General features: G+C 34.4%; 2 protein-coding genes across 5 annotated transcripts in view; both read left to right on the forward strand.

Annotated features, from left to right (window-relative positions):
- The first annotated feature begins 4,915 nt into the window (after positions 1-4,915).
- LOC114263855 (protein CHROMATIN REMODELING 5) lies at positions 4,916-44,354 on the forward strand. 4 transcript variants are annotated; one of them, XM_082910710.1, is made up of 32 exons: positions 5,135-5,505; positions 6,134-6,225; positions 6,323-6,992; positions 7,169-7,236; positions 12,118-12,558; positions 12,988-13,212; positions 13,380-13,463; positions 17,493-17,552; positions 17,646-17,749; positions 18,093-18,144; positions 20,574-20,637; positions 21,185-21,278; positions 21,386-21,473; positions 21,555-21,689; positions 24,285-24,476; positions 24,585-24,652; positions 27,964-28,057; positions 28,160-28,284; positions 28,369-28,432; positions 29,752-29,964; positions 31,159-31,401; positions 31,508-31,618; positions 31,778-31,864; positions 32,115-32,297; positions 32,490-32,570; positions 32,701-32,937; positions 37,248-37,403; positions 37,536-37,713; positions 37,820-38,001; positions 42,744-43,097; positions 43,183-43,276; positions 43,398-44,354. In XM_082910710.1, the coding sequence occupies exons 3-32, from the start codon at positions 6,356-6,358 to the stop codon at positions 43,817-43,819; spliced, it is 5,136 nt and encodes a 1,711-aa protein (XP_082766836.1). In that variant the 5' UTR covers positions 5,135-5,505; positions 6,134-6,225; positions 6,323-6,355; the 3' UTR covers positions 43,820-44,354. The 4 variants fall into 4 exon arrangements, with proteins under 4 accessions (XP_082766833.1, XP_082766835.1, XP_082766834.1 ...); XM_082910707.1 differs by having other exon boundaries at positions 4,916-5,505; positions 6,134-6,992; XM_082910709.1 differs by lacking the exon at positions 6,134-6,225 and having other exon boundaries at positions 5,069-5,505.
- Positions 44,355-71,633: 27,279 nt separating this feature from the next.
- Positions 71,634-72,089, forward strand: part of LOC145814181 (serine--glyoxylate aminotransferase) — a 7,552-nt gene continuing 7,096 nt past the window's right edge. The window contains exon 1 of the mRNA XM_082910711.1: positions 71,634-71,844. The gene's annotated coding sequence lies outside the window, so the exon portion shown is untranslated. The remainder of the gene's footprint in view (positions 71,845-72,089) is intronic.

A 72,089-nucleotide genomic window follows, 5' to 3' on the forward strand; every position in this document is an offset into this window, starting at 1 on the left:
ATGCTTTAGGGGATTGAATTAATGCTTTAGTTGCTAAAAGGGGTTAACCAGGCCTTGTGATTGCTTTGTTTATGTTATGTTGAGTTGGGTCATAGTTGTATATCATAAAGAGGGTTTTATTAAAGGAGAAAGGGATTTTCGATTAGGGGTTAAAAGTGTTGAATAATTTGGAACAACATATTTGGTTTAGAAGAACGAAATGATATTCATAACTCTTTTGTGAAATGATTTCATTGAAAATTATAATGCTTTAGAATTATGGAACCAGTTGTGGTTTAATTCTTGGAAGTTATGTATTTAAATATTACAGGTTTTGTCCTTAGTCATTGGTGGAGGATGGTATTGTTGTTGTTGAATATATTATGTATATGTATTACACTTATGATATTGTTTGGAGGTCCGTATCTCTCAGATAAAGCGTAGCACCGTGACAGAGGTTCCTCTCCTTTTTGGTTTATGCTCGGTAAAGTGTGAAATTGAGGTCTGTTTCTATTTGGGAGGCTGATAAAGCATGATGCCTTGAGATAAGTTCCTCTATCTTCTACTTTGCGCCAGGTAAAATGTGACCTTGGGGTCATTCCCCTCCGAGTGAGGTCGATAAAGCGTTTTTTGTTATGTGGTTGTTGCATTTTCCATCCGTTTTGTAGGCTTGTGAAAATGGAAGTATGTATTACTTTTGGTCATAAATGTTTATAAAATATATTTCTTGGTATAAAGTTATGGATGTTCTTTGCCCTTGGGCCTAAGGCCATGGAAAGTAGCAGATGTATTGATTTGTAAATATGTACAGTGTGTCGAAATGTTAGATTAAGGTATAACTAGTTATAAAAACGTGTTTTCAAAACAACTATTGAGATGAAATTCTTTTAACTCATAGTAGAAGGGTAAAAGTTGAGGGAAATGTTCTGAGGAAATGCTGTGATGAAATGCTATGATGAAATGTTGTGCTTCTAAACTAAAATGAAAATATAGAAAGAGAATAAGAGGTTTTTATACGTTGCGTGTTAAAGATAATGATTTTGGAAAAATGTACAGATACAAGTGTATTTTGGATATTTGACTGTCACATTACTTATATGGTATTGTCGTGGTGTATTCATGATTATAATTATTTGTATGTTGTTATTGTTTAGGATCATGTTGGGATTCCTACTGGACTTTATGTTCATCTCACGGTGCTAATCATTTTTCAGGTACAAGTTGAGAGATGATTTAAGATTGGTGATCTTATTTGGCCATGAGGCTCTATATTTGTTGGCGGAATGCTATTGTTGTAAAAAAAGGTTAAACCCTTAATTTTTAGGGCGAATTACACTAACGGTTTCTATAGTTTGGGATTTGTGTCACTTTGGTCTTTAACTTTTTAATTGTGACATATTTGACCATTAATTTTGAATCTTATTCCAAATAAGGATAATTGAAGATACCATTGCTTAATTTCAATGGCAAAATCATCAATTTGATAAAATATAAACTAATTTGACAAAAATAAATGTCAAAAAAATATTTTTAAATTTTTAAAAATAATTTCTACCTACTAAAGATAAAATTATGTAAAATTGATAAATCTTTTAGACATTTATTTATTTATTTTTTTATCAAATTAATTTTATTATGTGTTTGGATGATGATCATGCAATGTGTAGTTGTTTTTATTTTCATTAAATTAGTTTTTATTTTTCCAAAAGTTAAATATGACATCTTTGATATCATTATTAAACCAATCCATTAAATCAAAAAATTCAATACTAAAAACATTTCATATATTAAATATATCGATTACACATTAAAATTCTAACAACTACCTATTACATGATTATCATTCAAACACATAATAAAAATTAATTTGGTAAAAAAAGTCTAAAAGATTTATCAATTTTACATAATTTTATCTTTGGTTGGTAGAAATAATTTTTAAAAATTAAAAAATATTTTTATGACATTTATTTTTGTCAAATTAGTTTTTTTTTAATATTTTATTTTCATTTTATCAAATTGGCGATTTTGTCTTTGAAATTAAGCAATGGTATCTTCAATTGTCCTTATTTGGAACAAGATTCAAAATTCAGGATTAAATATGTCATAATTGAAAATTCAACACTAAGGTAACACGAGTCTAAAATTATAGGAACTGTTAGTGTAATTTGTCCGAATTTTTATATAAAGACGTAAACCTACAGACATTTTGTTTAAATGTAATTTATATTGCATTTAATATATGTACGATGAGTGGACTTTAATTTATTTGTGAATGTAATGTATGTATAGTTCCGCATATTACTATTGGAAACAGATTAATTTAATGGATATGATAATATTATTTGCGTAATAAAAAGTAAGGCGTGACAGTTTGGTTTCAATTTTTTGAAAATTATTTTTTTTTTGTTTTTCGTGTTTTTATTGTTTTTAGTGAATATTTTTAAAATTTTAAACATTTTTTTAAAACTTTTTTAGATACACATTACTTAAATGTACCTAGAAAGTAAAATATTTATAAAAAAAATATTTTAAAAAATTAATAAATACACAAGAATACAAAAATATACTGAATTCTCGTATTTTTTTATTTATATTTTTGAGATTTAATGATTTTTTTTAAATTCACAAATATTATACTTTTTAGTGTATTTATATTAGGTGCATCTACAAATTTAAAAAAAATTGGTTAAGATATTAAAAACGTTCAGTGAAAACAAAAAAAAAATACAAAAAATAAAAAGTTTTAATTTTTTAAAAGATAAATTCTAAAACCAAACAAGCTAATTGATATTTAAATATATAATTGAAAACCAAAGTATTAATTGATCTAACGATTGATTAACAAAGGGAATATTTTATTATGCCTCTTTAAACCTCATAGAGAGTGATGTAAAATTTTTAAATGTGAGAGAAAAATATGTAAGGTTTATTGGTGATAAATCATTTTTATAGGGATATGGAATTAAGTCAAATGATGGGTTTATTGCACTTTATATTCTTAAATTATCGTCAAATTATCTACTTAATTTTTATATTATCGATTGAGTTTATTAAAAGTCTCTAAAGTATATAAGTTAAAGTTTAGTCCCTAAACTATCGATTCAATCTATTAAGTCCCCAAATATTTAAATCAAACCTATTTAGTCTCTGAAAGAATTACAAAAATCAAATATAAACCCATCAATGTTATAAATTAGTACAAAACCCCTTTCTAGTTAAAATTCTCATCAAAAGAATCTAAAAATTTTATTTTGTCTTTGAAAAGTGGACGTGAGTGCTTATGGTGAATTTTCTTCATAATGGCAAGAATAATTATTTATAGTATTTTTTACTTATATTCTATAATGATTACATATTTGCCTTTATCTAGTATTATATGTCGGATTTTGTTCATAATTTATAATTGATTATTTTTAAGTTTTTCGCTATTTTTTTTATAACTTAATTAATATATTATTTTGTTCTATTATTATTTGTAACGAAGTGTTATTACTTAAATTATCTAATTCGACTTTTTCAGCATATCTAATACTCATATAATTTTATTGATAAACGAAATAAAACATTTTTTAAAGACAAAGTAAATTTTTTTTTGGTAATAAAATCTTAATTGCTAATTTATAGGATAAGGGGTCACTGCTGTACGTGAGGCACAGCAGTGACTGTGGTGCATCTATTTAAGGTGTATTATGGCTTTATTTTTATGATCCAAACCGTCCATTTTGTAGGGTTTGTTGAGTACTTCATGCCTACCAAAAATCATATTAATCGGATATCAACAACTATATGATCAAATTGCATATTACATATTATTTATGTTATTTCTCAAAATAAAACTTATTATTTATTTTTTTGGTTATCGATCATATAGTTGTTGATATCCGATTGATATGATTTTTGGTAGACATGAAGTACTCAACAAACCCTACAAAATGGACGGTTTGAATCATAAAAATAAGACCATAATAGACCTCAACTGGATGCACCACAGTCACAGCAGTGACCCCTTACCCTAATTTATATTACTTATAGACATATATTTTAATTTTGGAATCCTTTTAAGTACTAAATGAATTTGAATTAAGTATTTTAGGAACTTAATAGATTTAATAAATAATTTAGGGCTAAATAAATTTCATTTATGTACTTTTTTTTTGGTAAAAGAAAGTTCAGGTGAGTGGAGGCTACCTCAGTTCAGGGTCAGGACATGTCTCAGGTCTCAGCGAGAACTTACATTGGCCAAGTTTGGGAAGACTAAATAAGTGCACTTTTTGTCTTTTTGGACTAAAAAATTGAGATTGAAAATATGGATGTTTGGGTTAACTTTTTGACTTTTTATGGAAAAATGTGTAATAAAAAATTGTAAAAATTGGTTTGTAGAGGAAAATTTGAATTGGGAGTTGTGCAGCCGTAATTGTTGACTTTTGGTGAATAGTGTTAACTTTTTAACTTTTTGAGTAACTTTTTGGCTTTTTGGCTTATTTGGGACTTCCCAAACTTAGCCTGAATTTATAAATCGCTCACTAAACCGCTAAGACACTCTGTAAAAGTAATTGAAAAAATAATTAAAAAAGTCATTTGTAGCAGGTGGTGAAGATTAGTCGTAGTATTAACTTGGATAATTAGGCAGATTAAGTGAATAAATAGATGATACGTAAATGAACAAGTGGATAAATAAATAACACATAAATAAATAAGTAGATACATTTGATAAATAGGTGGATAGATAGACAAATAAGTGGACCACGATAGACATACAGATAAATAAGGATAATATTATTTTTTAAATTGTTTTGTTATTTTAACCTAAAATATAAAACTTGAAATTATTGTATAAAAATGCTTAAAAATAAACCTATAAGTCGTGTCAATGTTGATTTATCCATCTTTACAAATTTGTCCTATTAAAACAACCCAAAATGGGCCTCAAAGCCGCGTGACTAATCCAAAAACTCAGGGCAATCCATACCGTCCGATTCATCAGCACCCATATAATGGCCACAACGGTCGCACCCTATTGGTTCCCAATCACCCGTACGGCGTCGTTTGAAAGGAGCCTAGCATTCTTAGACGCACACAAGAGAGAGAATGTATCTACAAACACGTCTCTCCAAACAAAAATAACCTCGCAAAGCCTATTTTTCCCTGATAACCCCCCCCCCCTCTCTCTCTAGAAGGAAACCCACCCTCTCTCTCTCTCTCTCTCTCTCTCTCTCTTCTGGACATCATCGACCGGTAAATCGTAAATCACCATTGAGCTCGTCGTTTTCCTTACTCATCGGCTGTTAATCTCACCCCCGGCGCAGATTAGCCACCGCCGCCGCCGATTGAAATCTAGCATAAATATAAATCCCTCGAAACCCAAAAAAAAAAACTTATTTTTTCTCATCGATTTTTTTACCGTCGCCGGCGTGTTAGTTTCCGGCGTTGCCTCGCCGCCTGATTGTGCGTGCGATTACTAACCTGCGCGCCTCTTTCTCTTTTTCAATCTTGACCTAATTCGCGTCACTTTCTCTCTCTAGAAAGGTGAGTCTGTGTTCGGATGAATCATCAGCTTCTCTGTTTCAATCGATTGTCTCGTTTTACTGCCAATTTTGGGGCTGTGATGTTAGATTTAGCGTTTTTTCGTTGTTAGGGCTTGTCTAATGGAGTTGTTTGTTTTTTGTTGAAGTTGTATCGTTTTCAATAGATTCTGCTAGTCTAGTGAGCGATCCATTGTTTTCACAGTAGAATTGGTTTTATTTTTGGCATTTTTAAGTTTTTCGATTATGTGGATCGGATTTCGTTGAATCTTTTGATTGTTTGGTCTTGGAATTCGACTTTCGGGAGCAGAGTGTTTGAACCTTGTTCTGTTTTTTGCTAGAAATGTCCTGTTTAGGTCTTTGCCTCATTTGAACTGTTTTCGATACTCCTTTCGGGTTAGATTTGATTTGAATTTATCAGTATTGTGAAGATTTTTATGTGTTTGAGTTGAATTTCAAGTCTCACTTGTTGTCATACAGTGTTTGGTTCATTAAATGCTTACAATTTAATATCAATTTGCTTATTTGATTGCCTAAGCCTGTTTAGATGTAGTTTCTGCTTATTTAGAATTGTAACAGTGGTTAATGAGGTTTCATTGACTGACCCAATTTAAATTTTGTTTGTTGCTCAGACATTGGAGGGAATTTTAGGTGATAGTAAAGGAATTAACAGTCTCTTGCATTGAGTGATCGTTTACTGCTTTCCATTTGAAGCACTTTCCTTGTAAATAGAAGTGATAGTAAAGTCTAATTGAAGTGTGTTCCATGTGAAAGGAAACATGGCTTTTTTTAGGAACTACTCTAATGAAACGGTTTCACAGAGTGCCTTGGATGACAAAGGCCAGGGAGAGACCATGGAGAGAATGCATGGAATGGTAGGAAATGAAGATATAGAGGGGACTTCAAGTGATAAAGATTCTGAAATCAAGATGGATGGCCACTATAGAAGTGATGGTGAACCAGATGATGCAAGTAGGCACCAAGATGATGCAGCTGCAGACAATAGTGGAACATCGAATTTGCAGCCTTCTGGAAAGAGAACTGCTATGGCTGCCAAATGGGGTTCAAACTTTTGGAAGGACTGTCAACCTATGCGGCCTCGTGCTGGATCGGAATCTGGGCAGGAGTCGAAAAGCGGATCCGAGTATAAAAATGAGGATGGATCTGAAGAAGATTCATTAGATGGAAGAGAAGATAGATCGGGGTCAGAAGGTGATGATGGGCAGAAGGAAGCAGATAAGGTTCGAAGGGGTCAAATTGATGTCCCTGCTGATGAGATGTTGTCTGATGATTACTATGAGCAGGATGGAGATGATCAGAGTGACTCATTGCATTACAGAACATTAAGCCATTCAAGTGGTTTTAATTCGAAGCTGCAGTCAAGGTCTGTTGCTGCAAACAACAATGTGGCTAGGAATTCGAAAACTGCAAATGGCGAAGAATATAATGATGAGGATGATGATTATGAAGATGATGATGATGAGGAAGATGGTAATTCTGTTTTGACATTATCATTTTTTCCCAAACTAGATAGTTGAAAGTATGTGGAATGGTGTATGGGTATTGGTGTGTGAAATTATGAGTATATATATATATATATTTTAATTTATAATATGGTGCCTCTTCATAATTGTTGGTATTGATGGTCTGTTTTCCTGTTGTGGCAGAGGATGATCCTGATGATGCTGACTTTAATCCTGATTATGGTGACACAAAAAGTCACAAGGGAAACAAGGTTATCACAATTTCTTTTTTTTTGACCAGCAACAAAAAATGTATTATTGTAACTGATACCTTTAGTTTACTGATATTGTGCTCTTCACTTTTTCTTGATGTTTGCATTGTATACATGGCATTTTTGGGTGAATTTATCTAGCATTTACATTATTGTAATCAATACATTTCATCTTCATACATGCATTGTCTATTCTGTGGTTTAATGTTTCAGTTCTTACATTTTTTTTTCCTATCTGATGTCTGTGGGTTAGCATTGGTTTATAATACTGATAAAACCTATTTTACTGCAAAGCAGCTTCCCTGTCTCTTATTTTCCATTTTTAGTGTCTCTGAATCTTTATACTCTGTGTTATATATATATATATATATAAAATCAAAACTGTTATATAAAGGATATTCTTAAGAATTGTGTTGAAATCTTCAGAGATGTTGACAAGAAGATGTAAATTATGTATTTTACAGTCAAAACACTGTACTAGTTAAAATTTTGGAATAAATAATTTTGAACTATACGTCTATTGGGTGGACTCAGTTTGTTTAGTATATGATACAAGCACCGCCCTCTTTACTTGTAGTTTTAGAAGGCAGATTATGTTCATGAAGCTTTTTCCATTGTGAGTGGTGTTTTAAAGTTTCGGCATGTGATGATGGTGGTGGACATACAGTTGCTAAACTGCGTTTTGGTTTTAGTAGAGGAAGGTAATGTAGTGGTGAGGTGAGTGGCTGCACTGTATTAATGCCTGTGAACGCAGGCACATTGATGGTATTTATGGTTGTATGACCAGTTTTAGTGAGAAGCGAACTGATGTGACAAGGCAAACACTAAGGATATATATTCGGAAAAAAAAAAACAAAAAAAAAAATACAAAGCTCAAGAATTTCATAAAACATTCCAAATACTTAATATCCATAACAAACATATAACATCCAACAAAATTCAACATTTCAAACACCAATATTCAACAAAAACATAAGATGTCCAACACGCATTAACATTTTACATTTGGAAACATAGGAAGACAAAATAATTGATTAACTACTTAGCAAATAATTCAGAACCCACCAGTGGCTGAAAGTATCAGCTGCATAGTCAAAGTGAAAAAAAAAGTTCTAAACTTTACCAAAAAATTAATTAAAGATGCAACCCCTAGTCATAACCTATGATTTGACATGCATGTAAAACCAGATGTTATTACAACTAAAAAGTGCATGGCTGAGATCAAATCATAATCCCCAAAAAACAAACCCACTACCTCGAGTGCCTCACACTTATGCCTATGGTGAGGTCTTCTCATTCAAGTCGCATCCCCTCATGCCTTTTGAGATGCTAAGGCTTCACCTTGGCTTGCTTGTTGCATTAGCTTTTGCTTGGGCTCCCTTTTCAAAACACTGTATTCACAATGTCTTTTTTTGATGTGGTGGTGGTTGTTACTTATTTATTTATTTATTTTGGTGTTGAATTTGTACTCTCACAAGTTTGCTGGTGAATGTCTAGTGTGGTTTAGACAAGCGAGGGGCAGTATGGATCTTAGACTTGGATCATGTAGTTCTTTAGCATCTGTTTCTTTTCTTCCAATGCTGGTTAATCAGGTTGGAGAAGTAAATGTGCTTAAAACTCTGGGGTTGGTTTGGTTTGCAAGTTAGTGCTCGTGCTCTTTTACTGCTTACCCTTGCCACACTGTTGTGAAAATGTGGACTCTGATTGGAAGGATCAATTTCAGTTCTGGTGGCCTTTACATGGACAATCCAAGTTGAATGGGATCTACTGGCATCTTTAAAAGTCATATGTCTTGTAGCCTTTATAAATGACGTCTGCCTTGTGGCTGGACAGACGTAGTTAATGTGAATTTTGAATTTTTTCCATGTGTTTGAGGGGCTAGTCATCTTGAATTTAGTTGTTTCCGAAACTGGAGTTATTTCATGTTGGCAACCATCTATATCTCTAGATGCCTCTACTCAAGAGTTTTGGATTATATTTTTCAAGTGATTTTTGGCCTTTTTGCTTGCTGTGAGTATTTCATTGGCCAACATGAAGTAGCTATAGCTTAGAGAGGAGCATACTGAGGAGGATGCTAACAGGCACCACTCCTCGTCTACATACCACCTTAGTGATTTCGTAGTAATCAATTCTACTTAGAAAAACTCCTTTTACTTTATGGCCTAGATTCCTTTGGCTTATAGAAATTCTTTTAGTAGAATTTTTTATCTTATGGAATAAGTGAGGTTACCTATTTTGGACTGTTGACAACTGGATTTGCATGTTGTGAAGTAACCACACTTAAGTTTGTCTTGAACATTTTCATGTGTAAGCTGCGTAATACCCAAGGCTAACTAACACCATAGTTCAGGGGGGAAGAATGATGTTCACCTGTTTTTTATAGCAAGATGGATACTTGGGCAATGTAATGCAATTTGGCAGTTAATACGTCGCACTAAATTCTTGACCAATGTGCATCCTGTTTCAGAAGTGATCCCTTGCAAAAATGGGTGCTATTTTTTTATGGATTTGTCGTATGTGTTTGAATCTTTTTTATCGGTAAAAAAATCCTCCAGGATTTTTCTTTTGTTTTTTCCCCATTTGTTTTCTCTGCTTAGGGTTTTTTGGGGCAAGATTGGATTTTGTATTTTTATTGCATTTTTTTTTTGTGGGTTTGCTCATTAGTATTTGCTCTTTATGTTGGGGTGGGTGGGTGGATGCCACAACTGAATTTGATGGATGCTTGGGCGATGCGCAATCAGGACTTGGAGAAGAGATCAAAATGACCTACTCAAACAGTGTGCCTGTTAGTTGTGACGAAAGGATGTTGACTCACTGTCAACAAGTCACGAAGTACCACTTGTGCTCCATGCACATGCCTTCTGCTCATTTACAGAGGGAGAGTTCTTTTAACACAAATGACTTTTCATCACTGAATTGATTTTCAAGATTCATGTATTACAAATTCGACGCTGATATGCCTAGCTGAGGCATAATAAATCTAGGAGAAATATTGGCTGCTCAGAACTTCAGTATCTTGTAATGCCGAGTTCAGGATGCTATATTAGTCATATGAGCTTGACGGGTTAAATAATGTTAGCGGATAGCTGTTCACATAGTGGAATAATAGGCCTTTTAAATTGTTATTCTTCTTATATGTGTGTGTATATGTATAAAGATGGTTGGTGGTGTAATTATTGTTTTGAATGTTTCAAGAGAGGCCTCCGAGTAGCACATTAGGCAGTGAATGGTTTGCTAACAAGTCAACTTTATGAGATTAATAGATTCCAATTTGTAAGATTGTTTAGATGCTCATATTTTGCGTTGTCATTGAGAACTTTTGGGCAGTATGTGACAAGAAAGAGCTAGGGTTATATGTAGTCTTCATGTAAGGGCTTTGGAGCATTTTGCCTTGATATTGCTATAAACAGCAGAAGTGGAGGAGGCTAAGAAGCACGGATACGGACACGACACTAACAAGCCGACACATAAATTTTCAAAAATTGTACGACTTAATAGATTCCAATTTGTAAGATTGTTTAGATGCTCATATTTTGCGTAGTCATTGAGAACTTTTGGGCAGTATGTGACAAGAAAGAGCTAGGGTTATATGTAGTCTTCATGAAGGGGCTTTGGAGCATTTTGCCTTGATATTGCTAAAAACAGCAGAAGTGGAGGAGGCTAAGAAGCACAGATATGGACACGACACCAACAAGCCGACACATAAATTTTCAAAAATTGTAGGACGCGATACATGGGGGTGACTTGCAAAGTATATCATTTTATATTTTTATTATATGGCATATATAAGGATAAATAATTATAATATGTCTTATTTATGAATATTTATGTCAAAGATAATAACTTTTATAGTCTGAAGAGGAGAATATGTATAAATTTACATTATTTTTGTTTTATAATTGGATTTCAAGTTATTTTATTCAAACTTGTAATGAGTTTTATGTGTGTCCAAGTGTTGGGAAGTGTCAGATGAGTGTTGTGTCGTGTCCGACACGACATGTTACCTCTGTAGAAGTTGTCTGTGCTGCTTAGGGCAGAGGCATTAATTTTTGTGTGGATGAGGAAGTAGCTCAATAGAACAGAAACTAAGAATGCTTTCTGACAAGTTTGAGATTTAGGCCTCATTTGGGAATATGCTTTTTAGTGGCTTTTTGACTTTTGGCTAAAATATAAGATGAAAGAAACTAATATGTTTGGGAATGACTTTTGACTTTTTACGAAAAGATGTGTAAAAACTAGGGTGAAGGGAAATGAATCTTGACTTTTTGTATGATTTGAAAGCTTGTTGTTTTTTGGCTTTTTAGTGATCTTTTGGCTTTTAGGCTAAAAAAGAGGGTTCCCAAATGTTTCAATAATCATTCTGAAGTAACTTGCTGTATACTATAGACTAAAGTCACTAATTGCTGTTTTGCTAGTATTATGGCTTTTGGTTTTTGTACCATTATTCTATCTGTTATTTTTTATTAAAAAATTATATTGTCATCCTCGTCTTCTCCCCCTTCCCAGTGTTCTTATTTATTGGTTACTCTCAAGCTGCATATTCTTTATTTCCACTGAAAAGATTTTTGGTTTCTTACATCATTACTTCTTGCACGTGAGGTGAATCTCTGAATGTTCAGTAACTGTTGCATTTATTTTTCTTTTGTTGTTGTCTTTGCCATTTTCCTTTTTGATGGTCCAATTATTCAGTATAAATTCTGTTGAATAGAATTCTATATTTTTCTCTCAGTTTTTACTTGTATAAAAATATTTTGTCTATCAGTTCCTGGCTTTGAGTTCTGACAGAACACAATACTCTATGACTACCATGGGTTTTGCGTTTGATTATAAGGTGCAACTTGAACTTTAGCAAACTAACTTATAGTGTTTTTCTGGTATCAGGATGATGACTGGGATGGAGAAGATTTTGATGGAGGCGATAACAGTGGAGATGATGATGATGATGATCTAGATATATCAGATGAAGATGATGCCAATTATAAAAAACCCAAGGGCAGGCAGCGAGGTAGGGGTGGACATAGTATAAAGTCTACCAGAGAACATAAATCATTTACTTCATCTAATCGACGAAAAAGAGGTAGAATGTTATTTGAAGAGGAAGATTCATCAGCAAAGGACTCGGAGGATGATAGTGATGACGATTTTAGCAGTATGACTAGGAGAGGTGCACATCCCCGCAAAAGCATTGGTGTGCGTTCCACTTCTGCAAGTGGCAAAAACAATGAAGTACGAACTTCAACTCGGTCAGTACGGAAAGTATCGTATGCTGAAAGTGAAGAAAGTGAAGAACTTGATGAAGGCAAGAAAAAGAAGAGCCAAAAGGTATGGTGTTACTATTTAATATATTGTTGGATGTATCATGTATGTATGTGAATTACATTCTATTTTCTATTCCTCGTGTTAGATTAAGTTTTATAGTGAAATTTCTATGGGACAATTACAAAAAAAAAAAAAAAAAAAACCCTAGAGTTTGAGCCTTCTAACCAAATAAACCTTGAGTCTTCAATTTTGTCAATTTAAACCCTAATAGCAATCTAATGGAACAGATTTGTCATTGTTTGTGTATTGTGTTGGTTGGCCACTTTCCAAGAAGTACTTTAATTCTGTGTGCATTTTTTACAATTGACATCTATTATACTTGATTTTAATGTGAATATTTTTCTTGTGGAATTTCTATGAGTCTATCTTATAGTAATTTCTCAGTTCTTCCAAAACAATGTTATTGATATAATTATTTATTTCTTTCAAAAGGAGGAGATTGAAGAGGAAGATGCTGACTCGATTGAAAAGGTGTTGTGGCATCAGCCAAAGGGCACAGCCGAAGATGCTATGAGGGATCACAAGTCAACGGAACCTTCGTTGTTAACCCACTTGTTTGACTCTGAACCAGATTGGAATGAGATGGAGTTTTTAATAAAATGGAAAGGCCAGTCACATCTGCACTGTCAATGGAAATCGTTTTCTGAGCTTCAAAATGTAAGCCTTAAATCTTTTTCTTGCTAACATACCATTTTATGTAATTACTGGTTATTGGTGGTAATGTTCGTATTGCATTATTCTGGACTGAAACTAGTTGCCTCTTTTCTTTTATTTGTTAGCTATATATGCCACTCACATTTTTTTTTTCTTCTGTGAATTTGCAGCTTAGTGGTTTTAAGAAGGTTATAAATTATACTAAAAAAGTGATGGAAGATGTGACATATCGGAAGACAGTCTCACGGGAAGAGGTAATGTCAGCTATTAACTATGTCTATGTCAAATCCTTGGGGTTCTTGATATCAAATAAAAAATAAGGGACTGCAAAAAAAAATTGCCATGTTGATATAAAAGGGTATCGGTTTTACTTATATGTGCACAAGTATTGTTTTTCATTCTGCAAAATTTTCCCATGGTTATACAATAGTTTTTGCTTTCACTTAATGTGTACATGCTATGAAGCATGGACACAGACACGGACACAGCAACTTCTAAAAAATAGGGACACGGGCACGGCGGGGGACACGACAATTTTTTTATATATATTTGCTACATAAATTAATAATATGTTACCAAACATTCAAAATTAATAAAAACTAACATTTATATTTATAAAGTTAAAAAAATGAATAAAGAAATTAACAAATATATTAGAATAAGTACAAATATAGAAAAAGATATAAACTTATAAAGAAAAAAATTAAATAGAAAAATATATAAATATAAAAAATAGGGTTTAAATCAAAGATGTATATATATAAAACATAAAATATATAAATATAAAAAAGAGAGAGAAAAAGATCAGAAATGATAAAAAAAAAAAATGGGAAGAGAGGAGAAAGTAGAAACGAAAGGTCAGATAGAGAGAGACAAGAGTCGATCAAAGAAAAAAAAGAGAGACGAGAGAGTGAGGTGAGAGGCAAGAGAGAGAGACGATTGATCGAGAGGTGATGATTGATCGAGAGGCGAGATAGAGAGACGATTGAGAGGTGAGAAAGAGATGATGGATTGAGAGGCAAGAGAGAGACATACCTTTTGGCGTGTCCGACGAACTAGGTAACTAGCTTCTTCTTCTTCTTCTTCTTCTGTTCTGACTCTTTCTGCATGTCCTCGGCATGTCCCTTGGAAAAAAAATAAAAATAAAAAAAATAAAAAAATTAAAGACTTCAAACGAACCGAGCCAAGCCGAGCTTTAGTATGTTTGGGCTAATTTATTTAGATTTTAACGAGTTCAGGCTCGAGCTCAATAAAAATATAACGAACCGAGCTCGAGTCGAGATGGCTTAGGTTTGACTCGAGTTCGAGGTTGTTCACGAGCCTTAACAAGCCAAAGAAGTTATAAATTCATACTTGCGCATGAGACTAAAGTTATAATTAAAACTTTGATTATACAATTATATACACAATATATATAAACATACTAATTGAAAAGTCAACATCTTACCAAAATAATAATATTTACCACAATAATAATATTTACCACTACTATTATATAAATGTATTATCTATAGTTAGCTATTATTTACATATAAATAAATTTAGCTATTATTTACATTTACATTATTTAAATTTATAAATAACATATTTATTTTATTGTTTATACATATTTTTACGTTATTTAATATAAATAATATATTTATTCTATTATTTAAATAAATATTAAAGCAGTCGAGGTAACAAGCCGAGTTTTAGTATGTTTATGCTTGTTTATTAAGATTTTAACGAGCTTGAGTTCGAACGCAATAAAAATTTAACGAACCGAGTTCGAATGAGTCTGAACCGAGTTCGAATGAGTCCTTACCGAGTCAAGCTCGAATTTGTTCACAAATCACTCTGTTCATTTGCAGCCCTACCCGTGTCCCCGGCATGTCCCCGTGTCCAATACCGCTACAGCACCTATTCCGGCGTGTCCATGCTTCATAGTGTACATGTATGTGTTGATATGTTTCTTTTTGGAATTTATTTTCTTCTTAATCACTAATACACACGTGCCTGAAAGTGATGTGATCATGTGAGACATCTAGTCTTTTGATATGGCATGCCACATTTTGCATTTCCAGCACTGTGCCTAGATTAAATGTTCAACTTTCAATGAATGACACTTTAGCACTGGGAACCCAGATCGTTACCCCTATAAGGAAGTTAAGTTGGTTCATTGAAAAAACAAGATTGAAAAGAGGACACACAGCTCCTTAAGAAATATTAACTGAAATATTTGAATACCAAGTGATGTTTTAAACTAAAGCCAATTTGAAGTGTTGGACTTTTTTTGTTTGTGAAATTTGAAGCCACATGGCATACCATTGTGCCACTGATTGGCTTAAGGGATTTGTTATGGTCTCTTCAATTTTATTTGATGCAAGTTGATCCCAGTAGACATGCTTTGCCCTAGTTTGGCTTATATGGTTTATTATAGACTTCCAGTCTTTTGGATTACATTGTTGGTATTACTGATTGCTTGGCAAGTTATATTGTTAATTGTGGATGATTGTAAAGTGAGTCGCATCACTGAAACTCTGGAAAGAATGAAAGTTTAATCTCATAGAAACCCAACATATGGACATCATATTTTGATGGTTTCTTAAGTGTGAAGTACATGAGGTTAAGGAGGTTAAATATACTTGCAAAAATAATATAAACCAAACCGAACCAAACCAAGCCTTAAGTCCCATCAAATGGGGTCGGCACTTGCAAAAATAATATAGATATGTTAAATTATAGCCCAGTTGATATTAGTCAAATCCAACCTCCCTTGAAATTTGAATATCCTGATATTCATTGCATTTCTGTAATGTAACATTTTCCACACCTGCGGGTTGTTGTTAGTGTTGAGAAAATCTTTCTCTGCAATAAACGTCATCCCATGGTGCAGTATAATTGGGCTTAAATAAATGAAGAAATGGTCTGGAGGTTCCATCTCTGCTTTCAAAGTATGCAGGTTATAATCTATATTCAAGTCATGTGCACTGAAACACCTGACCAAAAAAATAGAGTGAAAATTTACATGAAATCAACAATTTTCCTGATATACGTTTTTGTGAATGGAACTTGTTGCTGAACCAATTAGAAATTATGGTTTCAAGCTCATTTGGCACATCTTATGGGTTCCATTTTACAACTGACCATATTAATGGGGTTGTCAGAAAAGTTTATTCACTTAATTGTAAAGTTCCTCCTGTAGGAGGCAGACCTTTGATCCCTGATCTTGTGAAGAAATTGCAGGTGTAGTCATTATTAAGTCGAGTAACCCTAGAAATAGATGGATAGTTATTCCAAAGTGGGGATTGTCCATTGTACATGTAATCCAATGTTTGAGCTTTTCTAGCCCCATTATCCATGGTGATTTGATGTGAAAGTGGTGCATTACATGCATTTAAATATTGCATGCTTTGTACATGCTTGTGGTGATAAGTTTGTGTGTACATATACCACCAAATTCCATAACCATGAGTGTAATTAGCTTAAGCTAGGGTGCGTGGGAAGTGAAATTGATATATATTTCATATTATATACATATATTTTTTGGGGGTGGTTGGTTGGTTTAGTGTGCCTGTGAGAAAATAAGAAAGGGATGAATTTGAGAGAAAATCTTAACTTAAAAATATGAGGCAAGCAATGCTTTCTTTTTTAAAAGATTAGAAATTAGATTGAATTGCATCTCAGAACAAGTTGAAGATAAAGAAGATAATAAGAATAATGAATAATACCTATGAAAGAAAGAAAAAAGTCATTCCCAGAAGAGTGTTTCAATTTGCAAACACACTCTCATCTCTGTTTGTTGTGTATTATATGCATATATATATAGATATATGTATTTCTCTTTGGCTTAAAGCTGCTGAAAGCTGGACCTCGATGTAATCATAGGATGTTCTGATATAAATTGATCTCCATGTGGAAGAAGATACCTATGCAGAAATATTTGGTGGCCTTACTGATTTGGCTTGGAGGAGCCCCAAGCTTCTATCTCAACTGTTTACGTTCATATGAATGTTTTTAAAGTGAGACTACATGCATCTGCATACCTTCTGGAATTCAATTCCATATTCTAGATATTTCTTTGGAAAACCCAGCAAAATGCTTCTTTTTAAGAGGCTGGCTTCTATATAGCCCTGTACTTAATCTTGAACTATAAGTGGTTCATGGTCTAAGCTCAAGAATCTTGAAGTAGTTTAATGTCTTTTGTTCATATTACAACATTTTTATCTAATATTTACACTGTTTTCATGAAATAAATCTGTTATCTGACTGTGTGTTCTTCTATTGATGTATCAAATAACTAGATTGAGGTCAATGATGTGAGCAAGGAAATGGACTTGGACATCATCAAGCTAAATAGTCAGGTTTTGTTGTTGATTCTATTTGATGGTCATCTTTTGCCTTCTATCTCTCTTGGTTTGAGGTTTCTGTAATCTGTTCTACTAATGCATGCTCAGGTGGAGAGAATAATTGCAGACAGAGTGACGAAGGATAGTTCAGGTGATATGGTTCCGGAGTATTTAGTCAAGTGGCGAGGACTGTCTTATGCTGAGGCAACTTGGTATATTAAATATATGTTATTTTCATCACTATTGTGACTTGTACTATGTAACCTTTTTTTCTTTTCTGATATTATTTAGCCTTCTTCTTCTCTAATGATGAATAAGTTTTATGAATATCTTTATCTCATGTAGTGAAGTAGTAGTATCTTCATAATGAATAAACTCAATCCCATTATTATTATTATTATTTTTTTTTGGGGGGTATGTAACAGATGGTCACAATTTTTCTGGTTCTCCTTTATGTTATTTATTTATTTATTTATTTCCTCCTTCCAAGTACTGTTTATTATAATTTGCAATGGAAACTTGAATGCTCATGATGGTGATGATGTGTTGTTCTAGGGAGAAAGAAGTTGATATTGCGTTTGCTCAAGATGCTATCAATGAGTACAAGGTAGCATACTGATTAATATGTGTGCTGTTTTGGTCCTTAATTGTGTGTGCCAATGTTTTTTTTCTTGATATCGGTGTTGAAATGTCTGTCAATCTCGCTGGTATTTGCATTAATTTGTTAATGCTGCCTATCTCATGCTTTGTATACCTGTGTTAAGTCATTATCTCTTTTTCATGCATGGAATTTTGCATGGTGTGGAATGTGGTGCATAATTTATACCTCATTGACTTACATTTGTAATTCCGAAGCTTAGGGGTCCCCTGGAAGGGTTTTGCTTCTTGTCATATTGGTCATATTCTTATTGACCTTTCATTTTTTTACTGAACAACATTGTTTTGTTTAATGAATACATATGGCTCCTCCAAAATACAGAATGAAAATAAAAAAGAAACAAGCTGCTGGAGTTTTTTATTTTTATTTTTTTATTTTAAATATAAATATATATATATATATATATTTTTGTAGCTGCAAGCATGCTATGCAGGAAGAATATGTGTGCATGTCAAAATTTCAACCATTATTCCAAATAGTAAAGATCTTTCTAACAAAAACAAAGAATATAGGACATTTTTAACTGGATGCTATAATTCTATGGCTTGTTTAAGTTTGTGGAAGGTGAATTGGTTGTTGTTTGGTTGATGGGGAGTGTTCTTCCATCATTCAATGTGTCAATTTCATTGGGTAGACTTTTTATGGTGGAAAATTCAACAGTCTGTGTAAAGTGAGTTGTTCATAGGAGTAACACAGATCAAATTCAGATAGTTTTGGCTCAAATGAGAAATCCTAAAATGCAATTTTAAGTGGTCTGTCCCCTAGAAATGGCACGGAGCCTATGTGTCTCACACTTGGAAATGGATAAACAGTCCAAAAACTTTACCCAGCATTGTTGTCATGCAATAGTGGAGGAAAATAGTTGTCTAGATATCAAATTTGTGGTGGCCTTATAGATCATAGTGAATAATTGAATCTAGATCTTAGGAATTCTGAGGAAGTGTCTCATATTAGTTATGAAAAGGAACCTTGAGGATGAGGTGATGGAAAGCTTTCACATTGTAATCACCTAAATTTGTAGGATACATTCTCATTGAGAATCTCTGTACAATTTCAACTCCTGCCCCCTTTCTTTCCTCTCACATCCTTGCAACTAGGTTGGCAACTTGGCATATTGAAGTACTATGTCTCAATTTAATTAAATTTTTTTTTTTTTACTTGTAGACTTTATTGAGGGAGGATTTGGGTGAATCTTGGGACCTACTCAAGAATTGAAAAGAAAATTTGGTTTGTTACATGAAAAGAGAGGAGTGTAGAAATTAATATGGGATAAGAAGAGAAGAAGAAAAGAAGATATGAAGAGGTTCTAGAAAGAGAAAATGGGAAATATTTATAGGAAAATGGAAATGGATGTCCTAGTGATTGCCTGTTTTTTGTGAACCAATCATTTTTATATCATTTTTATTTTTGTGCTAAAACAATTTTCAAAATTTCATGACAACCTAAAAGTATTTCATAAAAAATGGGTGTTTAAATTTTTTTTCTTTTCCATAATCAGTATTCTGAAACAGTCTGCAAACAAATTTTCTGTGATAGTTTCTTTTTTCTCTTTTTGAGAACCGATAAAAATACCCAACAAGCAAATTTTCGTCCACTTACCATCTCTTCTATCAAATGGGCAACAATGGCACAGTATAAGTATATTATTCTTTTAGCTGTACAATGCTTTTTCCAAAGGCAACATTCACAAAAATCTCTCACTTCTAGTTTTCCTTATGTTATGTGCTTATCCTCCATAAGGTGTAAGCCTTCCTTGAAGCTTTGAATGGATTTTTGTGGCCAAGTCTCTCCCATGCTTCTCAAGTATTGAAATTTGAAATCCTATACCGGTTTTTTTAATGTTCTCAATTTGGTGATTTGAATATATGTTCGACTCAATTTCAAGAGTAATTCTTTCATGATTTTCAGTTGAGGGTGGATTGATGTTCGGTGGTTAGTTTTATTTCTTGGTGTCTTTGTAGAGTGGTTGTTTTTGTTGGAGTGCCTCGTGTATGACTTGCCTATAGTTTTCATCTATTATGGAGTTGTATTTTCTTTGTAGTTTGGGATTCATTGAATAAGTGTATATTCTCTTATGGGCACCATGAAATTTTTGTTCGTTGCACTCACAAACAAAAGATTATTGGCCATTGGAGAGAAGCATTACACTTCTGTTATAAGCTCATTAATATTATGAGTTTAACATATGTCATGTATATTGTATACTTCGTATAATAGGTTCTGATGTTTTTGTCATGGGTCATTCTCAATCAATGTTGTACTTGCTGTTTTATTCAATCAGTTTGTTTGTATATGCCATAATTATAAAATTTGAGCAGGGATATTGATGTAGCACGATTATGGTAATCAAGGTTTCTATTTTTTTATTGTGGAAGCAGGCTCGCGAAGCTGCAATGAGTATACAAGGAAAATTGGTGGATTTCCAGCGTAAGAAGAGTAAAGGTCTGTTATTCTTGGAATGTTGGCTCTGCTTGTTTACTTCAGCTTTTGGGGTTCATCTTGTCCTTATATTGTGGAATGTTCAACTGTAATCCTTGATACGTTTTTGACACATCTCCTTCGTTGATATTATGTGCTTTTCTGTTGTCAAGATTAACATTCTAGGATTTCACTTGCAAACTTTGGTTGTTCTCTGATACCATCACATGCTACAAGCTAAATACCAATCCTCAATAACTTTGGTTCTGACTTGCTTTATATATATATATATATATATATTTGGGTTGTTGTTGTTGAAGGAAGAAAGAAGTGTAAGCAATGAATTGGTTGTCGGGAAATGCTATGTTTTCATTTTGTGTTTGCCAACATCAGTATTATACGTACATAATTGATGCATACACAAGAAAGTATATGCTAGCTTCAGCCACCTTCATTACCTCCCCTTCTGTTGTTTCTTCTTCAATTTCAGTGTTATCTGCATCATTGCATTCTTTATTTTTCAAATGCTGAAAAGATATTAGTTAATTTGAAAACACTCTCTGTCCTTTAGCAAGTTTGAGGAAGCTTGATGAACAGCCTGAATGGTTGAAGGGTGGAAAACTTCGAGATTATCAGCTTGAAGGCTTGAATTTTCTTGTTAACAGGTATCACAGAGCCTATTCTGTTTGAAAATAGGTATTTGATACTGGAATTTTGTATTTCAATTTAGGTTTGGAAATCTGTGCTAATTCGTACCTCTGTTGTAGCACAGTTGGAGGAATGATACTAATGTCATATTAGCTGATGAAATGGGTCTTGGTAAAACCGTTCAGTCTGTTTCTATGCTTGGTTTTTTACAGGTATAAATTTACTCATGTCAGTGGTCTGCTGCTAACTTCTGTTGCCTCTTTTGAGTTTTTAATCATTTTTTCTTCCCACAGAATGCTCAACAAATTCACGGGCCATTTCTTGTTGTTGTACCATTATCAACTTTGTCAAATTGGGCAAAAGAATTCAAAAAGTGGCTTCCTAGCATGAATGTTATTGTGTATGTTGGAACTCGAGCAAGCCGAGAGGTGTGTCATACTTTTTTGGTGATTTGGTTGTGATTCTAGCACTGATTAGGATATAATGTCAATGATCCTTGGATTATGTTGAAATTAGAGGCCTTTTTGTTTACTTTTTATTTGATAAGTATGTGCGTGATCTTTACATTTTTTCGTGGATGGGTTTGGTAATTTAACTTTATTGCATTTTTTTTTTTTTCTTTCTATTGTGGCACTGTCGTGCTTAGGTCTCTATCTTAGTCTTTGCTTGGTGCAAGTCCTTAATGTTATTGGGAAATCATCAGATATTTAATGGTGCTGACCCTGCTAGTATGTAGAACTATTTTGATCTTATGTACCAGAACTGTTGTGAATGTTTTGAATCATCTCATACAGAAGCTTTCCTGTTTTCTCTGCAGATGTTCAATTGAGCCAAACCTGCCTTTACATGGTCCATGTTTATATATATATATACATATTTTGCTGAAAGTTATTTTTCTAAATGTTTTGAATCGTCCCATCTGGAAGAGTTCCTTATTTCTTCTTCTTCCTAGGGCTTATTTTCCTTTGCTGCCATTAGAATCTTGATAGTTCAGAATCATCCTTCTAATCTATTATCACCAATCATCAATTTAGGTTTGGTTGTATCCATTTCCCATTGTAATGATTGTTGTACTCTTGTGCATGAGATTATGGTTGAGGCTTAAACATTCGGGTTTGAGGTTTCTCTGGTTTAGATTTAGCATCTATGAGAGGAGTAAATGCTGTCAAATGTGGTTAAAATGGGCACCAATGTTAGGTCCATATGGATTTTGTAATTTGGAGGTAGGCGCTGGCTGGTGTGAGGTGACCAGGGGCCAAAGTGGCTGCCAGCTACCACTTCTTTTGGATTGGATGTAGGCAGTCACTATGATCTCCCTGTCAATGAACTTGGAGTGGGTCAATGATGGTTAATAATCTCGTACGTTAGTTGTCGCATGTAGGTGAACTGCCTTTTCTCTTTCATAGTTCATTTCTTGTTCACGCATATTCTAAGTGTTAAATCTCTATCAGATTGGGCTGATGTAGTTGGCATGTCTTATATCGGTTCTTAGGGTGGGACATTCTAACAGCAATTTTGCCACTCCCATCATTAAAATCTTGGAATCATAAAATTGTCACATACTTTAGGTGTGTGTAGAAGAGTGTGTGGATGCATCAATTGCAGATAATTGAATTTTAAAACAAGCTTCCACTCTTGGAATCATAGGAGACCTGTTTACATGCACAGATGAATTTAATATTTAATTTAATGGATTAGTTGGAGTCTGATGTAGCTATCCTAATTGATGAGACAAGGGGCTGGCCCAATGTTCAAAAAATTTGCTGTTTCATCACAAACCGGCTATGTTACATGGACTCTTTGGAATTTCAAAGGTACCCGTGTCGACACGACACGACACGGGTGCGAGATACGGCTCCTTAGAAACGGATACGGCAGAAGAATAGAAAGAGGAGAGAGCAAGAAGAGAACCTGGCCTTTGACTTTAATCTGACTTGGTTGCAGAGCATCGATCGATCTGTGAAGTTGATTGATTTGCGAAGCTTGATCTGCGAAGTTGATTTGCGAAGTCGATCTATTGTGCTCCTTCGTCTTCCCCTTCGATCTTGATCTCCATCTCTGTTCTTCTCGTCTCTTAGTCACTCTCTCTCTCTCTCTCTCTCTCTGTCTCTTTTTTCTTTTTTAATCAGTCTCTCTCCGTCTCTTCTTTTTAATATAATTTGAATTATATGTAATATAAACTATATTATTATAATATTATTCATATTATATAATATTATTTATTCAAAAAAATATTATATAATATAATATATCATAAATAACATAACTTTTATGTCTAAAATTAAAATAATTTATTTTATCATATATAATATAATTTATTTTATGTCTAAAATAATGTTTATAATTTTTATTTATTTGTTATTTTTTTTAATAAAATTTGTTATTCCTTAAACTTTTTAAACTCATCTTCATATAATAAATATATTTAAAAATAACTATTTAACATATCCCTGTACCCGTCCTAATTCGAATCCATATTCATGTATCCTTAATTTTGAATTTTGAAGTGCCTGACCCTTAGATACACACCCGCACCCGATACCCGCACCCGAGTCCGTGTAACGTAGCAAACCGGTCAGTTTGTATTGAAATTTTGGCTTTCCGGTTGATTAAAAATCACACTCAACCAGAATAAAAGATCTTGCCACTCTCCAAGTGATTATAGTTGGTGAATTAGGGAATGGTGATCTTTCGATACTCTGTTGAGGGCATTCAGCTCAGAGTAGAAGTTACTGGCGTGCCTTGTCTGAAGACCAAGGGCAGGACTTTGCGCTGATGGAAGGACTACCAGTTTTTGCTATAGTGGACTTCCTATCTATAGCGTATTCCTTGGGATTTTTTGAAGTTACATAGAGCTTTTTTATGTTGCATAAAGGATATTTATATTTTTTCCCACTGTGACATGTGATTTTGATTAATTAGTATAACTGCAATTTTGCAGAGTCTTAGTTTATTTGTTTTTCCCAATATTTTTGTGAATTTTAATTTAGTAATGTATTGCTAATTATTTTCTTCGATTGCAGGTTTGTCAGCAATATGAATTTTACACTAATAAGAAAGGTGGCAGAGGTATAAAGTTTGATGCTCTGTTGACTACATATGAAGTATTATTGAAGGATAAGATGGTGCTATCCAAAATCAAGTGGAGCTATCTTATGGTAGACGAAGCTCATAGGTTAAAGAATAGTGAGGCTTCATTGTATATGACACTTTCGGTACAGCAATGCTTCCAATAAAACTTTTTTGGTATACTTTTTATTTACAATATGCATATATTTTTCTTTGGGTAGTTATTGTTGTATGCTATGCTTGTGTTTGCACAGGAGTTTAGCACCAAGAACAAGTTGCTTATCACTGGTACTCCCTTACAGAACAGCGTTGAAGAGCTATGGTAATTGTTACTTCTGATTGTTAAAATTTTATGTTTGACACAATCCATTTGAATAATCTTGTTCATTTGTTGTTTTACAGTAAACTGGGGACCCCCACTCAGACCCCATCTAACGAGGGCTACACTGGGTGTACCTTTTTTTTAACAAATTTAATTAATTTTTTTTAAAAAAATAAATGTTTAATTTAATTTAAAATTTTTATATAATATTTGTATCGTAACAAAAGCTTTGGAAGGTTAAGAAGTTGAAGTTCTGAATAAGGAAATCACATACTTCTTCTGTTTTGGTAGATGCTTTATCAAATGGCTCAAGCATTGGTTGACTGACAATGCATTGAAGCCAGTAATGCTGAAGTTTGATGAGTTATTGCATCACTATCAGGAGGATTGTTTTATTGCATTTATTTTATGTTCATAGGCATATAGCTATATATTATATTTGGAGATACATTCTCATTTTGATAAGGGGGTGACCATTAGTTCAATGGTAAAACTTTGGTTTAATAACCTTGATGTTATGGGTTCAAGTCACGGGGAAACCACTTTGTGTACTATGCCAAAGGTTAGGTGCGTACCCAATCTTTCCCCTCCCAAACACACATTACTGTGTACTAATTGGGCGTTGTTTTTTTATTCTCATTTTGATATTGGTGCTTGCTTTTATTAATCAAAAAAAATAAAAAATATTGGTGCTTGCTTGCCACTGCCTGAAAGTTAACGGTGCATGTTTTTGTATCTTTTCTCTAGAAAATAAAATCATTTGTTCATAATTTGTTTATCTGTCTGCACATTAATAATATGTGGATAGATGTGAAAGTTTTAGAAACTGCTACGAATTTGAACATTGTGGAGAAATTACGTTTTTACCTTTTCATGAAAAAGAGAAAATTAGCAGAAAGCCCCTTTTTAGGAACTTGTTTAGTCATAGATCCTATGGAAATTCTTGTGATTTGATAAGTCCTATATGTTTGGAATTGTATTCTAGGAAGGAATTTTTTTAACCTTAAATACTTTTTTCATGATGACTTTGTACTTGTTTTCGTCAACATGCTTGTTGTATGGTAGGTTTTTTATTTTTATGTTCCAAAATTTTAAAATTCCATAACTTTCAAAATACACATCCTTTTTTATTTTTATTTTATAAAATTTAGATTTTTGAAAACTACTCGACGAGATCTATCAAACAAGATCTCAATTGAATATAAGATTATGTAAAATGAAAAAAAGTAAAAGTTCTGCAATGTTTTTGGATTTGAAAGTACGAAATTTTTCCACTTCTAAAATTTCACACTTTTGAGAAATATTTTGTCACGAGACTCCTTTCCGCATTATTATATATGTGTATATATATATATATATAATAGTGTGAATTTTTTAGTGAGTGTGAAAATATTTATTCTTGGGTTTTTGGTTAATTGGTTGATGATTTCTCTGGCTCTAAGAATATAAAAAAGATTTAGTGGTCTATAAGTTCTATATAGAGGACTTGTAAATAGAACCCCCCTTTTTTTATTTGATGATTTTTGTAATTTCAGTGTATAAATGTGTATGATATAAAGATGTCTCGGTTTTAGTAGGCTTTTGATTGTTGTGTTAAATATTTAAGTGTGAATATTCACACATAATGTTTACACTTGATAGAAATTTACATTTTTATTTATTTGAAAACGTGTGAATATTCACACTTCCAATTTTTACCCTTGTTAGAAATTCATATTTTTATTTATTGAATATGGTATTTACAGTTTAAGTGTAAATATTCACACTTGCAATTTTTAGACTTATTAGAAATTCACATTTTTAATTATTGAAAGTGTGAGTTCACACTATTATTCACATTTACTTAATTCACACTATTGTACATATATATGATGAGAAGGAGTCCAAAATGGAATAAGTATTCCAACTGTCTTAATTTTTTACTCCCTTACTCTGGGCTTCTATTAGGAATGTTTTTCAAACAGATACTATTTTCCTATTTTAGTGCATGCTTTGCGGAGAATCTTTGGATTTTATTGAAAATACAATTTTCAAATTTTCGTAATAGAACTGAGTCACAAATTCTGGATTTACTTATTACCATGTATATAAGTGGTGGCAATAGTGTCATTTTCAATCACACAAGACTTGATGGGTCATAAGATTTTCAACAGCCGTAAATGCGATATGAGTCTCATATATGGGATTTACTAATAAATGCGCTTTAAAAAATATGGAAAAACTCATTTAAATGATAAAAAATAACTTTTTTGGGACAATTTTGATTTAGTAAAAAAAAAAAAAAAAATTATCCAGCTTCATTCGCACCAATTGAGGTGTTCCCAAGGTTCTGAAAAGTGGTTGCGGTCGCCGTAACAGTGGCGGTGGTGCGGGTGCGGTTGCGGTTGCGGGGTGTAAAGGTCGTAGCGTAACGGTTGCGGTAATCGGAACCGTGAATTTTTTTATTTTTTGCACAATTTGAAAAAACTTACCGATACGCATATTTTTTTTCCATGATCATATTTATTGGGTTTAAAATAAATATTGATCAATTTCTGTAAATTTTTAAGTATGATTCAATATATTTTATATTTTTAAATAACTATAAACTGAGTTTTTTACATTTTATTTTAATAATTAATGACTTTATATTATTCAAAAAATCAATCACTAATTATTATATATAAGATAAATAATGACAAAAGTAAGAGAATAAATAAGAGCCTAAATATATATATATATATATATATACGGATTTTAACTAAGCCAAATAAATAATGACCATACTTATTATTATTATTATTATTATTTCAAACAATATATAGATAGACACACACAAACAAAATGGTTGAGTGATAGCAACTGAATAGAATAGTATAGGTCTTACAGCTTCAACAAATCAATAACATGTTATTCATCTTCTCTCTTCTCTCTCGCTATCTCTTACTCCTCCATCTTCTCTATTTATCTTCCCTCTTCTCTCTATTTGTCTTCCCCATTTTCAGCTTTTTTTTGTGTTTTTTTCGAAAGAAACAGTTTGAAACCGTTACGTAACGGTGCGTAACATGCCGTTATAGCTGTTACGGCACCGTTACGTAACGGTGCGTAACACGCCGTAACGGGGGCCGTAACCACCACAACCATTACGTAATGGTTGTAGCCGCTTTTTAAAACCTTGCGTGTTCCCTTCATAATATAGTATACATAGTATTGATAATGTAGTATAGATATAAATTTGAATGTTACCAATTTTGACAGAGAAACATGTAAAGACCATAATCTCTCTCTCTCTCTCTCTGTGCCTCTCTCTCTATATATATATTAAATGACAGGGCTCTGCTTCACTTTCTTGATCCTGATAAGTTTAAGAGTAAGGATGACTTTGTTCAAAATTACAAGAACCTTAGTTCATTCGATGAAATTGAGGTACATTTCATCATCTCCTACCTTCTATTTCTGTTCTTTCCATATCCCTTAGTATAAATCTTGGATAAATTTTATAAATTATTGCTTTTCTCCTGCTGATAGCTGGCTAATCTTCACATGGAATTGAGGCCTCATATCCTTCGTAGAGTTATCAAGGATGTGGAGAAGTCCTTGCCTCCAAAGATTGAACGTATTCTTAGGGTTGAGATGTCCCCTCTTCAGAAGCAGTAAGTGATTTCTATTGCCAGCATTTTTTGGGGCTACTGCTCAATTCATTTTATTCACATGTATTGCTGGTTAATTTAATACAGGTATTATAAATGGATCTTGGAACGCAACTTTCATGACTTAAACAAAGGAGTTCGGGGAAATCAGGTTAATTATTGTTCTTGATGTTTCTTAAGTGAGAACATCTTTGCCTTCAGCCTTAGTTGTAAACAATGATGCCTTTGCTTGGTTATTGTAATTTTTAGGGATAATTACATTTTACCCCCTTTTGGTTTAGCTTGAAAACATATTATCTCCCTGTGATTTAGAAATATACACATAAGTCCCTTATAGTATGGAGTAAACTACAAAGTTCAATTCTGTTAATATTTTCTACAAAAAGCCTATAATATCCTTATCTGTTTGTTTAATTTTCTTCTTAATGCCATTATCAACCAAACTTCATTTTCTTTCACTTTTCTCTCTTTTTCCCCTTTTCTTCTTCTCTCCTTCCTTTTTTATTATCCAATGGAAGACCACCCACCCTCCAACACCATTACAAGCAGCCTTCTGTCATTTTTTTCCTTTCAAAAAAGCAACCTTCACTGCCCCGTTAGGACCAAACTCACAGACGCATATATGCATATATATTTGTTTGCTCCCAAAAAATCTGTTTCTTAAAGCCCAAAACAACACAGTAGAGAGATTGTAGACTGGAGAGAAAAATAAGTTTCAATTTCTTGAGAAATGGTAGCAAAAGCTACCCAATCCATTCACAACCTATTACGAAGACATTCAATTGTCGATTCAATTGGAGCTTAAATCATCCGAAACTAGCTCCACTGAAAACAATTGTCCAAGGTATATGCTGCATTGGGAGGTATTTGGGGATAGTTCAAGTATCAGCCCATTCTCAGTGGGCATTTGTATCATTATTCATGTGTGCTGTAATGTGAGGTGGTCCCGTGGTGACCTTGGGTTATTGGATGAAGTGAGGAGAAACGAAAGTGAGATGAGGGAAGGAGATTACATGCGTGGTGAAACGAAAAGGGAAGAAGAGAAGGTTTGGTCACTGCTGTTAATGGTGAAAAGGTTGAGGAAGAACAGAATTGAAAAAAAAAACAATTAAAAGGTCAAAAATATGTTTTTTTCTTTTTCTTTTTTTTTTTTTAACTGGAGGCAAAAATATGTTTGATACTTGTCCCACACACTCAATTTGGTGTGTGCCTTGCACTCGCCGTTAAATGTAACAGAATTGGTTACTTTTACACTATACTCCAGACTACGAGGGGGTTATGTGCATATTTCTAAACCACAATGAGGTAATGTGTTTTTGAGCTAAATCATAAGGGGTTAAAATGTAATTAACCCTAATTTTTATTGTTGTTGTTGCTGTTTCCTATTTTGTCACTATTTATTATTGCTAATGTACATTGTAGATTTCTATGCAAAGAACAATTGTTTTGACATCTCTCCAATATTTGCAGGTTTCACTTTTAAATATTGTGGTAGAATTGAAGAAATGTTGCAATCACCCATTTCTATTTGAAAGTGCAGACCATGGTTATGGTGGGGACACAAGCATTACTGGTAGCAGTAAACTGGAACGGATAATTCTTAGCAGTGGGAAGCTAGTTATACTTGATAAGCTGCTTGTCAGATTGCATGAAACTAATCATCGTGTATTAATATTTTCTCAGGTTTGTTTCAGAAACCATATTGCTGGATATCAAACCATGGCAACTGGATTATTCATTCCTTGGTCTGGAAATAGGTTCTACCATAGCCAACATTAACTATTGCCATTTCTCTTCTTATTGTCAAAGATATTCATCAGTCCATCTTGCTGATGGATCATGAAGTAACAGTGTCAATGCTCTGTGTTGCTGACCCTTGGGTTTTTTCTATTGACTCGCATAGAAATTGGTGTAAGCTCAAGCAGTCCTCGTCAAGGTCGGCACAGACAAGATTGGGCTTGGCCTTGTCTGTTTCTGTATAATGAAAGTCGAGGCATAAGGAACAAATAGTTTATTTAATTTATTGTGTAGTGAAAAAAGATATGAATTTATTTAACGTAACTAAGCATATAGCCTTGATAGAACTGAATGGATAAAAAGGGTTCATTTAGCCGACCTGACTTAATTAGGACACAAGGCTAGTTTGGTTTCATACAATCAATAAAACTGGCTATTTATAAACTACGTTTTTTTTAATTCAAATTTATTTATTTATTTATTATTATTATTATGAAAGAGTTAAAACCAGGAACATTGATAAACTTATTGAAGCAGTAATTAGTAAATGGAGGGGTCATTGTGTCATGATATGCTAAAAGCTGAGGCTCCCTAGTGTAAAGAACACCGGTTTGAGTCTAAAAGTGGCCACTTTGTGCGACTAATGTCAAAGGCCCAAAGGTACAAACCATCCAGTCCATTGCTCTCAGCATGCTCATTTAATTAGCACCAACACTTCTTTTGGGTTTTGCTATATTTTCTTTTCAGCAGTAAGTAAATTAACCTTTGCAGGGGTTTGTTGATGTCTTGCAGTAAAATTCTCTACCGAATAAATAATCCAATAAAATTTTCCGTTGGCCTTGCAAGTGTTCATTTAAAATTGCACCTTGGTAGATGATCAATTGATCAAACGTGTGTCTTTGTCGATCCAACCCGTTTATAATGACATTTGTTATTTGACTAATATTTATCATCTGTGTCTTTTCTAAAATGAAAACCTGTCATGTTTGGTTATAAGTTAATGTTTTCGCTGTCTAATATGGTTACATATATATCATATGGATTGAAGTGTATTGCCATTGACTTTTGTAGCAAAGATGATTTCTTAGTGATCAGTCTGATGGGTTGAAGCACATTAACGTGACTGTTTCACTGTTGCAGATGGTTAGGATGTTGGATATACTGGCAGAATATTTGTCACTTAGAGGGTTCCAATTTCAAAGGCTAGATGGTAGTACCAAGGCTGAGTTGCGTCAGCAGGCTATGGACCATTTTAATGCACCTGGAAGTGATGATTTCTGTTTCCTACTTTCAACTCGTGCTGGTGGCTTAGGCATCAATCTTGCAACAGCAGACACAGTTATAATATTTGATTCAGACTGGAATCCTCAAAATGACTTACAGGTTGGTACAACATGATTTGTTCTTTTGCATTATCAGTTTCTTTTGTGCTCAATTTCACATTGAAATGCTAATTCTACGTGTATTTCTAAAAATTATTTTTTTATAGGCAATGAGTAGAGCTCATAGGATTGGGCAGCAAGAAGTTGTTAACATCTATCGATTTGTTACAAGCAAGAGTGTGGAGGAAGATATCTTGGAGCGTGCTAAGAAGAAGATGGTATACTAATTAGCAGTCATCTTCTCTTTCTACGAGGCTTTTGCATATCATTCATTTTTAGATGCATTGTTGTGCTTGCTTGCTTTGCTTATATTGATGTATGCATGCTTTCTGGCTCTATATGTGTGGATCTCTTACCTTCTGATGTATCCTTGATAGGTTCTTGATCATTTGGTGATTCAAAAGTTGAATGCGGAGGGTAGACTGGAGAAAAAAGAAGCGAAAAAAGGGAGTTCCTTTGACAAAGTAAGTACATAAGCAGGAAAATATATTTAATTGTGTTTTGTGAAAAAAATATATGGTTCATAGGAGATTTTTGAAATTTGAAAGCAATTGGTTTAGGTCAACGGAATTACTTGTTATTGTAGTTGTCGTTGTGAAATTCATGTTCTGTATCCGCTGCAGAACTAATAATTTCTTTTTAGATCACATCCTTTGCTGTATTGTTTTGACCTTAGTAGGTTTTCCATCTAACATTTGCCTCACATGATTACAGAATGAGCTGTCAGCAATCTTGAGATTTGGTGCAGAGGAACTATTTAAGGAAGACAAAAATGATGAAGAAAGCAAAAAGAGGCTTTTAAGTATGGATATTGATGAAATTCTTGAAAGAGCAGAAAAGGTAGAAGAGAAGCAAACAACAGAAGAGCATGGGAATGAATTGTTGAGTGCTTTTAAGGCAAGCACCTAAAACCCAATGTTATTATTATAATGATTATTTTTATGTTTCAGAAGGGGTTTTCGTTTTCCTCTTTTATGTTTTTCTCTTCTCTTCAATATTTAGATACCATACCATGATGTTTCCACTTTTGCATAGATATCTCTAGATTTCTTATGTAAGCTCTATTCTTATATTTGTTACTATTTTTAGGTTGCCAACTTCTGTAGTGCTGAAGATGACGGGAGCTTTTGGAGCCGCTGGATAAAACCAGAAGCTGTATCTCAAGCTGATGTATGAACCAAATATTTAAATCAGTTTTAATCATGAAATGCATGTGAATGTCTTATATTGCTTTTCAAACTGATTAGTAGTTCACTTATTAAGTTATTTTAGTATATTTATTGCGTCCTTCTTTCTTTAGGAAGCTTTAGCTCCTCGAGCTGCAAGAAACAATAGGAGTTATGTGGAGGCTATCCCACCTGAGAGAAGTAATAAAAGGAAAAAGAAGGGAGTTGAACCTCAGGAGAAAGGCCCAAAGCGCCGCAAAGCAGATAATTTTGGCTATTCAGCGCCAGCAATTGAGGGAGCTGCTGCTCAAGTAAGAGGATGGTCTTATGGGAATTTGTCGAAGAGAGATGCTTCACGCTTCTTCCGGGCGGTAAGATCCCAGTATCTCATGTGTATTTTATAACCTTTTGTCCTGGTATACCCATTACTGTGTTGGTATAGATGCAGATATGCAGTTCATCAGTCTCATTTCACATAAATAATTAGAAGATATGGAAGTCTAGGAGCTATGTGGTTTTCTTTATTGACATGAGGTTCCTTGGAAGCTTTATTTGTCGTCGTCTTCTTTTCCTTTATTTATCTATGTCTTTTTTCTTCTTTGAGTTGTAAGTTTGAACTTTTGTTTTGTGGTCATCTTATCATAGTGAAAAACATATAAAATATAAGTCCCGGTGAGTAGATTTGCTACAGAAGTCTTCCTTAATTGAGCAGTATTTGGGCAATAAAAACCCAGTTAAGGTGATCCTATCCTCAATCTTGGTTGCATCTAATTCCTCATCCTTAATTATTCCAATGTTTCTCACTTTGCCATGGTTATGAAACCCACTCCGTCAAGGATGGAGTTATTGGGTAACTGTCAACTGCTACATCAAGCTGATGGCCTATTGATGCAGAACACATTGTTTGGAGTTTTGCTAATATTTATAATACAATGTAAGCATGATTTAGTTATTAAAAGTCGTGACAAGATGTCTTACATAAAGATGTAGTGTTTACACTCAGTTCAATAAGGATATTATGGTCTCCGAATTACAAGATGCACCTTTTATGGATTATTCTCAAGTAAGCAATATTTGCCCTCATCCATTGTCTCTGTAGCTAGTTCTTTTGTCTGGTTTTACTCTGGGTTCTATCTGAGTCCATCCATTTTATGGCCCCGTTTGGTGTAGCTGTTAAAACAACTTATAGATTATAACTTAACAGATTATAGATTATGATTTTAATTAGAAGTTGTTAATCTGTTTGGTGTAGCTGTTGGATTATAGATTTAAGTTGCTGAGTAGTATTTGTTAAATAAGCTGTGAAATAGCTTTTTCAATTAATTTTTATTTTTTGTTTGTCTACATTTCTCATAAAAAATAATAATAATAATCTATAGTCCATTTGAGTCTTTTTCTATTTTTAAAAAAATAAAAAATAAAAAATTTAAGAGTATAACCATAAATTAACATGTCCACAGCAGAAGCTGATACTCAGAAGCAAGGGGTGAGCAGCTTTTCAGAATCAACTTTTTTGACTTAAAATAATCTGTTAGAATCAGAAGCTGTTTGAAATAAGTTTAACCAAACAGTTCAAAATAACTTTTTCAAAACTAAAAGTCATAAGTTGACTCTGAAAAGCTGAAACAAACACCCCCTATCACTTAAATTGACCAAATAAGAGTCATGTCTGCCAAGTAGCTGGATCACTGTTGATTGTTTGGTTGACCAGGTCAGGCTGGTTGGTTTTGATCGCTAGATTTTGACAGTTCATCTGAAGTAGTCTGAATTATTGGCTCTCCATTATATGCAGCCCTCTGCTGGTTATCCTCCATGGCTTTTGCCCTTGAATTTTGAAATAGGCAAAGGCTATAACTGCATCGTGCTGAATTTTTGAATTGTGCACACTGTGACTATCTGATTATTGGATAAGAAATGAGTTTTGGATTTTGATTGTATACAGCTGGAAGGGTCAATAACCAGTGAATGAATCAATGGACCTTGTTCAATGAAGCTTAGGTTTATTTTTAACATTATCTGACATTTCTATAGGATAGGATGGTGTTGATTTAGTTTTGTTTATACACTTTATATTTGAAGGACTAAGGATCAAGGGTGTAGTTCATAATTCTGGCGTTAATTGGAGCATGATTGGATCTTGTTCAATGTAACTTAAGTTTTATTTTGAGCTGTTTCTGACATTTTTATGGGATAGTATGGTGTTGATTTAGTTTCATTCGTACTTTCTATATTTTATGAACTACGGATCAAGGGTGTTTTTCATAATTCTGGTTTGGGCTGTAAAGTGTGTTGTAGTGGGATGATGGAGTCTATTATATACAGCGATTGATTTGGCAATATTTTGGAAGAAGGAATGATGGGATTCTTGGAGCTCTACTAGATCAGGCGTGATCCATCTTGTTTTAGGGAGTACCGAAGGAGACCTTCTTGGCTTTTATTGTTGCTTTGCTTGTTCTTTTAGCTATATTTCTTGTACTTCAAGCGCTCTTTGTCTGTTCTCTCCGTCTCAGATAACTTCCTGAAGTTATCTTGTTCACTACCTTCCCTTGCCAGACAGCTCAGCTTCTTGGGTTTTCTTAGGCTGTCTTGCATCTAAAGGTTGCAAATTATTAGTAGGCTTTTTTGTTTTTTAAACTAAATTACATGAAGTGTTCCACTCTAGACACAACTAGAGGTTTTGTAATCTTTGTTTTCTTAATATGAAAATGCTTTTTCTCAGTTATCATTCAAGACAACAAGAATGACTTCATTGCAAAGAGTTGACCTTGTTAAGCCCATTACTTTCAGTTATTGTCATCTCTCCCAATCTTATGCTACATAGACTTGGTGATGTGTTTGTGCATGGAGATGTGTTTTCATGTTTGATGTCCCTGCAATCCCAAATCTTAGAATAATTTGGATTTGGCTTGAGTCAAAAAGTTGTGCACAGGTGCTGGGAGAATTATTACATATTAAAATACATTTATGTTATAAAACATCACAATGCAGTGTTCTAATCTATGAATCACTAGCACTTCAAACCAAGTGCCATGTCTGTGTTGGACACATGGACACTTCGGGGACACGTATGGGCCATGCCACATGGCGTGTCCTCTTATTTAATTAATTTATTTCTAGGGGACATGTTAGGGACACACTGAGGACATGCCGAGTTCATTTTTCCCCTATTTTCTTTAATGCTTTTGATGAATGTTGAATGGTGAATGTTTATTATCTTTTTCTTAGATTTAAATACTTAATCATCCATAAAAAAATGAAAACTTCAAGTGTTAATTTAAAAGTGTTTTTTTAAAACTTTTTTTTTTTTTATAGAACTAGAGTTATTTTTGTTAATATTGATTGTTTGTGGATGTAATATTAATTTAGATAGCGAATAAAAATATATCAAAATATATTTTAGTGTCGTGTTCCCACCTTGTCCAAGTTCCCATTTTTTTAAAATCACCGTGTCTCGTGTCCGTGTCTGCGCCCATGTCCGCGTCCATATCCGTGTTCTTAGGTTCTAATTTTTATGTGAAGTATATATTTAAATTGAGTTCACTGTTTGAGGGTGCTTCCTATCTGTTTTCTCAGGTGAGAGTTCAGAAAATTGTCACTTGCTACTTAGTTTAAGCCTTTTGTTCTTCACCAGCGTGTACAAAGGGACCAGAGTGTCTGATTTGGATACATTTCTAATGTATGCATTTGACACAATTCTTCTGTCCTTGTCCCTCTCATGTCATGTTGGCATGTGTACTTCAGACAAACAGAATGGTCTTTGTAACAAAGAGCTGAAGTTGTCTCTAAAATATGATTGCATTTCTAATGGGTTAGATTATTGCCTGAAGTGTCCTATTCTTTTGGCACCTGGCATGGGAATTGCACTACATGACATGACATGACTTGGATGAGGGCATGTTTCTAACACAAGATTGTGAGGATGATGTAATGAGTTGCATTCCACCATTTCTTGCTTGTTAAATGTTCATCAATAATATCTGGCACTTTTTTTGTTCAACTTCTGTATTCAGTTTTATTCCCATACTCTGGGACCTTAAGGATACTATATGCAACTCACTGTCAATATTGTTTTCTTCCATACCATGTTCTAATTGATCAACTGGTGCTTCTGTTCCTCATTTCTCCCAATTTTTCCTTGATTCTCCATTTTCTGCGCAACTGAACGCAGAGTGGGGAAGAGGGATAAACAGTAAGTATAATATCTGAACTCATTGAATTTGGCTAGTTTTGGATTTCATTTGTTGACAAATGTCATATCTAGTTACTACCTTATTGTATTCCTTTTTATTTTCAACTGATGTTGTCTGAATTGTATAAAGAGAAAATAAAATGTGCTGAACTGTTTCCTTTTAGTGCATTTAAAGGAGTGAAATTGGTTTTCTTCTGTTTAATTTAACATCTTCACTTTTCTGTATTTTCCATGTTATGTGTATGTAAGGAGATGCTCTATTACCCTGCTATGCAAGCATTTTTATGACTATTGTAATGGATTTGGCGCGCTCTTTATGCCTGTTTTTTCTGTTATACTATCTTTCATTGGTGTTTGTGCACTATTGGCAAAGGGGTTGTGGAACCTTCTGTGTGATAACTGAAGTGGAGACATTAGCATGTTTCTCCTTTGTTGCAGCACATCTTTGAATGTAATTTTTCTTTTAATATTTTAACATTCTGCTGAAATTAGGTTAAAAAGTTTGGGAATCACAGCCAAATCAGCTTAGTAGCGGCTGAGGTTGGTGGGGCAGTTGAAGCTGCTCCCACTGAAGCACAGATTGAGCTTTTCGTTGCGTTGATCGATGGTTGCAGAGAAGCAGTTGAGGGAGGGAATTTTGATCCAAAGGTAAGATTTCTGTGAATTCTACTGAGGGTCTGAGTCACATTATTAATTGAGTGCAAGTTATGCGATATGTGCTTGTTGTGAGCACTATGTGGCGATTGTGAACTAACAATTAAATGTGGTATGTACCTTTAGGGGCCTATATTGGATTTTTTTGGTGTTCCTGTAAAGGCTAACGATTTACTAAGTCGTGTTGAAGAACTTCAACTCCTAGCAAAGCGTATTAGTTGCTATGAGAATCCCACCTCTCAATTCCAAGCTTTGATGTACCTCAAACCTGCAACTTGGTCTAAAGGTTGTGGTTGGAATCAGAGTATGTCTTTACTCTCTTTTAAATAATGTAACTTTCAATTCTTTGGAAAGGTTTTCTGGTATATGTGGTGGATGCATTATTTTTCCTTGTTTCTGTTTGTCACTAGAGGATGATGCTAAATTACTACTTGGAATTCACTATCACGGATTTGGCAATTGGGAAAAGATAAGGTTAGATGAAAAACTCGGTCTTACCAAGAAAATTGCTCCAGTGGAACTTCAACATCATGAAACTTTCCTACCTAGAGCTCCCAACTTGAATGAACGGGCTTCCCAGCTTTTGGAAATGGTAGGCAATGACCTATATTCCAACTTTCTAATCCACAAAACTTGCATATTGGCAGTCTTGGCTTGTTCATCATATTTTGTGTTACCATTATGCTCAACTTTGTTTTTATACTTCTGGATAACTTCTGTTTCCTAGTTAGCAGTAGAAAAATAGAGTGATTTTCAGGCCCCGTTTTGGTTAGGTGGAGAATCATGGGAAGTGAAGTAAAGATGAATAAATTTTACTTTTTTGGGTTATATGCTTTGCCAGAAAGGGAAAAGTATGCAAAAAAGTAGGAACCATGTAATGGCTTAATTTTCTTAAAAACAGGCCTTCTCATTTCTTGCAAAATGCGCAAGAAAGTCCTTACATACCAGTGTCTATTATTAGGATTCCCACTTTTTTCTTTCTGTTTAAATGCAGCTCTCTATATGGATGAACTAAATTTATGCGAAATAATAGTATTTTTTTTTTAGACTTCATGCAATTCAAATATTTTCTTTTAACTTTCATGCAAGTCAAATAACAATATTTTGTTTTCCTGTAACTTTTTGGAAAATAATTCTACTTAACCAAATTCTTGTTGAAAATTACTTTTTCCCTTTTTCTTTACAACCATTTTATCTTGTTATATTTTTACTTACTAATATTGTTTTCATTCTAACTAAACAGAGCCTTTTCGTTTGTTTGTTTTCCTTACCTGTGAGAAAATTTGTGGTTAGAACTTAAATTGCTTTAGTGAATTAGTGCAACATAACCTTTCCTTGATATTGAGATGGGCCAAAGTGAGCATCAATAATAATATGCCTTGCGCATTTAGTGCTTAACTTAGGACAGGAACAAATCTAACATGGCCTGTGACAAGAGTGGCCAATTTGGACCAGTTCCGTATGGCAACATGGAGCCTGTCAATTGATTTGTCTTTGTGAATTAAAGGCAAGGCAAGAGAAAAATTCATGTGATAGTTTGAAGTGGAATGTTTCAATGATTTTTATGTTTTTAGCTTATGAAAAAGAATCAAAGTTCATAATTGAACTCATATTCACACTGACAGTTAAATTCAAGATAAAACATAATGTTCTTTGTAAAGTGTGGCCCTCCATGACCCTATCATTACTGTTAGGCCATGTTTGTTTGGGTGGATATGAGCTTGGGATTGGATTAATAGTCCAATAAAATTATTAATCCGATGTTTGGTTAAACAATTGAAGTACGGACTAATTATTTTAAACTTGACTATTAGTTAAGATAGGATACATAATCCAACGGATTCGTAGTCCTAGGACTATTAGTCATGAAAATGCTAATCCAGTCCGCCCAAACAAACATGGCCTTAGAAGCTAACTGCAGACAGGACTCGAATATTAGAATTATTCTTGATGGCTTGCTCTTTGGGTTAGGATAATGTAATTAGGTTATTTAATGAAAAGATGGGGACTATTGGAATGACACAGCGTGATATGTTTTAGATTGTTATGTTTAAGAGTGCAAACAAAATATATATTTTAAATGGATTTATTTACTGGCCAAACATCGAAGAAAATTCATTACGTTGTAATTTGGATAGGTTTCCATTTTCTGCCAGACTCCTTGGACGTGTTTTGCAGTTCTGTTCTAGATTCAATGTTGTTAAATTATTGACTATCAACTCATCTGAAGGCTTAAGAGCGTTGAAGGAAACAAATATTTTCTTTTTAACTCTGCTTTCTACATGTTATACTATTTTGTCTTGAATAGGCTGAACAAGAAATCTCCCTTTTTCTTCCATGACATCCTTGACCACTGTTTTGAACTTTTGTCTCCAACCAGTTTCCTCATCACTCCCTACTTCCCAAGCACAACACCAAAACTCAAGCTTTAGCCCAATTAAAATATCATGCTTCCTACAGTTCTCTTCTTTCCTGGGTGTCTTCTTGTTCCAATTAATGATTTTGGCCAACGTCCTCTACCAGATTTTGGTTGCCTGAGAGCTAAGAAGCATGGACACGTGACACGACACAGACACGCCGTCACGCTAATTTTCAAAAAATGCTAAACACGACACGTGGGCGATACGCATGAAATATATAATTTTATATATTTATTATATGTTATATATGTGAATCTATCATTCAAAGATAATAAAAAATATAATATGACACTAATCCTTATAAATTTTTATGATTTTTGTTTTATTATTGCATCTTAAGTTGTTTTGTTTAAATTTATAATTAGTTTCACACGTGTCTAACGATAGACACGTGTTTTAAGAGATGCACACGTGTCCTCCAAGTGCCCAAAGAGTGTTCGGGTCTTTAAAAAATATTAAAAAATAGGATATGTTTTGAAGAGTGTCGGGCATGTGTCGGAAAAGTGTCCAAAGAGTGTCCGTGTCTGACACTTAGTTGCAGGAATCGTGCTACTAGGTGACGAATCTTCGTAAGAAACGCGATTCCGCGTTTCTTAGAAAGAAACGTGTAGGAATCACGTTTCTATAGAGAGAGAAATGCGATCCTGTTCAAGATGAGATCGTTGGTGAAGAAGAAGAACAACCCTAGCTTGTTGGTTAACAAAGAGAGGAGAAAGAAGGTGAAGAAGAACCTGAAGGTTGTATCTAGATATATCCTTTGCTTCGTTTTTCTTCTTTCATCACTTCGAAGGTCGTCTCTCTCTCTCTGTGTTTTTCGTCTCTATCGCAGTTCTCTCTCTCTGTGTGTTTTTCGTCTCTGTCGCAGTTCGTCTCTCTCTGGCAGATCGTCTTTCTCTCTCTCTCTCTCTCGCAGATCGTCTCCTCACTGATCGTCATCGTCTCCTCTGCCTTCGTCTTTGCCTTCTCTCACTCGCGCGCGCTCTCTCTCTCTCTGGCCTTCTGTCACAATATATACCTAATATATAAGTAATATATATATATATATATAAGATAAAACATATAAAATCTTTAAATAAATATATATTTAAAAAATAAAAAACATTAACACATTTTTATTTAATATATATCATATACATACATATAAATATATAATAAAAAAAATAAAAATATTAATATATATAATCTTTATAATATATTTACATAAAAAAAATATTAACACATACAAATATAATATAATATATATATATATATATATATGAGTATATATTATACGTATTAATAAAAAAAACACACACACACATATATGTAAAATAAAATAAAAATAAATTAACAATAACACATTATTTAAAAAATATAATAAATAAATAAAATAATTAATGTGTATTAAAATGAAAATATTTATAAAAAAACTTCTGTTGTGTATTAAAATATATATATATATATATTATCGCTTCTCAAGGCGCTCCCAACCTAAGAAACTTGGTTATTTTTATTTAATATATATTATATACATACATATAAATATATAATAAAAAAATAAAAATATTAATATATATAATCTTTATAATATATTTACATAAAAAAATATTAACACATACAAATATAATATTATATATATATATATGAGTATATATTATACATATTAATAAAAAAAAACACACATATATGTAAAATAAAATAAAAATAAATTAACAATAACACATTATTTAAAAAATATAATAAATAAATCAAATAATTAATGTGTATTAAAATGAAAATATTTATAAAAAAACTTCTGTTGTGTATTAAAATATATATATATATATATTATCGCTTCTCAAGGCGCTCCCAACCTAAGAAACTTGGTTACCGTCACCCGTTACGGCCGCTTTTGCAATGTGATTGAGATTCACTGGTATGTCGGCCGTAGCGGTCGTAACGGTGTCGTAATAGTCGTAACGGCCTGTTACGCACCGTTACGTAACAATCCGAATTGCTTCTTTCAAAAAAACACACAAAAAAAGAATTGAAAATAGGGGAAGAGGCATAGAGAGAAGAGGGAAGATAAAGAGAGAAGATGGAGGAGTAAGAGATAGAGAGATAGAAGAGGGAAGATGAAGAACATGTTATTGATTTGTTGAAACTGTAAGACCTATGCTATTTTATTCAACTACTATCACTCAACCATATTATTTGTGTGTATCTATCTTTATATTGTTTGATAATAATAATAATAATAATAATAATAATAATAATAATAAGTGTGGTCATTATTTATTTGGCTTGGTTAAAATATGTATATATTTAGGCTCTTATTTATTCTCTTACTTTTGTCATTGTTTATCTTATATATGATAGTTAGTGATTGATTTTTTTGTATAATATAAAGTCAATAATTATTAAAATAAAATGTAAAAAAATCAGTTTATAATGATTTAAAAATATAAAATATATTAGATCATAGTTAAAAATTTACAAAAATTGATGAATATTTATTTTAAACCTAATAAATATGATCATGGAAAAAAAATATGCGTATCGGTAAATTTTTTTCAAATTGTGCGAAAAATAAAAAAATTCACGGTTCCAGTTACCGCAACCGTTACGCTACGGCTTTTACACTCCGTAACCGCGCCACCGCCACCGTTACGGCGACCGTAACCGCTTTTCAGAACCTTGATAATAATGCTTTCAATATTTCAGAAAATGAGGCTGTGACGTTACTTACCGATAAAAGTGGTTTGAGTTCAACATGCCAAGAAAAAGGTTGTTCTAGGCTAGTCTCACCTCCCTTGTACATGTGGGAGTTACTTATTGCCTGTCTTGTGCCTTCTTCATTGGCCTGACAATCATTGTTACTTTTTCATGGCTATTGTTTTAAGTTATTTCTGTGAGCCCTTTCATGTGAATTGACTGCCTAGACATTTGTTACCAGGAACTTATGGCTGATGGAAAGAAGATTCCAAATGCCAAAGGTGGCCGTAAGGCTTCCAAGAAGCAGACAGGAAATCTTTTAAACATCTCAGTATCTCGCAGCAAGGGCAAGCAAGGGAAACTAGGTGGTTCTAAACTTAATTTCCAAATGAACAAGGTTAGACATTCAAGAACCCAGAAAGTTGAACCTTTAGTAAAAGAGGAAGGTGAAATGTCAGATACTGAAGAAGTATATGAGCAGTTCAAGGAAGTTAAGTGGATGGAATGGTGTGAAGATGTCATGGTTGATGAGGGAAAGACCCTTAGACGTCTTCAACGGTTGCAGACTACCAGTGCTGATCTGCCAAAGGAACAGGTTCTTCTTAGTGCCTGTTTCTACTTTCTTGTCTTTTGTTTCGATTTTGTCCTATATTGTGTTCTTCACCTATATGTTTCTGTAGGTTCTTTCCAAAATTCGAAAGTATCTACAACAACTTGGTCGAAGGATTGACCAAATTGTTCTAGAGCATGAGGAGGAGCTTTATCGGCAAGAAAGTATGACTCTTTGCATCTCTGTGTTTGAACATGCAACTATTGTTTGCATTCTTTGCATCGAAAAGTTTTTGCATAGGTATTAAACTTGATTGGCATGAATAATGGATAATTTATTTTTCAGGGATGACCACTCGGCTGTGGAACTATGTTTCCACCTACTCGAATTTGTCTGGGGAGAGACTTCATCAGATTTATTCTAAACTTAAACTGGAGCAAGGGGATTCAGGGGTTGGGCCATCCCACATCAACGGTTCTGCAACTGGGTCTGTTGCCAGGACATCAGCATTAGTTAATAGGGAGCTTGATACAGGGAAATTTGAGGCATGGAAACGCCGGAGAAGAGCTGAAGCTGATATTCACTCCCAAGTTCAGCCTCCTCATCAAAGAGCTATGAGTAATGGCACCCGTAACCCTGATCCAAATTCTTCAGGAATTCTTGGGTCAGGACCGTCTGACAGCAGAAAGTTTGCTAATGAGAGGCCTTATAAGATGCGTCAGACTGGTTTTCCCCCAAGACAAGGTTTCTCATCAGGCATCAAATAGTGTCCTTCCATGCCTGATGGATGGAATGAGAGCCAAGAGAAAGGGAAGTCAATTGATTTTCGCCCAGGGAATTTGCTGCTTTGGTCAATTAATATTCTCTGAATTTTTTTCAACCATGAGAATAAAAGTTTTGCAGATTCCTATTTGAGAATGTTCGTATGATACCCAGCCATGATCCGTTGGATGAGGAATGCATCCATGCAAACAGAGATGGCTGTGGAGATATTTCTAAGGGCTTGTGGTATGTGCCGGAGGTGACTTTTAGAGAATGAAGACGACTTTAAGAAACGAACATACATGGAAGCTTGCAACAACAATTTTTCTTTTTCTTTCATATTAACCGAGTCACTAATTTCTTTTACGTATATAGTGGACAGTCAAAGAGGAGTTACTTGTTCTTTTGAAATACAATAGATGAGCAAGACATTTTGTATGTATTTTGCCTTCGGAAAGTGTACATTAAGCAATTTTGCAGCTTTAATGTCTGAACCTTTTCTAGTACAAATGTCCGTTATAGAAATTCCAATTTGCAAAATGCCTGCAGCTTTAGTCCTTTAATTTGTCTTTTATTTTATTTCATTTGTTTTAAATTTATTTTTTGCTTCCTGCAATTTGTTAGTCTTTCCCTATTTTTTTCTCTTCTTTTTTGGTCATTGTATAGATTGAATGATGCACAGGCTATGATAGCAGATTGCCTTGCATGGGTTTGGTTGATTGTTTTTGCTTGTGAATGTTGTTTTTATTGGTTTATCTGCTGCAGCAGGACCCTTTCCTTTTCAGTGGAAGTGGGATTAAATGCAAATAACAAAATGAGAGGCACCTAGAACTGAATTACTGAGCTAATTCTTCGGCCAGTGTGTATTTGAATCTTTTTGCTCGGATCTCATTTGGATTTTGTTGCTTTGAAGAATGTTGAAAACATGCAGGTAATAAGAATTGGATTCTGTAGTTACATTGTTGTTTCCTGTTGATTACATTGGTAATAAAATGTTTTTTTTTTTTTTTTGGGTAATTATAAATTTGGTTTCTATTTTCATGAACAGGCAATTACTGACAATAAAGAGGCAGAAATGAATCCTACTTGGGGAGATTTTATTATGAATTCTCGCTTTGACCGTTAAGCAGAGGTAACCCCTTGGAATTGGAATAAGTTTGGCAGCAGATCTAGAAATCTGGTGATCTCTATCTCATGAATGGGGACTCTGGTTTCTGGTTTAAAACCAACCACCCCCCAAACCTTGGTGACTTACCCATTACTTTGGTCCTGGACGTTCTCCAAATTGGTACCATTGGGTGTGGTGAATTCAAGACTTTTAAGTGCCTGGGTTTTGGTAGTCCACCTCAATTTTTTAGTGGTTAGATAGATCACCCTTGTTTCTCCAGAATGTATTCTCTTCGGATAAGTAAAGAGGCATTATGCAAATCGGTCATTTTTGTAATATCATACATGATAGAGGATGTGGTTGGTAATTGGAAAGTTGTTCAGTTGAATATGTTTTTTTTGGATCTCTCAAAGTTGATCTGCATATGTTACATTAGGGGTTGTTTGGGATGTCTTAAATAAGTATATTTTTTGTCTTTTTACGAAAAGATGTGCAGAAAAGTAGAGAGGTGATATAATAGAAAAAAGATAAAAAGATGAATTATTTTGAACTACCCAAACTTGGCTTAGATTTTGGTAGGGGAAAGAACATCAAAATCACATTGCCCTATATGATCTTCAAGGTACACTAGATTAGATGATTATATGATTAGACCACTTTTCTCATCTAAATATAAATATACTAGTCTATCACTCGTGTTATGCACGGAATAATTATAGATATTTATATTTGTTTAAAAAATTTTTTAATATATAAATTATGTTTTTTAAGATTTTTTATAAAAATGAAAAACGGTACTACAGTAACTATACATGGATTGTATCTATAATTATTTGTATGAGGGAATTTTAAATGGTGATCAGGGGATTTTGACCAAATCAATAAATGTAGGTATGTGGAAAGACATGTGAATTGAAAAAAGTTAATAAATGCTAATCACGAAATTTTGACCAAATCAATAAATGTTGAGTTTTTTTTTTTTTAAAAATAAAAAATTTAAAAAATTCAGATTAAGATATTGAAGCTCCTACAGATTTTGGAGGTTAAAAATTTCCTTTTACTTAATATATAATAAAGATCTCATCAAAAAGTGGCAAAATGCTTCTCAAAGATGAGCGCAGTGACAATGAATACGGCTTTGTTGGTAAAGGAAAATTTTTAGCCAAAAAACATCCTATAAGTTATTAAATTATAATTTTTTTTTATATATTTATTTTTTAAAAGATGAAAAAATTACTATAACATTTAATTCTGAAACCACTTAAATCGTTGCCTTGTTAAATAAACCAAACTACGTGTTGTCAACTCGTGTTCGAAATCATGATGGGGATTCGGTCAATAATGATGACTGGAATGTTTTACATTGGGGAATGTATTCGTGCGAGCAATAAATTCAATTTTTTTTTACGAAAATGATTGATAGTTCGAAAAAAGTGATTTGATTTTGATTCGAATTCGAACGAAGACAGAGAAAGAGGGAGAGAAAAGAGGAGAAGAGAAAGAGGAGGAGAGAGGGAGAAAGAGAGAGGAGGAGAGGAGATCGTCGCAGCACCACCGCCGCCGCCGATCGTCGCAGCACCACCGTCGTCGCCTCCGGCCTCAGCCTCCGCCTCCTCCTCCCCCTGTGATTATACCCCCTCCAGTACTCCTCCTTCTTCCTTCCTCCTCCTCCTCCTCCTCCTCCTCTTTCCTTCTCTTCTTCTCCACCCTTCTTCTTCATTTTGCAACAAAAACACAGAAAAAAAAAGACACCAAAACGACGTCGTTTTGGTGTCGAGCCAAGTTCGAGCCAAACTTTTTCGAGCTATGTAGCGGAGTCGTTTTTTTTATTCCACCTAAAAAAAAAGGGTTAATTTTACGGCGGAGGTACTGCTGTGCCTCAAGGCACAATAGTTACTGTTGTCCCCTTATGGGAGTTTTTTTGAGCATTTTTTGATAATTTGAATCGTTCATATTGTAGGGTTTGTCAAGAATATTATTTATGTAAAAAATCAAGTTAATCGGATATTCATAACCCCATGATCAGGTCCTAATTGTTTTAAAAATTTTATGAAAGTTATGTTAACCGTTAATTTTTATAAAAACAAATGTGCTTTGGTTATAAAGTTATAGATATTCAATCAACTAGATTTTTTGCATGGATGATTTACTCGACGAGTCCTATAATGTGAACGGTTCAGATCATCGAAAAACATTCAAAGTAATCTCCACAAGGGGACAACAGCAACTGTTGTGCCTTGGGGCACAGCAGTATCCCCCATTCGGATTTTTCGTGTCTTCGATTAGATTTCTGACAATTATAAGAATTTTTTTTTTTATAATTTTTAATAATTAAACTAATTTTCATTATTTTTAAAATTATTATTAAGATTTCTTTATTATTAGGCCATTTAACAGAATTTACTGATATCATGTTGATGTCGTGTCATACCAAAAATAACAAAATTGTCCATTAATTATTTTATCTATTCAAATGAAAAATTTTACTCATCTCTCTTGAAATTTTGCATATAAATATTATAAAAAAAAATCCATACATATTTCACCATTATTTAATAAAATACTTAAATTTCATCAATATTAAATAAAATCTTTAAATTGTTAAGATATTATCAAATCATTTAATGAAAAAAAAAACTCTCAATTTTTATTGATAAAATACTTAAAAATAAATAATCTTTTTAAAATTAAAGTTATAAATAACAAAAAAATTAGAGTAAATTGGTGATAAATCCAACCTAAGAAGTGTATAAGGTGTTAAGTCCAGTGAATATTTTTTATTAATGAGAAATCCACACTTTGTGAAATAATTTGATAAGAAGTTCTTTGTTGTTTTGAAATGACATTTTGTTTCTAATTTTATCCCCTAACTTATTTGTTGATTTTTCGTGGACTATCTGTTCAAATTTATATCTATCTGTTTAATTTTTTTTCCTGTTTGTTCAATTATGATTGTCTGATCAAATTTTTTGACTATTTGTCCAAATTTTTTTCTCTTATTTGTTCAAATTTTCTTATTCGTTTAATTTTTTTTATCTATTCAAATCTTTGTTAAAATTCTTGTTCTAATTTTTTTTCTATCTCTTGTAAAACTCTATCTGTTGAAATTATTGTCCTATTTTTTCCTATTTGTTTGAAATTCTAGTTCTAATTTTTCAACATGTTGAAATTCAACATACAGATCTGTTTAAATTCAAAACAAATAGATCTTATATGTTTTTGTTTTTATTTATTTATTTATTTTTTACCTATTCATCATCAACAACAATCACATATACATCTATATCATCATCATCATCAACAACAACAACAACAATCAATAACTTAAAAACAAATAAATAAAGATCTGATGTGAATCTCTATAGATCCAGATCTAATCAAAAGAAAAATCAATATCATCACAACCTCTTATAGATCTATCTATATCTTTATATATATATATATATATATATATCTATCAGTAACAGCATGAAACAAAACACAAACAAATTCAAATTTGGATTTTTATTTGTTGAAACATACACATACATACGGATTTGACGAGAAAGTGCCAAAGTGAAGCTAGGACAACTCAGTAGGTTTCTACGAGTCAGAGCTCGGTGGAGTCGAGTGAGGTCCACGGAGATGAGGCGGCGACAGTGGTGGATCAAGAGAAAGAAGATTTGAGGGTGGCGTTAAAGATAAGTATGCAACACGAGTCGCCGAATGAGAGAAGGAGCAAACCGAAGGAGAACATCGTCGGAGGTGAAGGTCCTTGGAGTAGATCTGGAGATCTCTATGTTGTAGTAGTGGAGATCGGCTTCTATCTCTTCTCTTTCCTTCACCGGTGACGGCAGTGGAACCGACGTAGATCTTGACGGAGATGATGGATATGGCGAATATGGCGGTGGATCTAGATGGAGGCTAGGAGGAGAATGGTAGAGCTATAGCTCAGAAGGAGGACGAAAGTCTCACGTTAGCATTGGTGAGGCGACAGAAGTGACAGAGCTCTGACGATGGAAAGATAATGGCGATTGGAGGTGACGGAGAGGAGAGAGAGAGTGATAGGGGTGTAAATTTGGCCCGGCCTAGCCCACCCGGGCACAGCCTTGGTTCGGCCCAGGTCAGGCTTTGCGGGCTCCGGCCAAATTCGAGCCGGGCCGAGCTGGCCCACGGGCCAAAAATTTAAGCCTAGGCCCAGCCCTAGGCCCAAGGGTATTCGGGTCTGGGCTTGGCCTCAGGCTTGGGCGGACCAGATCGATTTTTTTTTTTTTTAATTTTTTCTATCAAAATTTTATTATTTTCCATTAAAAACACTGGCCCTCAAGAGGGATAGATGGATTGGGTTGGGCCGGGCCTTGAGTGGGCCTGAAGCAGCTCGATGGGCTTGGCCACGGGCGGGTCGGACTTCAAAATGATGGCCCAGGCCCAAGTCTAGGGACTCAGGCTAGGCTCGGGCCCAAATGGGCCTACCCCGGGCCGTGGGCCATTTTTACACTCCTAGTGAGTGGGTATGTGTTGTTGGTTAATGGTATTTGGAATTTGGGACCGTGGATAAATATATATACATATATAAGGATATTTTGGTCATTTTGTTTAAACTTGTTCTTTTAGATAAAGTATTTAACTGCATGGACCTTTAACCAAACAAAATTGATATTTGGATTTATAGACCGAGTTCCCTAAAATTTATTATTTTTAGTAATGTTCAAATAAATAGATTTACTTTTTTTCTCGACAATATGCATTATTTATTTGTTTATTCATATGTAAAAAAATTATTATTTTATCTTTTCTCAATCATGTATTATTTTCAATTTTTATTTTTTGAGTTATTAAATTTCTAATCGATGCATATTTAAAAAAGCGCAAGTTAATATTTCTTACATGATTAAAAAAATTAAAAATAAAAATAGAAGTAAAAAATTTAATCACCTTACAATAAATTAAAATTAGTTAATAGGGAATAAAAGATCAAGAAATCATTTGAGAATAATAAACAATTTAAACAATTTGTCATTTCTTACACTTGAAATTAAAATTAATCTTTACTTAAATGAAGAAATTCACTACAACAAAAAACACCTTTGGCGACTAAATTTTTAGTCGCCAAAAGTCCTTTTTTAGTCGCCAAATGTCGAATTTTCACTTTCCCCGACAAAAACTTTTAGTCGCCGGTTTTGTCGCGAATACATGGTCGCGAATACCTTTGGTGACTAAAAAACTGTTAGACGGCAATATAGAGGTCTTTAGCGACGAAAGAATTTATCGCCAAATGCAATTCCATTTTTAGAAATTATACATTTCGCGACTAAACTTTTAGTCGCCAATATTGATTTTTTTTTATTATTTAAACATTTGCCAACTAAACTTTTTGTCGCCAAAAAGTATACCTTTCAGCGACCACAGACTTTAGTCGCCAAAACCATTTTTCAGAAAAAAAAAAATTGCCTCTGCTGGTCCCAAGTTTCGAACCTGCAATGTCCCAACATTCTCAACCTTTACCAAAACTTTCTCCCCACTACGCCACTACAACATCACATGAATATTAATGCAACATTTATTATTTATATACTATATTGACTGGTATTAATACAAAATTATATATATATATATATAAATAATTATTTTTATTTAATATATTTTATGTAAAAAATAAATTATTTACTAAAAAAAAATAGGATAGCACTTTTGGCAACTAAATCTGAATTTTAGTCGCCAATTCTCCGTTTTTTTGGCTACTAATTTGTTTTCTGTCGCTAAAAGAATTAAACCCCGCCTAAGGATAGCACTTTTGGCGACTAAACTGAATTTTAGTCGCCAAAACCTCTACTTTGGGCGACTAAACTGCATTTTAGTCGGCAATTCTTGACCTTTAGCTACTAATTTTTTTTTTGTAGCCAAAAAACTTCACTTTCAGCGACTAAACTGTTTTTAGTCGGCAAAACACCTATAATCAGCGACCAAACTGCCGTTTAGTCGCCAAAACCATCACTTTTGGCTACTAAATCATTTTTAGTCGCCAAAAATCGTGACTTTTGGCTACTAAACAACCTTTAGTCACTAAAACCCGTACATTCAGCTACTAAACTGCATTTTAGTCGCTAATATCCTTATATTTGGCGACTAAACTCTTTTAGTCAGCAAAAGTGATCAATTTTAGCGACTAATTCTATTTTAATCGCCAATTCTACTACTTTCAGCGACGAAAAATGCTGTTTTGGTCGCCAAAAGTGCTTTTTGTGATTGTTTGAAAATAATAAAATACTTAATTAATTTGTTATGTATAATACTTAAAATCTATTTCCCTATCTTTATTTATTTCATTTAAAATATTTTTATTCAATTAAATCTTAAAATTTATCGCAGTGATTTGTTTGGCCTTCCGCTTTATAGTCCGTAGACTTCAATCCTTGGGAATCGAGCCTTATTGAAATCTATAGATTTCTCTTCGAAAAATGCATGAGAACACTAAAAAGAGATCACTAGAGGGAGCACTAATAATGTGGCAGTAGGCCCCGCCCACTTTCTATGCCTTATTTTTATTTTTTTATTATTATTTTTGTCATTCTCAATATATTAGTGCTATTAGTAATGTATTTTTTAGTGATCTAAATCATTGTTGTTTCTCTTCAATGTGAATATTACCTTTCGCCCCGTAGGACAACTTCTTGAACCCGATGTTGTTCTTACCTTTTAGCTCAAGCCACCTACCGGACAGAGACTAGAACGACTAGCTTGGCTTTGATTTTTCTATGTTAACTAGCGGGGAGCTATCTCGCATTCATTAATAGTAGGATTTTTATTTTATTTTTTGTTTATGAAAATTCAAAAACTTGTTGTGAAAAAAAATAGAGTTAAGAAATTACATCTATATTTTAAAAAATTTATAAAAAAAAATAATAATTTCATATATATTTGATAGGGTAAATTAAATTACATTTATATATTTGATAGGGTAAATTAAATTACATTTATATATTTTTTTAGCAAGTGTTTTATTTCGTTGTGTGTTTAAATTATTCTTAGAGTTTGATTTCTCAGTCATGTCAATAAAATTATATGAGTATTAGATATACGAAGAAGTAAAATTAAATAATTTAAATAATTGCACTTCCCTATAAATAATGATAGAACAAAATAATGGTGAGAAATTAAAAAATAAAGTAAACATTTAACCATTAATGAAGGTGAGAAATTAATTTTAAGATTTAATTTAATAAAAATATTTTAAATGAGAAAAATAATGGTAGAGAAATATATTTTAAGTATCATACAACAAATTAATTGATTATTTTAGTATTCTAAAATTATTTCTCTATTCAAGTAAACATTAATTTTATTTTTAGGTGTAAGAAATAAGAAATTGTTTGAATTGTATATTATTCTCAAATAATTTTTTGATCTTTCATTTCCTATTAACTAATTTTAATTTATTGAGAGGCGATTAAATTTTTTTTACTTCTATATTTATTTTTTTTATTTTTTTAATCATGTAAGAATAACCTGTGTTTTTTTTTTTATTTATTTTAAATATGCATCGACTAGAAATTTAATGACTAAAAGATAAAAATTAAAATTTGTTAATAATATCTTAACAATTTATGGATAAATAATTTTCTTACATATGAATAAATAAGTAGGAAAAATTGTTGGAAAAAAAAAATCCACTTGTTTCAACTTAAAAAAAGAAAAGAAAAGGAAAAAAAATTAAATATTAAATACATTAATTAAAATTGATAAATATTTCATTGTTTATATAGTGTGAAATAAATCATATATGTATGTATTGTATTAATTATTAGGGTTTTATATTAAATTATTAGGGTGTTGAGTTAAAATATGTATAGATCTTTAATAATATATATGCAAAACCTCAGGAGAGGTGAATGCAAATTTTCAATTAAATAGCTTATTAGTTTAAAGGGGCAATATAGTCATTTTGAATAGAAAAATAACGGCATTTGTGCTAAATGAACGGATTGGGAGAATTTTCAAGTAGGGAAAGTTTTTGTAATTATTAAAATCATAGGAGAAACCTTTTTAGATCACCTTGTTGGTTTGGATTGTAATTATACGAAAAGGTTCTCCTGGATAAGTCAAGAGGCATCAAATAATTTTATATTGTCTAACGAATGTAAAGAGGCATTATATAATTTTATATTGTCTTACGAGTCAAAATTTGTGAGTGATTTTTCATAATGTGATATATTGAATGATTGAGATTTAATTCTATTAAAATTGGATAACCTTATCACTCTCATACGACATATGTTTGGTAGTGGGAAGTTGTTTATTGATTGTTTAATTTTTGACCTCCCAAAGTTGATCTGTATATGTTACACTAGTTTTTGGTGATTGTCAATGTGGAGATCAAATTTAGATATTAAATTATCCAATAATTTAAAATATATATGTTTTTCTCTAAAAAGTGATAGGTTCGACTTTTTTTTGGGTCCCTTTTCAATGTATTAAAGGAAGAAAAAACTAAAAAAAAAAACACTAATGCATTGGTATAAAATAAGAGAAATTACAAATTATACAAACTTTTCAAAATAATTACTTACACATGAAAATTTTTATAATTTTAATAATTAAAGTTTATAAAATTTACTACTAATTTGAATTTCTTTTGTAACCTTCAACTGATTTGTTATTTCCCCTATAAAATATGTAAGTGAGTTCCTTAAATCATGTGTCGTATACAAGGATTAAGATATTGTTTCTACTGGAAAACAACCAGCCTTCCTCTATCATAAAAAGTTTAAAATGTGAAACTTGTTTGATCACTCCAACTTCTTGTATGATGGATCAGACCAAGAAATGAATATATATATATATATATAATGATTGAATTTTTATGTTAAATTTACTTATTAAATAATGTGTTATTATTACATTGGTGTAACAGACTCCCCTTCTTATGCATTGTACCAATGCATAGATGACTATCCAAATTCAATAATGTTGACATTTTGTAATATGAGATTGTGGGTTTAAATCCTATAGAGAAAAATTTGATATTGTTCGTGTGAGATCCAATCTATTAATGGTTGTAAATGTGCACATGAGATGAGACAATAATTTAAAGTGTAGTGTTATTTTAGGAAAATGTCTCGTAACTCAAATTTTGTGGCTCAAAAGTGGCTCAAATGGCCAAAACGACGTCGTTTTGGCCATTTTTATGTTGTTCTGTACTCAAAACGACGTCGTTTTGGCCATTTGAGCCACTTTTGAGCCACAAAATTTGAGCTACGTAGCCTTGTCGGTTATTTTAATCTAATAGTTAGACTCATTTTTCAAATCATATGACAGTCTATTAAAATATCTAAGACAACTCGTTTATTTATGTATTCTCTAAATATTAAACAATTATCTTTTTTACATATCATTAGGTTTTAAAAATGAGTTTAGAAAATAGACTTCTATATTATTTTTTTAATTTAAATATGATATATAGAGAAGATAAAAATAACATTAATCTATGTATGTGCATGTCTGGTTGTATATCAACTAGGAAGGGTTGTAAATGAAAGTAGTCACAGGCTCAGGCAACAGCCAACAGAAGATAAAAACAAAGTATGGAATAGAAACTAAAGAAACAAACAAAAGGAGAAGTGATGTGTGGCTTTGGCTACGTCAGATGAGGGAGTGGCTGATAGCCCTTTATCACATTATCTCTCACTTAGTCTTTCTCAACCTCATACTCAATTTCAGCTTTTTCCATGGCCTTCTATTAAGATAGTACTTTTTTCCTTTTTTTAATGTTATATCTATTTTATTTTGTAGTCCCTGCATTATGGCGTATTTGTATTAGTTCCATCATTTTTTAAAAATGTTTTCTTACTTCTCAATCCATGCTTTTTGATCCTAATTGGACTCTCTCTCTTAGGCATAGTTTGGGAAGTTGGTTTTGGTGGGTTAGGGACTAAAATAGTCACAAAAAATAAAACATTAAATCCAATCTATAATCATTACACTCATCTCTCACAAAAAAAAGTCAAAAAAGTCAAAAAGTCAAAAAGTCAAAAAGCCCTTCTTAAACCAGGCTTTTTAGCTCCAGGCTAAAATAGCCAAAAAATCAAAAAGCTAAAAAACTAACCCACTTCTCAAACGGAGGCTAAATGACTAATTTTGGTATAGAATATTTCATTTGGAACAGTTGTATTAGGAGTTTGAGAAAGGGAAAACAAACTTGATTACTAGTTTTGGTAATATTTAAACACTCATCTCATCTAAGTTTCAAACTAGAAATCTTTCTTCAGGTGCACCTCATATAGCTACTATCTAGTCACGTCCACCTTCCTTAGCTGTCTTTTTTGAAAAAAATGTTGATTATAATAGTAATCAGTTTGGTTGGTTTGGTTTTTCAAAATTTACTTTTCAAAAAATTAAAATTTTTTATTTTTCATATTTTTTTTATTTTCATTGAATATTTTTTAATGTTCTAAGTAATTTTTTTTTTTAATTTTTAGATACACCTAACATAAATACCCTTAAAAAATATAATATTTGTAAAAAAATAATCTTTAAAAAATTTACTAAATATCAAAAATATAAAAAAAAAATACAAGAATTTAATATATTTTTCGTATTCTTGTGTATTTATTGATTTTAAAAGATATATATTTTTACAAATATTTTATTTTTTAGATACATCAAAGTAAGGTGCATCTAAAGAAATAAAAAAAAATTGCTTAAAATTTTTAAAATATTCACTAAAAAAAAAAAAAAAACTCAGTTTTTAGAAAATTGAGACCAAACACAGTAAATATTATCTTAAGTGGTATTACTAATCCAAAAATAAAAAATAAAAAAAATCATTAAGTAGATAAGGCTTGTTTTCCATTAACCCAACCAAGTTGTGATCTCTGCCACAAAATGAGATTGTTCATTTGATGGTGATACTGTCACGTAGTATCATTATTACACTCAATATTTATTTATTTATTTTTAACCTTTTATTTGCCGTTTTAAGTTTATTAAAATTTGTTAGCATTTGAGTCAATTTTTTTTTTTATATTTTTTTTTTGATACTTCTAAACTGAAGGCTCTAAAATTTTTTTTAAAAAATAAAAGTATCCACTTTTTTTAATATATATATATATTTATTAATATGCATAGTGCAAGTGAGAAGAGTGTACAATCATCCTGACACGGTATGTACGTGCATCGGGCACTAAGACAGACACATGCTCTAGCCGGGGGTGGCCAAGTGCTGCTTGGTAACTCGAGCTTTTTGTGGCTTAAATTTTAAAGGAAAATGTCTAAGACTCCAGTTGGGAGTGTTGGGAGGTTGTACGTGTAGCCCATTGATTGGATCAAAAAAAAGTTGTTGTTATTTTTTATTTATTGTTTTTAGCGAATAGGAAGCCGCCACGTCACTGGAGTATGAATCACGGCTCAATTTTAAATTAGCTCAAATGATGTAGTTTGATGCTATAGTGTAGAAAATAAGCATTAACTTTATTTTATTTTTTTTTAAGGATGCTAAACCGAGTTGTTCTTAATAACATACAATTTCTTAAGGCATTTTATCAAATTTTTTTTTTGTGTAAATTCTATATCTTTAGCAGCACCTATATTTAGTAGATTTTGTAAAAATTCATAATATCAGTAATAGTTTGCGATTAATATTAGTACTTGATTATGATCTAACAATAGATCTTAGATGTAGAAATGGTGATATAAACTCATAAAAAAGAAAAAAATTATTGATAATTCTAAGATGTTTTGATTTTAGACCCACCATACTTCCAAAATAAGAACAGTACTTAAGAATTTTGACCGTTACCTGAACACAGTTTACAAAAGTGGCTAACTTCAACCTTTCCTTCTTTAGATTAGACTCAGAACAGATTTGTTTCATTTCCTATCTCAGACCGTAACTTCAGAAACTGCTTCTTTGGTTATGTAGGAGATGTAAGATCAATAACTTGACATATAGTGGTAATACACTATTTTCTGAAAATGAAAAACTTTTTTATTTATTGAACAAAAATTTACAAGGAAAGTGGTGTCTGTAAATTGTTGGATTGCTAGAGTATTGTTTGCTCTAAGAAGGCCTAAGAACCGAACTTCTTTCTTAGTTTAAGTATACTCGAAGTAATCTCTCCCCTTTTGCTCTCCCCCAAGGCCTTTATATAAGCATCTTGTGGACTTTAAAGTCTGAATTTCAACATATTCTATAAACATAAAATATTTTTTATGTTAACATATTTTTTTTTTTTGGTTATTTGAAGGCAAACAAGAGACAAACAAGCAGGTGGTGTAACCATATGCTGATTTATTTATGCATAAGAGACATCAAGTGGTGTAGTCATATAGAAGTGTAATTTTCAACCCATGGTTTTGCCAAATTGCCTATGATTTTGTCAATCCATTGCATTGTCTAGATTCTATATCCCCTCATCACCCATGATATCACTAAGATCATAGTTTTTATCATATTTTTCAAACATCTCATCCCATCCTTCTAGATCTTGTTCCATTAGATATTTCTCCATAAATTTACATCCTCTTTCAGATAAATATGTCCCCGAATCTACATGTTCCAAATAAGCATATACTAATTCATAAGGCAATCCTGGAACAATTAATTTTTCCGCCAAGGATGGCGTTATTGCAAACGTAGTAGTCCTTCCATAATGCACTAATTTGAATCCAACACTTGCTAATTTGTAGTTTTGTGAGATATTATGAAAAATCCTCTTGCTCTTGCTTCTATTGGATCTAATATAAAAGGTTCGTCCCAATCTTTGAACCAATCACATTGTGGGGGATCACGTCTTTCTTGTCTTTGACTTTTATTATATAATGAGTTACATTTAGATGTTCATCCTTTAACTTTGTTTGGGCAGTTGTAAATGTGATGCGTGCCATGCTTAGATATTTTTTATAGACTTCATAAATTCTCCTGAACATGAATTGTTGGAATTTGGTGAGCTGAGAGAACATAGTACTCTGTAGATGAGGTGGAACGTCAAATGTATTGATTATTCCCAATTTCTACATTTGAACTAAAGGACCTTTTGGGCTGATGACCTTGTCTGGATCGAATAAAACTTTTAACATTCTATAACTGTACATGGTTGTCCATCCGTTGAGGTAACACCACTGAGTTCCCAGATAGGTGACGTATTCTTCATACCATCTCAGAAATAACTTAATAAACGTACATCTTCTTATTTTATATTGGATGTCATAGGGGAGTTGAAGAAACAAATATAATACTTTTAATCATAAAAAGGTTTTGGCTACTAAATGGGTTGCCCTAAAAAGTTTGTTCACAGAATGGCTCTTTCATACTGTCTGTATTTTTCTGATAATTTCAACGCTGTCTTGTGTCACCAAGTCCAACACTTCTTGAGTTTCTGCCAGGAGTATTTCCTTCTCTGGCAGTGTAAGTCTTGCGGATGTGGATACCATCTGCAAGTTTTCGAGTTAGGGTATCTGCTAAACTATTTCTATTTTCATTAATATGTTCTATATCAAAGGTAAATTGTTTTAATCAGAGTTGCCATTGTAAAAGCCTTCCTTGCGCATGCATGTTAGATAAATTCTTATTTACGAAGCCTAGTAGGCTTTTGCAATCAGTTTTTATTAAAAACGATTTTGGTGCCAAAAATATTTAAAAAAATTCTCTGCCTTTTGTTATAGCTAATAATTCTCTTTCCATGGTGGGATAATTACATTCAGCTTGATTAAAACTTTCACTACAATACCTACATAGTTCATTAGTTTCTTTTATTTTTAGCACCGCACTCCAGTGATTGTTACTTGCATCGGTTTCTAATACTAACTTATCATTTTCATTAGGAAGAGATAGGGTAGGTAAATCTTTACATTTTTCTTTTAAGAATTTTACTAAAGTGGAGTCGGTTGAGTTCCAAGTCCAACTCTCATCCTTTTTCAGTTTCTTTTGTAAATATTTTTTGTGGGGGTATATTTTCTGAGTACCAACACGTGGCCAAGGTGACGCCGACGTGTCAGCCGGGATGCCACGTGTCCTGTTCGTGACGCCGAGGTTATCTCGGCTAGGCCGAGGTTACCTCTAAGGATATCAGAATCCGGAATAAGCGGATAAGGCACAAGAGTCCTAGAATGAGGAAGGACTTCAGCATGGATAAGGATAACACTCTTAGGGAGTTTATCTTTATCTCTTGGAGAGTCCAGGATAAGCACTGAGCAGAAGTCCATTAAAGCTAGGCTTCTATGGGGATTAGATAAGTGTTGGCTATAAAAGAAAGGCACCCCCATGGGTCTAAGGTACACAATTTATATTCTGAATAGTGAGTTAAGCACTATTGATTATCTTTGAATAACTGACTTGATCGTCGGAGTGCCCCCGGGTGGACGAACCACCGCCGGAATCTTCTCTTTCTGTTGCAGGTCATTCAGGCGTTATCTATTTTGCCGGTGCTCTCCAGCTGAATACTGAGTTGTCAGTGTGGTCGGAAATTCACTCACATAATTTGGCGCCGTCTGTGGTAAAGAAAGGAGGATAGATGGCCATCGACGGACAAAAGGATAAGATTGGGGGCGAAATCCCTACTGGGAACGGTAAACACGTTGACCCAAACGTGGAGGAAGATGGTCGCAACGAGGAGACTCAGAACCAGAATCACGGCAAAAAAGACGTCGGCCAGGATGACGATGTGCCAAAGAAACCAAATCGAAGCGGGTACTACAACGAGGACGACCTCCAGGTATGGAAGGATAGATGCCTGCAGAGGGACGAAGAGGTGAAAGAGATGGCGAACAAATTGGCAGACCTGTAATCGGTCGTCAATTTTATGATACAAAATAACGTCATGCAGTCATCGTTCCCGCTGCAGGACACGCCGATTCTAGTGGCCAATGCCTAGAAAGGGGAGGAGAAATCAATCCCAGTAGCCCCCCAGCACACCAGGAGCGGAAAACACTCTCACCAGTCTTCAAGGGAGGTCAGAAAGGGAAGAGTCACGAAGGACACATCGCACCAAGGAGGCAGACCCCAAAGAACATTGGCATGTTCAAAGGCAGGCACTGTGTTTCAATACGACTAATGGAGAAAGCCCGAAAAGGGCTCACAACGAAGCTGAAAGTAGTGCACCAAAAAGATTGAATTCAAGAGATAGCCGAGCTCCTGGGCGGACCAAAGAAGACTTGAGAGATTAACTCAAGAGGAAACAACAAAATGCCGATGTCGAGGTAACCTCCCCTGATAAGCCGAGAACACCATTCTTAGTGGAGTTAGACAAATTTGAGGCTCTAAAGAGATTCAGTACGCCGAGGTTCTAAATATACGATGGTAAGTCAGACCCCAAGTTTCACGTTGGATTATACCTGAACTCAATGGCATTGTATAGTGGGAACGAGTCGCTGCTCTGCAAGGTGTTCCCCTCATCCTTCGGGGAGATTACATCAGATTGGTTTCACAAACTGCCAAAGGGAAGTGTGAAAACCTGGGAAGGCCTGGCCGAGATGTTTGTGGCCAGGTTCGTGACAAACAAGCTACAGCCATTAAGGGTGGACGCATTGATGGCTCTGAGAATCAGTAAGGATGAAGGCCTTAGGGCCTATGCAAAAAGGTACTATGAGGTGTTCAACCGAATACCCGAGTGCAACCAAGAGGTGGCATTCGTGTCTTTCAAGAACAGCCTAAAAGACGACTGTCCACTATGAAAGTCTTTGATAAAGACATTGCCAAAAAGCATGGAAGAGCTCATGGCCAGAATTGAGAAGTATGCCAGAGCCGAGGAAGACACGTCAGGAACTAAAGAGACAAAGCAAGAGAAAGGTAACGACTCATCGAAGCGAGGTCGAGGTAACAACGGATCCAACAAAGAGATAGGACTGAGGGCTACACAGGCAGTCATAACTGTGTTCCGAATCCTAATTCACAAAGTCCTAGACAAAATTCGATCCCAGCCCTATTTCAGAGCACCAGCTAGGGTGCTAGGAGAATTTATGGAAAGAAGCCTTGGAAAGCATTGTACTTACCATAACGAAGATGTGCATATGACTCAGGGTTGCAGAGCCCTGAAGACACACCTGGAAGACCTGGTAAGGCAAGGCCATCTGAGGGACCTTGTAGATGAGGCCAGGACAAGGGAAGAACATGCAAGATTGCCTCAGGCACCAGCAGCTCCACCTCCCCCAGCACAGCAACCTCAAGCAGGAGGACCTCGGGTAATTAATGTAATCCACTCGAAGGTTAATGAAAAGGAAATTAGGGGGGAGACTCAGAAGGTAAAGCACTTGCAGTATGTGTATCAGGTCGGGGAGAAGAGGCATCGGATAGAGGAGTGCCAGGGACCAGTAGTGTCCTTTACTGAAGCCGACCTTGAGATGGCGCAGCACCTGCACAACGATGCCTTGGTAGTATCCCTCCAGGTTGGGGAGTGCCAAGTGAAGCGCATCTTAATTGACCAAGGCAGCTCTTGTGACATCATGTACGTCAGGTGTTACAAGGAGCTTGGCCTTCACCCAGACGATATGGAGCAATCAAATGGCCCAATGGTCGGGTTCAATGGAACGCCGACATGGCCACTGGGAACAACGAGCTTGGAGGTACAGGCAAGCACCAAGAAGATAAAGACAGAGTTCACTGTAATCGACACACCCTCCCCATATAATGCAATCCTGGGAAGACCATGGCTGCACGCAATGAGGGTTGTTCCCTCAACATTGCATCAACTACTGCGGTTCCCAACAAAGCATGGGATAGAAGAAGTCAGAAAAGATCAGCTGCAAGCAAAGAATTGCTCCATGGCAGCAATGAAATCTACCTGCAGCATACGAGAACTAGAGAGGGCAGAGATCGAAGACGAAAACGTGGAAGTCCTAGAAAACGTCGACAAGGAGCCAGCCGAGAAAAGTGAAGAAGCACTGAAGAAAATCCTCGTCCAAGAGGGGGATGAAGAACGCTTCTTCCTTCTCGGCTCGGGCTTAGCCGAAGAAGAGAAAAAAGAGTTGGAGGCTTTCCTGAGAGAAAACATTGAGGTGTTTGCCTGGACGCCTTACGAAATGCCTGGCATTGACCCCGAGGTCACTTGCCATAAACTGAACGTCGACAGGACAGCCAAACATGTAATCCAATGAGCAAGAAGGCTGACATTGATACACGTCGAGACAGTAAAAGAGGTAGTAGACAGACTTCTAGAGGCCAAGGCCATTCGAGAGGTAGATTACCCGATATGGCTATCGAACATAGTGGTGGTAAAGAAAAAGAATGGTAAATGGAGGGTCTGCATGGACTTCACCAGCCTAAACAAGGCCTGTCCCAAAGACAGTTTTCCTTTACCCAAGATTGACCAACAAATAGATGCCACTTAAGGGCATAGAAGAGTGAACTTCTTGGATGCCTACAGGGGGTACTATCAGATAGCCATGTACCCTCCAGATGAGAAGAAGACTGTGTTTATCACCCCAAAAGGGCTATACTGCTACAGAGTGATGCCTTTTGGGTCGAAAAATGCAGGAGCAACTTATTAAAGACTGGTAACCAAGATGTTCAGACACCTGATTGGCCGAACGGTGGAAGTTTACATCGACGACATGGTCGTGAAGACCAAGGAACCTGAAGGTCATCTGACCGACCTAAAAGCAGTTTTTGATATCCTTAAAACATATCGGCTCTGACTCAATGCATCGAAGTGTGCATTTGGAGTTGGATCTGGTAAGTTCTTGGGGTACCTGGTGACCAGAAGGGGTATTGAGGCCAGCCCAGATCAGATCAAGGCCATCCTAGAGTTGAAGAGCCCGGCGTCGGCAAAACAGGTGCAAATGTTGACTGGAAGGGCTGCAGCCCTTAATAGGTTCATAAGCAGAAGCTCAGACAAGTGTAAACCTTTTTTCAACTTAGTGAAGAAAGCCACAGACTTCTTATGGACCGAGGAGTGCGAAGCCGCTTTGGCCGACTTGAAGAAGTATCTGACCACAGCTCCAATTCTTTCAAATCCAGAACCTGGAGAGGAGCTGTTCCTGTACTTGGCAGTTTGAGAACATGAGGTAAGTGCAGTGGTAATCCGAGAAGAAAAAGGGGAACAAAGGGCTGTTTACTATGTAAGCAAAACCCTGGCTGATGTAGAGACTAGGTATTTACCCCTAGAGAAGTTGGCGCTGGCCAGTAATGGCTTCAAAGAAGCTGAACCATTACTTTTAAGCCCATAAAATTGTGGTGCTCACTAAACATCCATTGAAGTCCCTGTTGCAGTAGCGAGACCTGACAGGAAGAATAGCCAGATGGGCAGTGGCCTTAGGCCAGTATGACTTAGAGTTCAGTCCCAGAACAACAATCAAAGGCCAAGTTTTGGCCGACTTCGTGGCCGAGTTCACACCAGAATCCATCATACATCGGACTCCGCTGAGCCGAGGTGACGATGTCATAGCAAGCAAGGAGGAACCCAGCCGAAGGCGATGGAACAAAGGAAAGAAGAAAAACTCAAACCCTGTAGCATCTACATCAGCGAATCCTTCTGACTGTTTGTCGATGGGAGTTCAAACCAACAAGGAGCGGGGGCAGGAGTAGTACTGGTATCTTCAGATGGACAGATATTGGAACAGTCCACTCATTTGGGGTTCAAGGCCTCAAACAATGAAGTAGAGTATGAAGCATTGATTGTAGGATTGAAACTGGTAGTAGCATCAGAAGTAGATGAGGTAATAGTCTTCTGCGACTCCCAGCTCATAGTCAACCAGACGATAGGCGAGTTTGCAGCCAGAGATGAGAGGATGTTGGCCTACGCAAAAGAGGTCAACAGGTTGGTGGCCTTGTTTCAAAATTGCCGACTACATTAGGTTGGTCGAGATGATAACAGTCACGCCGATGCACTGGCCAACCTGGCTAGTGCGATACAACCTGAAAAAGCAAGGATGATAATGGTCGACTACCTGTTGGGCCCGAGCATCGAACCACTGAGCACAGAGCGTGAAGTAATGTGTGTGGACATGAGACCAAGTTGGATGGATGCAATAGTAGCATTCCTGAAAGAGGAAAAACTGCCAGATGATCGCAAAGAGGCACACAAGATCAGATTGAAGTCGGCAAGATTCAGTCTGACAGCGGAAGGACATCTCTACAGAAGATTCTTCACTGGACCCCTTTTGAGGTGTGTACATCCTTCACAAGTTGAAGATTTTTTATATGAAATACATGAAAGAATTTGTGGAAGCCACGCTGGGGGCAGATCACTAGCTCATAGGGCCATCACCCAGGGGTATTGGTGGCCCTACATGCAGAAGGATGCAAAGGCCTATGTCAAGAAGTGTGAAAAGTGTTAAAGGTTTGCACCTCTGATACACCAACCAGCAGCAGACCTAAGCCCAGTATCCAGTCCTTGGCCGTTTGCCCAATGGGGCATGGATCTTGTCAAATAACTGCCCCAAGCAACTGGGCAAAGGAAGTACCTGCTAGTAGCAACAGATTACTTCACCAAGTGGATAGAAGCTGAGCCCCTAGCCAAAATTTGAGATGTGGATGTAAAGAGCTTCATATGGAAGAACATAATCACAAGATTTGGGATCCCAAGAGCAATAGTTGCAGACAATGAAACACAATTTGACAGTAAGCTAATCAAGAGCTTCTGTGCAAAGTTCAAAATCAAGAATTACTTTTCAACCCCATGTTTTTCCCAAAACAATGGACAAGCAAAAACATCCAACAAAGTTATCTTGGATGGGATAAAGAAGAGGCTGCAGGTAGCAAAAAGAAAGTGGATAGATGAATTGCCCAGCGTACTCTGGGCATATTGGACTACGCCGAGAAGATCGACAGGGGAATCCCCCTTTGCCATGGCTTATGGCACAGAAGCTGTCATTCCGCTGGAGGTCGGCATTCTAGGAATCAGAACCCAGGGAGTAAAGGACGAAACTAATGATGTACTCTTAGCCCGAGATTTGGATCTTCTAGAAGAAAAAAGGGAGAAAGCTGCAATTCAGCTTGCAGCATACAAACAGCGGCTTGCCAGAGCTTATAATAAAAAGGTCAACCGAAGGGAGTTTCAAATCGGTGACCTCGTCTTGAGAAAAGTCGTCGGCAACAAGAAGGATCCCAGAGAGGGCAAGCTTGGCCCAAATTGGGAAGGACCCTATAGAATCTCTCGTTACTGGGCAATGGGGCATATCGGCTTGAAGATAATGAGGGCAATGAGTTGCCAAGGCCCTGGAATACTTGTAATCTTAAGTTTTTTTATCATTAAATTTTCTTGTTCTTTGTTATTATCTGAAGTAATAAATAAAGCTTGATTTTTCACATTTGTGACTAATAGGATAATTGATGATGTTTCTGGAATGCATGCATAATGAGAACCCAAGTGGAACTTAAAGTTCACATTAAGGGGTAGAGAGTTGGAAACTGGTTTTTAACACTTGTTGAAATTTGTAAAAAATTTACAAGTTAAAGTTAAAATAAGATTAAGTCTAACACTTGTTGAAATTTGTGAAAAATTTACAAGTTGAAGTTAGGCCAAGATCATGTTTAACACTTGTTGAAATTTGTGAAAAGTTTACAAGTTAAAGTTAAACCGAGATCATGTTTAACACTTGTTGAAACTTGAGAAAAGTTTACAAGTTAAACCGAGATCATGTTAAATACTTGTTGAAACTTGAGAAAAGTTTACAAGTTGAAGTTAAACCGAGATCATGTTTAACACTTGTTGAAACTTGTGAAAAATTTACAAGTTAAAGTTAAACCGAGATCATGTCTAACACTTGTTGAAACTTGAGAAAAGTTTACAAGTTGAAGTTAAACCGTGATCATGTTTAACACTTGTTGAAACTTGTGAAAAGTTTACAAGTTGAAGTTAAACCGAGATCATATCTAACACTTGTTGAAACTTGAGAAAAGTTTACAAGTTGAAGTTAAACCGAGATCATGTTTAACACTTGTTAAAACTTGAGAAAAGTTTACAAGTTAAACCGAGATCATGTTTAACACTTGTTGAAACTTGAGAAAAGTTTACAAGTTGAAGTTAAACCGAGATCATGTTTAACACTTGTTGAAACTTGTGAAAAGTTTACAAGTTGAAGTTGAACCGAGATCATGTTTAACACTTGTTGAAACTTGTGAAAAGTTTACAAGTTGAAGTTAAACCGAAATCATGTTTAACACTTGTTGAAATTTGTGAAAAATTTACAAGTTAAAACCAAGGTAGTATTAAATTGAGTACTTATGTACTTGTCGATGTAAACCGTTGGTGGGTATAGCCGAAGTGTTTCATCCCGAGAAAATTACACAAATAAAGTGTGTATTGGAGATATGCAAAAAATTCTAAGTATGAAATCATGCAAGAGCAGTAAAAAGAAGACAAATATGCAAGCAAAACAAAGAAGTTGTATTTATAAGAAGGCACATCGGCCATGTATTGTTTCAAAGAAAAACCAAAGTGCAAAGCACAAGAGCAAAAGAAAAAACATCGAAACTAAGACTCTTCTACGTCTTGAGGAGGTTAGGCCTGGAGTTCAGATGACTGCTGAGAAGACATCTCGGCCGCCTTTTCAGCTGCTAGCTCGGCGTCTATTTCTCGCAGGGTTTGATCCAGTCTCTTGTCGGCGATAGGTACGTCCAATGTCGCCTTCTCAGGAGCAGCATCTATGGGAACCTCCTCACCCTCCTCATCTTGAGTCAAGTCTAGGACTTGCTCATTTTGAGCAGGGGACTTGGCCCCAGCAGTTTCTTTTGACTTTCTCGCCAAAGCCTCCTCCTCAGACTCAGAATCGTCGTCGAATTGGCTTAGAGTTGGGGGGGAATGGCAGAGGAAGGACGTCGGTGTTCCTGAGGGGGGAGTCATCGGGGATTTCAAGCTTTTTCAGCAAAGTCATCCAACCAAGGGTGAAACCCTTGTTGAATGTGGAGCCAAAGTTGACGGATGCTCTATTGGGTCAAAAGTCGATCCTTGATCTGGCTGAGATGTGGAGGCAGCCCGAGGAGTTATGGTGGAAGGAGGAGACAAACTCTCATTCTTCTTCTTTGGAACGTCGGGAAGAACAGACTTGTAAGTAGGAATGAAATTGAGTACCAAAGGGGCTCTTCTCTTGTGGACTGGCAGATCCAATAGTTTCTTCAAGTCTTTGCTGGGAAAGAAAGACTGACGGAAGCCCTTTGGCGGCTGAGAAAGAACTGCAAAAAGGAATAGCGCAGACATTAGATCAAAGTATTGGAGACTTTAAAAAACAAGTAAGTATAAACACTAGGCTCTTACCATTACCCTCTACAAAAACTGTTCGAGGAAGAGGGTAGAGGTGGAGGTCCTTGTCTGGAGTGAACTCCTAGTTCCCCGAGGTAATGAAGTAATCATCTCCAGCTCCCTTGTTGGAGTCTGGGAGGTCGACCATGATTTTATACTCTGTGGACCTCGGCTTGAGGTAATAGATATAACCTTTCTCTTTCAGTGAAAGGCCGCACATAGTATAACAGTATTGGATGTCGGCTAAGGTAACCTTAGCATTCTCTTGTCGGGCTAAGGCTATTATGCCATTAATGACTAAGTAGGAATTGATGGCGAGCTGCATCGGGTTCAACTTATAATAATGGAGGACTTCTTGAAAAAGGATGTTGAGTGGGAGCCTAAGACCACACTCAATAAAGGCCACAACAGGGAAAGACATATAATCAATTGTAGGCATAATGGAGTCATCCTCCCCAGCCAACCTCAGATGGACGTCGGTAGGGATGGAAAACTCTCGCCTAAAGTATTCTAATTTTGTCGGGGTGTCTATCCTATGTTTCCACATTCCCATGATATCGGCTTAACTAGAGGAGCTGGATTTCAGAAGGAATTGTTTTGGAGGGTTTTAGGGACCTCGGCTAAAAGCCTAAAAATACACAGAATCTGTGGGGAATCGTTTCAGTTTTTCCTAAGATTTGTGGGTTTAACAAACAAATCCCAAACCTAGATCTATGGAAACAAAGATTGAAGGCACAAAATCTAGAAAAGACACAGAAAACAGAAAACAAGAACGGGTTTCAGAATCAAGAAAAGTGATGAACTATCAAGAACACTGTGACAGAGTGTGTGCAAGGGTACAAGGCCAAGAACAATGGCAAAAGTAAAACAAATGTGTCAGCAGTGTGTGAATACTTAGGAAAGGTTTGGGCAAAAACAAAATCGCAAGGCAACCATGCTCAAATACATGAACAGATTAAACTAGTCAAAAACATAAGCAAGCTCGCAAAAATGAAGAACTGAAATAAGGAGGAACAATGACTTACCAGAAAAAAGAAGCCAAAGAAAATTTTCGCCGGGATTAAGCGATAGTCGGAAGCATGAAAATACGGCAGATACCTCGCCGGAGGAGAAAGACAAGTTGGTCGCAGAAAGCTTTGTGAAAGCAGCAATGGAGGATTAGGAAGAAAAAGCTAGAGAGAGAAAGAAAGCCTCAGAAATAAATGAGAAGAGTGAAAAGACAGGGGAAGGAAGGAAGTTTTGTCAAAAACACAAAAAGGCAGCAGAATGGAATTGATGAGCCTAGAATGACAGAATTGTCAGACGGCGCATGTAGGCGCAAGACGACTTACAAGCGCGTACTGTGTACGATCCAGTAAAGGGAAAACGGGTGGCTAAAACGGTTGAGTTATTATGCTTGACAGCTCATACGCGTGAGGGAGCTCTTGGAATTCTTGTTCTTTGAAAACGATATGTCGGCCTTTGGCTGCAAGATTTTAAGCCGACGTACTGGAATCAAGTACTGATATAGGTTCCATCACCTCAGAATGCCGAGGTAATAGAACCTAAGGGGCAGTTGTGGGGATATATTTTCTGAGTACCAACACGTGGCCAAGGTGACGTCGACGTGTCAGCCGGGGTGCCACGTGTCCTGTCCGTGACACCGAGGTTATCTCGGCTAGGCTGAGGTTACCTCCGAGGATATCGAAATTCGGGATAAGCGGATAAGGCACAAGAGTCCTAGAATGAGGAAGGACTTCAGCATGGATAAGGATGACACTTTTAGGGAGTTTATCTTTATCTCTTGGAGAGTCTAGGATAAGCACTGAGCAGAAGTCCATTGAAGCTAGGCTTCTATGGGGATTAGATAAGTGTTGGCTATAAAAGAGAGGCACCCCCATGGGTCTAAGGTACGCAATTTATATTCTGAATAGTGAGTTAAGCATTATTGATTATCTTTAAGATAATTGACTTGATCGTCGGAGTGCCCCCGGGTGGACGAACCGCCGCCGGAATCTTCTCTTTCTGTTGTAGGTCATTCAGGCGCTATCTATTCTGCCAGTGCTTTCCAGCTGAATACTGAGTTGGCAGTGTGGTTGAAATTCACTCACACATTTTTTTACTTTGGTTAGGTCTTTTATAAAATCTGAGGCATATGTTAAACATCCTAAAAATCTTTCTAATTGTTTTTTATCCGTGATTTTATCAAGAAATTTATTAATTTTTTCAAGAACATGACTTTGCATTTTTACTGATCTTACCTTGATTTCAAGTTCTAAAAATTCTATTTCCTTTTGTGCATATACGCATTTCTTTTCACCTAACACTATTCCATATTCTTCACATTTTTCTGTTATTATTTTAATATCTATTCTATGTTGTTCTATGGATCTAGAAAAAAGTAAAATATTATATATATTTTTACAAGACAAATATTATTCAATTATTTAAAGATGTTATCCATTATTCGTTAAATATTTGAGGTGCATTTTTCAACTCAGATAGCATTACAAGCCATTTATAATGTCTTTGCCGTGCACTAAAAGCTTTTAGTAGGATATTGTCTTTATGCATTTTTATTTGCTAGTATCCACTTTTACAGCCCATTTTGGAGAACTAGGAGTTACCCTGTATTATGTTAAAAAAGACTTGCTTATTTGGAATAAAATAACCATCTTTTTAGTATTATCATTTATTTATTTTTTGTAATTTATTACCATTCTACCCTTTCCTCTTTTAATCTCAGCATGATTTCTAACCATAAATGTTGGACTACTATATAGACTTTTACTATCTCTAATTAATCGTTTTCGTTTGAGATCTTCTATCTCTTTTTTTGAATTCCTCTATATCATTATAAGTATATACCATTTGTTTTGCTCTAATTATTTTATTAGGGTCGATTAGGTCTAATTTAGCTATACTTTTATCTTTATGCCAAAATTTCAACGGATCTTCACTATATAAATTTTTGCATCTTTCTTGTTGCTCTTTTTGAATTTCTTCTTTAATACTAATTTCTTTAATACTTAGTGCAACTTCGCACCCAGTTAGAGATATTACCTCCTCACTACGCTTGCTACGTACAAAGTTAATATTGTGATGTGTAACAACCGCTTTTAATTTTAAGACTTCAATTGTTTTATTGTTATTTGTAAATATAACAGAGTGTAAATGTAACGCCCCAAAATAATTAGCATTTACCCATCTCATAACAGTGCTACAATTGATCAACAATCTCATAACTCCTATTCATTATATGTTTGATCATTACAAAAGATGACATATGAAATATACATTCACAGATCCTGGATTCTGAATCTATAGCATATGGTATGGATACAAGAGTAAAAAAAGAAGTAAAACCAAGTAATGAAATGCTGTAATGACTACAACTTTCTAAGACGCTCCTTGGTTACAACAAAATGAGTTTAAACTCAATACAAGTAAAATTTGGGGCTTAAACAAAAAAATAATTACATCAAGAAACCAAAAATGAAACCTTAAGCTCCAAGTCCTCCCAAGCTACGTCTTTGGTGAAGGTATATCATCTACACCTAAAAATTGTTTTCTACATAGAGTGAGCTAAAGCCTCGTAGAGATATTCTATCAGTATATGAGTCTTAGCAAAATTATAAGGTGAATGCATATACCTGCCATTTGTCAAAAATTCATCGTTTTCCATTTCAAAATAATACAATGCCAGATGATATACGTTCATGAAAATAATCATTTTGTACAAAAAACAACGTAGTGGATACAAAACATTGGGAATATCTAGGTACGTGTTTGCTAGTAGGCTATACAAGCACTATTAATGTCATTTTACCAGTACTAACCGGAAGGATCGACACCTAACCGCGTGGGTTTTTAGATTTATTTTTAGCTAATGCCTTATTTGGAAACCCAATGGACAGGAGAGCGCTGTTTGGGCATGGCCAACCACAGACCCTGTTTTTGATAATTCGAATCATTCATTTTGTCAAAAATTTCACGTATTTCGTTTACAAAAAAATTAGATCGATTCGATAATTGTAATTCGTTCAATTTTTTCTGTTTGTCACTAAAAAAATGTATTGTTTATTTTTAAAAACACAATTGTTGTCTATTTTTTTTTAGTGAAAAATTGAATAAATTACATTTATCGGATTAACCTAATTTTTTGTGTAGATGAAATACACGAAGTAACCGATAAATTGAATAGTTTGGATCATTGAAACGGAACTTGTGATGAGATTCATAGGACCAAACAGTGCCCTTTAGTCCAAAATCTAGACTGAAGAGGATCATTCTAAAAAAAAAATTAATTCATTTGGTATATTTATGACTTTTCTAAAAGTTTAAATTTACATTTTGGCGAGAAATGTGTATGATAAACGACCCTAAGCTTCATTTTCTTAAAGCAAAATATACTTATAAAATCTATCTCCCACTTAAAGCACCAAACCAAATCTATGAAATTCTTAAAAAGAGTGGGTAGTTTGTAGAAATACACAAAAGAAGGTAAAGGGTATTTGAGCAAAGTTTCAAAGTTTAGGGATGTCACACATTTTTATTTTCCTTGGCCACGGGAATACCAGATGAAATGAAATTGGTTACACTTCTTATCTGCCACGTGGAGCCCAAGGTGGGACCGAGAAGGAACGTAGGCTCTTATAAAATTGCAGATTGGTTTTAGCCCTTTAAAATTGTCATCTCATCTGCAAACTCTCATTTTCCATCTCTACCACAGAGGTGGGAAACTCAGCCACTCACTGCCTACTTACTTTGTTTACTTCTCCCACTTCCCACAAAGGTAAACAACTCACTCTTCTCAATCACCTCAACTTATTGCTTTTTTCATTTTTTTTTTTAATTATATGTATATACATGTCTTATTGAGTTTGGAAACTTTTATTTTTTAATTTTTTTTTTATATAGAAATGTTTGTTGTTTATTGTAATCAGAACTTGGGTAGTTCTTTTTCCTTCATGATTGTTTTATTTTGTTCTTGTTTTGCTTAAGCCTCTGTTTTCTTGTGAAAGATTTTTAAGTCACTTG

The sequence above is a fragment of the Camellia sinensis genome, unplaced genomic scaffold (genome assembly GCF_055761805.1).
Source record: "Camellia sinensis isolate YWXY unplaced genomic scaffold, ASM5576180v1 Unanchor1, whole genome shotgun sequence".
NCBI classification, from domain to species: domain Eukaryota; kingdom Viridiplantae; phylum Streptophyta; class Magnoliopsida; order Ericales; family Theaceae; genus Camellia; species Camellia sinensis.

Coding starts and splice junctions, on each gene's coding strand:
- LOC114263855 (XM_082910707.1), top strand. CDS start 6,281: ATGGCTTTTTTTAGGAACTACTCTAATGAAACGGTTTCACAGAGTGCC. Junction 32,298..32,489: donor AATTGTTGAGTGCTTTTAAG/GCAAGCACCTAA, acceptor TACTATTTTTAG/GTTGCCAACTTCTGTAGTGC. Junction 43,098..43,182: donor CTGATCTGCCAAAGGAACAG/GTTCTTCTTAGT, acceptor ATGTTTCTGTAG/GTTCTTTCCAAAATTCGAAA.